General features: G+C 42.7%; 1 protein-coding gene and 1 long non-coding RNA gene across 5 annotated transcripts; one reads left to right on the forward strand and one right to left on the reverse strand.

Moving 5' to 3' along the window:
• Positions 1-5,725: 5,725 nt before the first annotated feature.
• BEND4 (BEN domain containing 4) lies at positions 5,726-44,759 on the forward strand. Of its 4 annotated transcripts, none has more exons than XM_058722729.1 (6): positions 5,726-6,335; positions 12,100-12,237; positions 13,727-14,293; positions 27,465-27,556; positions 34,425-34,665; positions 38,151-44,759. In XM_058722729.1, exons 1-6 carry the CDS (start codon positions 5,846-5,848, stop codon positions 38,366-38,368), a joined length of 1,746 nt encoding a protein of 581 aa, XP_058578712.1. In that variant the 5' UTR covers positions 5,726-5,845; the 3' UTR covers positions 38,369-44,759. The 4 variants fall into 4 exon arrangements, with proteins under 4 accessions (XP_058578712.1, XP_058578714.1, XP_058578713.1 ...); XM_058722731.1 differs by having other exon boundaries at positions 34,425-34,594; positions 38,151-38,229; XM_058722730.1 differs by lacking the exon at positions 12,100-12,237.
• Positions 27,464-35,787, reverse strand: LOC131507656 (uncharacterized). The gene is made up of 3 exons (XR_009259613.1): positions 35,486-35,787; positions 28,752-28,876; positions 27,464-27,564 (listed from the first exon to the last, which is right to left on the reverse strand). It is a non-coding gene; the product is annotated as an uncharacterized LOC131507656 (long non-coding RNA).
• Positions 44,760-52,184: the final 7,425 nt, after the last annotated feature.

Genomic DNA, 52,184 nt, shown 5'->3' on the forward strand with positions numbered 1-52,184 from the left:
AAAGATTGAGGTCCAAGAGGCGGTGGATGGTTGTGGATCGTGACAAGTCTTAAGAAAGCAATTGCACAGACTCTGGGTTTTACTCTATGGAGGAGAAAGACAATAAAGGGCAGTGGAGAGACATGATTATATTTTAAAAGGGTCACTCAGTTGCTGTTTGGAAAATAAATTGTCTTCCTGCTGCCAATCTGATTCTCTACAGTCCACTGTCCACAAAGCAGAATTAATCTTCTAAAACATTGTCCAGCAATCCACTCCTGGACATTTACTCCCCCCAAAATAAAGTTTACATCCACACAAACACCTGCATGTGGCTTTTCAGAACCGCCTTGTTTGTAACAGTCCCAAACTGAAAACAATGAGAATGTCCTACAAATGTAGGCACGGTTTGTATGTAGGCAAATGGTTAAACAAACGGAGAGACATCCCTGCTATGGAATACTACTTGGCAATAAAATGGAACAAACTACTGATACACACAACATGGAGTGATCTCAAGGGCATTAAACTAAGCAGAAAGTCTCAAAAGATCACATATTGCATGGCTCTATTCATATAACTACAGTTACATGAAAAGTGCTCATTGGAGGAAATAGATGAAAGGTACCCGGGACCTCTCTGACCTGTCTTTGCAACTTCCTTGTGAATGTGCAATCATTTTCAAACAAAAAGTTTACTTAAAAAAAAAAACTGTAGAAAAGACATTGTGTTCTGGCGAAAAAGTCTGCATTGTCTACGAAAAAGTCTGCATTGTCTACGTATAGCACATCCTTCCCAGTTACCTGATTCTATTCTTTCATTGTCTTTGAACTATTTTTACACCTTTGAAAGTTTAGATAACTGATAGACATGCAAACTGTCCTGTCTGGTAAAGGTTCCCTTCCCCTCTCACCTGCACGCCCCCTCCATGGAAACACGAGTTTACACATGTTAAAACCATTTACACATTCAATTCAACATTGCCTTATTCCATATCAATCTGTGTTTTGACTTTTCCTTTGAATACTATGAGGGCATTGAACAAGTTAAAGAAAATCTTTAACATCTGTTCATATTTTTTTTGTCTGTATGAGAATCATAATTTTACTTTTTCTGAAAATTATCTTTTAAGAACATAAATCAGGTGGTGTCACTCCCCAGCTTTACCCCTCCCAAGCTTCCTGTTGCAGTTAAAATGAATGCCAGGGGCGCCTGGGTGGCTCAGTCAATTAAGCATCCGACTCTTGGTTTCAGCTTGAGCCATGATCTCACAGTTTCATGAGTTTGAGCCCTGCATCAAGCTCTGTCCTGAGAGTGAGGAGCCTGCTTGGGATTCTCTCTCTCCCTCTCTCTCTCTGCTCCTCACCTGCTCACACTGTCTCTGTCTCTCTCAAAAATAAACTTTTTTTTTTAATTTTTTTTAACGTTTATTTATTTTTTGAGACAGAGAGAGACAGAGCATGAACGGGGGAGGAGCAGAGAGAGAGGGAGACACAGAATCGGAAGCAGGTTCCAGGCTCTGGGCCATCAGCCCAGAGCCCGACGCGGGGCTCGAACTCACGGACCGTGAGATCGTGACCTGAGCTGAAGTCGGACACTCAACCGAGCAGGCGCCCCAATAAAACTTTTTCTTTAAATAATAAACAAACAAACACACAAATAAAATGAATGTCAAACATTTTCCAAGGTGCACAAAACATGGCCAAGCCTGGGCCCGGTTTGCCCCAGGGCCTCATCTCCTCACTCTGCCCCATGCCAGGACACTCCAACTACTTGCCCTTGCTTCGGCTCCATGAGAACATCAAACTTGTTCCTACCTTGTGGTCCCTGCACCTGCTGTCCCTCAGCCTGGACGGCTCTTTTCATGGATGGCTTTTTTTCTTGAGTAAACTCTCAGCTCAACTGTTCCACCTCAGAAAGATCTTCTCACACACACTGTTCTATCAAAAGTAACATCCCCATCCTATTTTTTTTATCACAATTATTTCTGAAATACTGTCAATAATTGTGCTATTATTACATATGCTTTTTATATTATATTAATATTAGTAAAGTAATCATATAAGCATATACCTTTATGTATTTATTATATTATGTAAATGTGATATGTTAACATTGTTTGGTTAGTTTCCAGTTTATTTATTACCTGCCCACCCAAATTCCATAATAGTAGGATCTTGGAATCTGGTTCCATTATATCCCCCAATGCTTAGAAAGGTATCTAGCACATAGTAGGCATTCAAAAAATATTTGTTGAATAAATCCTTGGGTGAAGGGCACCTGGCTGACTCAGTCAGTAGAGCATATAATCATGGGGTCATGACTTCAAGCCCCACATTGGACAAAGAGCTTACCTAAAAACAACAACAACAACAACAACCAAACAATCCTTGGGTGAATGATGCTTCTGGAAGTAGTGAGGTATTCAGGTATCACTGGAAGTATGTAGGCAGGATTTGTACAACCACTTGGGAATGTCATAGCAAAACCATAGGCATAGGCTCGGTCACAAGAATAAAGGAGCCTGAAGGGCTCTTCTAGTACTACAAGCCTTGGATTCTGTGGCTACTACACCCTTTCTGTCATGCAACGGGAAAAGCAAAGTAATCCTCAGACATTTTCCACCAAATGATGGTGTGCACACTCCTATTCCTGCCGCAATATCATCTCCGCATTAAAATGTTGAAGCTAATCAGACATTTAATTTCAAAGTGGAAGGTCATTATCTTGTCACAAAATTTTATTCCAATTACTTTTTTTTTCTATTATACGAAATGAATTAAAAGTAGCACAAAACATTGGGAGATCAAACAGTCAATCAGAAGCTCATTAAATATCATTGAAATTGGTGCAATAAAAAGCATTTCCCATGGCTGGCTTATTACTTAAAAGCTATATTCTGGATGGCTCAAGGAATTGACATGCTGCCAATCAAAAATCACCCTGTCCATAAATAGCCACTTGGCTTTTAAAAGTTCACTACCTTTTTTTTTTTTTGAGATAAGAGTAAATATCTAAAGAGATTTAAAGCATAGGTGTAATTACCATCCTATCAGCCCCCATGAGACCCTAAAGAGAAGATATCAGCAAAGTCACCATCTGATAATTTAGACTATAACTTACAGAAAGATGCTTACAAAGTGCTACCAGTGATTTTATAAACACTTCAATACATTACTTATGTCCGATACTCAACTAAGTACAAGCCCAGGCAGGGATTAGTGGCCAGTTACAATTTTAAAATTGAGTTCAACTATACAGTTGGAAAAAATGCCTATTTTATTTTCTCAAGAGTGATTATAAAGCGCTTCATTTATCTATGGACTCAACTGTTAGCATGAAGACCTGAAAGTTGATCATTTTTAAATTTCCAATATTTTTCCACTAGGAGCCTTCCCCCCACCTTTTCTTTTAAAGCTGGATCACTAATTTTGGCATTTACTTTTACAGAAACGACCACTTTTTGACATATAGGAAAGTAGGTCCTTTTAGTTGGGAAAATATGACAACAGAAATACTGTTCCCAGTCTCTTAAGGTGTTTAAGTGGTGAGGATGATACAAACAAAAAATACATAAGCAAAAGAGAAAGCTCTCAGGCATAGGAAATTACTTCTTCAGTAGAAGGACTCAAGAATCTCTCCCCTTGAAGCCACCTCACACACACACTGCCACTACCCCAATTGCTTTTCAAAAGCCACAGCTTATTGGCAAATTATCTGGGAGTAAAGTGGGAGGGAAACATTTCGATGCAAAATTCAGAACTGCTTTATAGAAAGAAAAGTGTGGGAAGGTTTGTTATCATTTATTTCCTCCAATATATCATTCAATTTCAGCTGTCTCACGTCTCAGAAGCAGCTCCCCCATTTCTCACTTATGTGCCTAAGAGACATCTCTTTGGCATCTCATTCTCTCTCCCTGTCTTTTACCAGCATTTCATTATTTCTTAACTGTCCCTCTCATGCTTGTCTCCTTTTTTCCTAGTGATCCACGTGTCCTCATTTAGCAGTTTTCAGAAGCCAGGGAGAAACGTTGCAAATAATGTTAAATATGATTAATATCTTGAATTCCTTGAAATATGACATGCATGAGTTACAATGAAACCTCTTTTATTTCCCCATGAAATGCTTTTGCATAATGAGAAAGAAAATGTCCTCTATGCCCTAATCAGCCCTGACAGTTCCTGGACTCCCAAATACTTTTATTTATGGCATTATTTATTTCATCTCTAATAAATGGAAGGGGGGGTACCCACAGCATGATCTGAGGAGGTTGCAGGAGAAAGGGAGACTATCCTAGGTGGAGGAACACAGAGGCTGAACCAACGGAGAGAAGGCTTCTAAGGGAAGGGAGATATGGGAAATAAGAGGAAAAGACCTGAACCCACAGAAGAAAATGGGTCACTTTCCCAAGATTAAAAGGAAAACTGAAAAGAAATGCTAACTTCAGAGTGGAGAGAGGGGAGTCATATATGAGAGAGGAGATGCACCCAGAATCCTAAACCTGGAAAATGAAGACTGACGGCTGGCAACCAATGTTCCTGGGAAGGAGTATGCTGGCATTGGAGCTGACCTAGGGGAAGGCTGATTTGCTCCAAGGAGCCTCTGGGAGAGGCCAGGACACTCCTCTAGATTTGAAGACAGCGCTACTCCATGGGGATCCTCCTCCAGACCACAGAGGCTCTTCTCTCATTCAAATAATTACTGAAATTGTGTGTCTTCCAGAAACATTGGCCTGGTGGCCCCAGATGCAGTGGGCGATGCAGGAGGCAAGGTCTCACGCCGCCTTGGTTCTACAAGCACATTTACGTATATATCAAATGACACTGTTGAAAGTATCTAATCAGCATCCCAAAGGGAGGTATCTGGTCATATTTTTCCCTCAATTGCACAGACAGTCTACGTGCTATGAGAAGTAGTGAGGATATGAATTCAAATGATCTGGATGCATCTCTGCACTCGACTACACACTCCCTGAGTGTCTGGCTTTGGGCAATTACCTCGCGAGCCTCGGTTTACTCATCTGCAGAATGGAGTAAATGATTCTGTTACACACTTTCGGGGCTCCTATGGGAAATTAATAAAATAACGTAAAAGTCCGACGCCCTGTGCGCCCTTGTGATATGCATGAGCTCAAAGATCATGTGGGCAGACCCCGAGAAGTGCAAACAACGCGCAGCGACCATGGATCAGGACCTTCAAGATGTTCTTTACAGAAGATTGGGGGAGCAATTCCCCGTGGGCAGAACAACTGGCTGTGGGGATACCTTCCCAAAGGACACACGCCCCGCCCCAACTACTACCAGCCCCTCTGTGCAACCCCGAGAGTTTGGGGTCACGTAGGGGGCGCCAGGGGCTCATTTCCGAAGGTTAACCCCGCCCGCAACGGCAGAAGCCTCAAGTCTGCACGTGGGGCTCCAAAGTCTCGCGCTGGCCGGAACCTCGCCCTGTTTACCCGCGCGCCCTCGGGATCCGGCTTTCCCCCTCCCTCCCCCCGTCGGAGGCGCACACCCGGCGCGCGGACCCCACGGGCGGCGGCGGCGGCGCCAAGCCCCGCCCCCGCCCCCATTATCATTAGCAGATATTACCCTAAACACTTGCTCTTTACCTCCTTTCTCCCTCCAGGCATTGGCGAGGCGGCCTGTCAATCAGCGCTCGGGCGGCAGCCCCCCGCGCGGGGGCTCAGCTATGCCAGCCTCAGCGACAGGCGGCAGTGGCGGCGGCGGCGGCGGCGGCCCAGGCACAGGCACACACCCTCCCACACGCGCGTACTCGGGCAGAGCCGGCGGGCGGGAGGCGGAGGCACCCTCGGAGCCCGGCGCCCGGCGGGGAGGGGGCGTGCGACCGGGGACCGGCCCCGAGGCGCAGGATGGAGGAGGAGATGCAGCCGGCGGAGGAGGGGCCCAGCGTCCCCAAAATCTACAAGCAGCGCAGCCCCTACAGCGTCCTCAAGACGTTCCCCAGCAAGAGACCGGCGCTGGCCAAGCGCTACGACAGACCCACCCTGGTGGAGCTGCCGCACGTCCGGCCGCCGCCGCCGCCGCCCCCGCCGCCTTTCGCGCCGCACGCCGCCGTCTCCATCAGCAGCAGCGAGCCGCCGCCGCCGCAGCAGTTCCAGGCGCAGAGCACCTACCCCGCCGGGCCCGGCCGGGCAGCCGCCGCCGCGTCGTCGTCGTCTCCATCGTGCACGCCCGCCGCGTCCCAGGGCCACCTGAGGACTCCGGCGCCGCCGCCGGCGTCCCCCGCCGCCTCATCATCCTCGTCCTTCGCCGCCGTCGTCAGGTATGGCCCGGGCCCGGCGGCCGCCGCGGGCAGCAGCAGCGCGGGCAGCGACGGCGCCAGCCTGGAGCTCAGCGCAGGTACCAACTCCTGGGCGCAACTTTCCTTCCCGCTCGGCCGCGGGGAGGGGTGGGGGCCCGGGAGCCAGAAGCTGGGCATGGCGGACACCTTTTCCGCGCGCGGGACTGGCGGGAGGGTCGTGAGGGGAGAGCGGAGAGGTGGAGAGGGGCGAGTGCAGTCCGGGCCGGGAGAGAGTCGGGCGTCCGAGCGCACCCCTGAGGCCTCCACGCGCGGGCAGCAACTTCTAGAGGATTCCCCGCCGCCGCCGCCGCGTGCGGAGCTTCCGACGGCGCGCGCGCCTCCTAACAGGTGGCTCCGCGCTCTGTTGCGGCTTGGCGCCCAGGAAGCCGGGCTGTGGCGGTCGGCGGCAGGGGTCTTTCGGGCGGGGGTCAGAGAAGCAGGCTTGGCGCCGAGGCCGCGCGCCGGACACCCCAGGGTGACCGCCACGGCCGCTCCCAGGGAGGCTGGGGCTGCTCTGGCGGCGCTCGGGGACGCCTTCCCTTTATCCTTGGCTGTTTCACTTTTTCCTTCCACTTCTTCATTTACCTCTCTTTCGTCTCTTGTTTTTCCTTCTCTCTCTCTTTCCTGGCCTTCTGATTATCTTTTTAACCATCTCTTTGGTGCACTATTACTCTGTCGCGGTCCACTCGGCTGGCTCTTGGGTTTTTGTTTTTTGTTTTTTGTTTTTTTTTTTTTTCCTGTGCGCTTGTGTTTCTCATGCGCGCGCTGTCTGCTCCCTCAGCCCCTCTTTCCCCACCCACCCCAGAGTCCCAAACCGTGTCAGACAGCGGGTTCCTCTGCACCAGCCACGCGGGTGGACCTGACGCTCACCCCCTGTAGCGGACTTTAGGGAAGGAGACGTCCCGCCCCTCCCCCCAGCCCAGAAGATTCCCCCACCCCCACCCCGGGCTCCCGGGGCCCGCCGCTCATACCCCTTCCCCACCAGGAGGGTGGGGGCTGCACCCCGGGATCGCGAGCCTCCCGAGCATCTGTCCTGCCCCTTGAAGAAATGCCTCTCCACCGGGAGGCTGCAGGAGGTCCCCTGGGAAAAGCCAGCTCTCCTGCGGGTTAAGCTACGGGAGGTGGGCTGGTAGAAAAGCCGTGGCCTGGGGGCCTGGCCCAAGGGCCCTCCGCGTTTATCTCGCTTATCAGAACTAAAAGTTCCTGCTCAGGCCTTTTTTGGTATTTTAGAAGCCCCCAAATTCTGCATATCGGTGAGTCCAAGGCTTTTGTCCTAATGAAAATGTGAGCATTGTCTCTAAATGAGTTATAGACGCCTATGGTAATGTTATGTTGTTTGTCAATATTTTGACACATGAGGGATTGGTTTTGAGAGAGAAAATCTGATTACAGGTAATAGTGAAGACTTCCTGTTCTGTCACATGTCTCACTGATTTGGAGGTGTTTGTCGGCTTTGAGTGGGGTTCTTGTGTAGGTGTCTTATTGTTGGTGGGGTGGGTTTTTTATTTTCAGTTGCCCTTGACCCAATATTCTCTTGTGTTTTTATATTCATTGTTAGGCTACCCATCCACTTCCATTTTTCTCATTTTTCTTCTGTGTTCTCCCCTTCTTAGTGGTAGGTTTGTGTTCTTTCTCTCTGGGTTTGGAGTCTTATTTATACTACTTTTAGTTCATGCCCGTGTTTATTCCCTAGTTCTGCTTAATCTTTATCTTTTTTTATGTTCTTTCTCAGCAGTTTGGGTTCTTTTCCCATGTTCTGTATTTGTTTACTCCCTTGCATAACCTTAGTTCCACCATGTTTACTGGGGGAGGGGGGGAGGGTTCCCCTTTTTTATCTGCCTGTTCAGTCTTTAATCTCATCTTGCTTTCTCCTTTTAGTCTTTGCTGTCTTTCAATCTTTTATTTCCTTTTATACACTATAAATCTGCTCCCTCATTGCCATTTTCATCCATAGTTTTAACCTTGCTTTTTCTTGCTATTTTTCCTGCTTTGTTTCTTTTTTCTGCACCAGCCACTTGCTGTCCTTTCCATGCTCCTTCCTACTCTGGCAGTGTCCTTGCTGTCTTTCATTCACAAGGAGTTTGTGGGTATTGTTTTCCTTTTTCACCTTGTTGTAAATGTACTCTTTCAGTGTTTCTTTTTAGCTGATTTTGTCTCCATCCCCAGGTGGAAATCACAACATCACTGAATCTAAAAGAGTGAAAAGGGGCTTTGTTTGATACCCCTGAAACTCCCTATATTTTTTATTACCTTTTATTCTTAAAGGCTGCTTGCTTGCTTGCTTTCGTTCGTTCTTTCTTTCTTTCTTTGTTTCTTTCAGGTCATAAAGAGTAAGCTTGATAGCACCAAGGGCAGGATGCCATTTGCTTGTTGGAAAAATGGGAATTGGATAGTAGGTTTCTTCCATGCAATGAAGAAAATGGTCTGGCAGCAAAAAGAAAAAAAAAAAAAGGCCATGGTACTAGACATCCTGAATTGTGGTCATAATATTAATCATTGATGGACAAACCCATCTCTTAACCCAGCACAGAGATGTGAGTGGCCATCAGAGGGACAGTCACCTTAAGAGCTGATTGGCTCTTTGAGGAACTAGTGGTTCCACTTTGAACCAATGAGCATGTGTGTACAGACAGACACCACTTAAGCATATTGAGGAGGGGGCTGGAGGAGGTGGTAAGTTGCTTGTTGCACCCTCACAGAAGTGTTACTGTAACCTCGAGGGCCACCTAATAGACTGAAAATAGTCAAAACATTGATGTGATGAAATGAGTCAAGGACAGAAGAGATAAAACTGAGTGTCCAGCGTAAAGGCAGTGAAAAGATGAAAAGGTTGAAGTGAATCTTATTTCCCATTAAAAGCCATAAACCATTGAGAGGAGAAATGTGATTAAAAATAGATTTTTCAGCATTCTTATAAAATCTCATGAAGAGTATAATTTTCCTTAAAAGGGGTAATATACCATGGTTTTAAAAGCGTATTTTTCCTCTGTGGGAGGCTTAGAGTTAAAACCCACGTAGATCTTGATATGCAGCCTAAATTTGGCATCAGGAAATGGGAAATTGCATCTTTAAGCAGAGTACAATCAAAAATGAATTACAATAAATCCTATATAATTGCATAGGTCATTCTCTTTAATGAGATTTTATTAACCTGACTGTCAAGCTTTTGAGTCAGGCAGATATTTTATCTTCTTCAACTGATAAAAGTGTCAGCTATAAACCACCATATAAATATTCATAAATCTACACATCTGTGGCAGCCTATCAGCATCATTCTTTTGGACATTAAAAGCATTCTAATTACTTTCTGTCTAGCAGAGCTGAAATGCTGCCTGTTATAGTATGTGCTTGGCAGGCATGATTGCTTTTGTTTGCCATCACAAATAGCAGCATCCTATTTTATATACCGATGGTCCAGAAAATATTCAGGGATTGACTGAGCAGGATGAATATTAGGAAGCACCATCTGGTTTTGATAGCACCAAGTATATTAACTCATCTGTTAATTTTTGACACATCATTGATTTATTTATTTAGAAAAATTGCATCCTGTTTTGCTGTTTTGATGTTTGCCATTATGAAAAAAAATTGGATGGCATTTTTTTTTAAGACATAGTTCATTGATTTAAGACAAGGGTGATGCTTCCAAAGATGCTTTCATTTTCTACTTCTATTTTCTATGCCTTGAAGTCTTCTCTTAAGAAGTTATGTTAATGTTTTAAGGAAATCATCTATTTTGAACTAGCTGGAAATCCTTTTGGTAGATATAATGTATGGATACATGATAATAGGTCACAAAAAATTTTTTCTGCTTCTGCATTTTTAATATTAATATATTTCACCCTCCGCTGGGTTAAAATCAAAAGGTTACCACTAATCTCGATGGCTGTGATCTCCTTCATAGTAACAGAATACTCTTGGGTATGTGCTGTGATGGGCAAATTCCATTCAAGGCTTTACTTACAAAGAAGGACATTAAAGTAAGGCGCCTGTGTTTGATTGCTGAGTTCCCATCCCTCTTCTTATTCACTTATCAGATGTAGGATGGCTTAAACCACTTACATTCAGAAGAATTTCTAGAAATGAATTTTTTAATTAGAAAAGTAATCACAGGTTCAGATTTTGGAATCAGACTAGGCAAAATTTCCAACATGATACTATCCCAACAGATTGTGCAATGGAGCAAAATAAATTACAAGTGGTCACTTTATAGTGCTTCGTGGTTGTGCTGTATGAATATTTTGTGGTGTTTAATTTTAGAGAAGTTAAGAATGAAGTCGGTAGTTTTAAAGCCCCTTTGTAAACTGTTGGTGTTCTTCCCTGCCATCTCTTGAGTGGAGCATTCTGTTACTAGGAAAAAAAAAAAAAAACAGTTAAAAAATTTCAAAATACATGTTCATACTTTGCTCAATTAAGAATCATGGGTCAGTGACCATTCAATTGTGTTCATATGAAAACAGAACTTTTCTCCATTTCTTAGCGATAATGAGCATTGCACAGTCCTTGCATTTCTAATTATATTCTGTCTGGAAAGCTAAAGTATTGCTGGCTGCAATATGTAGTAGGTAGAAAGATTTGCTGTTTTCTGCCGAGTGTAATAGTAATATTGTTCATCATATCTTCCCGTGTATTGACGTTAAAACAGTATTTAAATATTTTAAGGTACCAAAAAGGAGAAATTCAACTTTTTATGGTCGTTATTTTTGCATCTATCAATTCTGAGAACAAATCCAGAATGAAGCATTTGTAAAAACTGAAGGCAAGAAGTGTTTTATGGTTGTAGCTATTCTCTGATACTCTGGGTGCACTTTAATACATTATCTTCATAATGTAGTGTATTACATAATGATTTTTTCTCAGCATATTACAAGCTTATCCTTCAATTAAGAAAACAAATCATGCTTGTCCCTAAGTCAGATTTTTTCCCTTAAAATCTATACTCTAATGTGATGTATCAATATGATTAAAGCTATTGAGTGTGCTTTAGGACATTGAACAAATATATTTGAGCAATTCTTTATAGCCACTTCTCTTTTAGCCTTTCTTTGCATATTTTGTTCCTTTCATCAAGGTTACGTTAAAGGTGTATAGGCTGTAAATCAGTTAGGGCCATGCTGATTAAAATGCAAACAGTAAATACAACTTCAGGTCTAGAATGGGATTATAGGATTAAAATGAATGAAAACTGCCAGTGTGCTAGAATTGAAAATTCATGATCGATAACATTCTTTGATTTTACTAATAAAAGAACAAAAACCCGGAAATGAAGACCACTGTGCAACATCTTAAGGCTTCCCACTTTTATGGTTCAGCTGTTTACTTTGTTTATTTGGTTTTGGTCAGTGTAAAGAATTAATACCCAAATATTTAAGGTCTTTCCCCATTACCTTTTGGTTTAAATCAGGGGCTCAGTCCTTCCCTTCCATCTGGCAGGGGGCAGAGGCATCAATTCCACTGTTTGGTGTGTAAAAGATACTTCTTATATCCATCTCCCTTTTCTCTAGTATAGCAAGTGAACTTTGTCCTGGCTGCTGCTTCAGTGAAGTTCCCAGCCCATCAATCAATTCTAGCCTGAAACTATGCCTGACATCTGGTTTTCTTCTTCAGCACTCAAAATCACTGTGTAAAAAACAGGCCTGTGCCTAATATTTGTGGGATTTAGGACAAGAGTACAGATGCAGGCCTACATACCATATATCTAAATAATTAACAAACTATTAAATAAAATATATTCCATCCACCTCCCCTGACAAATACACCTTAATGACCAGATCTGACTTTGGAGTTTTCAGCCAGCCCATGGCCTTCTCTCCCCACCCCCAGCTTCATCTTCTAATAGGAGGAGCCTCACATACACACGAATGGATGCCCCCGTCCAAACTTCCAGGCTCTGGCACCATGGTCTGTCCTTGGGAGAATGGCTCAGGGAAGAGTCCAGCACAGGCCCTCGAAGCAGTTTAAGTAAGGAATTCCTGGATCTTGGGTACCTTACCATGGGGAGGGGAAGGGATGGAGGAGGATGATTAGGGCAGGGCCCCCCTCCCTATGTCTAAGGGTGGTACTGCTCCTAAGCATGAGAAAGCACCATGGCAAGAGCAAAGTAGTCCCGTGGACTCTCAGCCTACCCAGAATGCAGCCAAAGCAATGTCCAGTGTTACAAATGAAGATCTATATATTTATGAGAGGACCCACATGCATTCAGTAAATATTTTGTTGTTCCCATAGAAGCCCTCAAACATTTCACCATTTTTCATTTTTAAAGTTTTTTCCCCTGAGAAAAAGATAGAGCCAACATTTTCAGAGACAGTAGGTAGCTAGTTAAATTTCTATCATAAATACTTACTGGTATCTAAAATCTACAGTATTTTGTTTGTTGCCATTATTCTGGATATGGAAGAGATGAAATGAGAGGCATCCTATAGCTGTATACAAGCCCTATAAAGTATCTCTGTATATTTATGAATAGCCCATTCTGGATGGTAGTCCAGAAAGAAGAGGCTGCACCTCGTGATATTTGCATTTAGGGTGAATTTTCAAGACCCAAGACTGACAGAATTAAATCACATTTGCACAATTTTTGAGGTGTTTTTGGTTGTTGAACTGATTGTTTTCCATTTGCTTTTTATTTTTCACTGATTGACAATTAGTATGCTTTAGAATACATTTATGTCAACTAACCAGCAGTCTGGACACATGCCATTTAAAAGATTTGGCAATCTAATGGAAGAGGCTCATGGAAGAAGCACTACTGCTTTTTACATGATACTTGTATGGATTGGCCTAAATATTGGCCTTGACAAGAAATCCAGGTTCACAGATAAATGAAGAGAAAGAATAGTGAACACAGATGTTGGATAACACAGTTTTGCTTTTGGGCTCATCATCTTTTGCCTTATAGGCCATCCTTTGTTTTACTTTAGATGTCAAGTGAGCTCTTCAAAAAGACTTATCTTTCTTCTCCAGTTTGCATCTGGAAGCAACGTACTCTCGTCAGGGATTGTATCAGCTGATTAATAGCAAGGGCATGAGGGCACTCCAGAAATAGAAGTAATGATTGCTGTAAGCCCTCCTATCAAGGAGGAATTGAGTCTGCGGTAGCTGGCTCGATTCGTTAGAGTAAGGATCTTAATGAAGCCAAAGGTGTGAGTTCAGACTTGTACAGGCCAGTTAATGCCACAGAGAGGGAAATCTCTCTGTGGTGCCCAAAGTCACAGTGCAGCCGTTTCCCAGAATGAGGGACTGGGAATGACTCTTCAGACACCCCTCTGGTTGCAGAATGACAGGAAGCTATGCATCCTACTAAAAGTACATTCACTGTGTTACCTTGGTTTGGGATGGAGAGTAGAAATACATAATTTTAACATTTTTGAATGTTAACCTCAAAATTGAGGACCTTACTTACCCTTGTCTTTGGCTGTCCGTCTCTGATGTGTTTTTTCATGTGTTTCAGAGAGTCGTATGATCTTGGATGCCTTTGCCCAGCAGTGCAGTCGAGTTCTTAGTCTCTTAAATTGTGGAGGAAAACTACTGGACTCCAACCATTCTCAATCCATGATTTCTTGTGTCAAGCAGGAAGGCTCGAGTTATACTGAGAGACAGGAACAGTGTCACGTCGGGAAAGGGGTCCACAGTCAGACGTCAGATAATGTAGACATAGACATGCAATATATGCAAAGGAAACAACAAACTTCTGCCTTTTTGAGGGTTTTCACTGACTCCCTACAAAATTACCTGCTCTCGGGGAGCTTTCCAACTCCAAACACCTCATCAGTCAGTGAGTATGGCCACCTGGCCGACGTGGATCCTCTGTCAACCTCCCCCGTGCATACACTAGGTGGCTGGACCTCCCCGGCGACATCCGAATCCCATGGTCACCCGTCCTCTTCTACACTGCCCGAGGAGGAAGAGGAGGAGGAAGAGGAAGGCTACTGTCCTAGATGCCAAGAGCTGGAGCAGGAGGTTATTTCACTGCAACAAGAAAATGAAGAGCTCAGACGGAAATTAGAGAGCATCCCAGGTACTGTGCCATATTCCTTGCAAGCTAACTGCAGATCATTCCTTCCTGGTGTCTCTGTGTGCATGCGTGCATACACGCATGTATATGTATGGTTTTGGCCAGTGAGGTAAAAAAGTTGAAAAACAGACATGCACAGGGTGTCCTTACCCTTCCAGTACCACACAGAAGTTTCAGGATAAACTACTAGCCTTGTTCTATGTTTAAGTCCAATCTTAAGAGATATAGGCCTGAAGACCACCGCCCTATTCAAAGATGTCTCTGTCCGTACAAAAGATTCCAGACGTGGTGCAATAAGATTGAAATAGGCCAAGTACCGTGAGCCTGAGTTTTCTTCAAAATGTAGCCCTCTTTTTTTAAAAGCGGCTTTTGTATTTTTAAAGATTTTGTTGTATGTATTTTATTAGTAATAAAGATGAAAGTGAACTGATACCTTCGGTGGTTGGACTTGAGTAGTACTGAACAAGTGGTCTCTTCTGTTCCATTAATTTCTTGCCATTCTTGTTAAGTTTCAACAGGTATCTTCTCTTTTTAGCATGCAAGCTCCCTGTTAAATGAGCAACTGTAAACTGAAAGGAAAAGATCAAAGACAGACCAGTAATTAAGCAGATCTCAAACTATTTGTGCCCCTGGCAAAGCAGGCATTTCCTGCCTCTTAGAGACATTAGATTTGCTGCATAGTAAAGTCATCTTTATGGCAAGATCTTCTCTGGGTTGCAAAGCCATTTTTTTTTTTACTATTTGAAAAGGTACCAATTTTGCTTATACCTTTGAATTCATTCCTGCATGTCTGTGGCTTACAAAAGATAGTGAGTTCGTTAGCTAGAGCAATATCTTCAAATCCTTTTAATCGTGCAGCCCACTGATAAAAAATTTTGAGAACGTATCCACCAATGTACACGCTTCTTGGTTAACTACATACATGTCCTAGTGTACTAGTAAAGTATATTTCAAAATAAAGCATATATAGCATGTTAAAAATTTTAAAGGCCGATACATAAATATAAGTAGAAAGTATGTTCGTTTCCTAACTCAGTGTCTTTGATCCGCCCAGTTTGGCAACTGACTTAAAAATAAGGAAATATCGGGGCGCCTGGGTGGCGCAGTCGGTTAAGCGTCCGACTTCAGCCAGGTCACGATCTCGCGGTCCGTGAGTTCGAGCCCCGCGTCAGGCTCTGGGCTGATGGCTCGGAGCCTGGAGCCTGCTTCCGATTCTGTGTCTCCCTCTCTCTCTGCCCCTCCCCCGTTCATGCTCTGTCTCTCTCTGTCCCAAAAATAAATTAAAAAAAATAAATAAAAAAAAATAAAAAAATAAATAAAAATAAGGAAATATTGAAGTACATTACCCACTTGTTTACTAGTTTCCTTAGGAAGCAAAAAACAAGTGTTAAGAATTGCCAGATCAGAAATCTATTTTCTTTCTGTCTTTTCATTTAAAAGCATTACTCAAATAGACCTGAGGTTTGGTTCAGAATATTTTGGAATTAGGTTTAATGCAATCATGTTGTGGGGGAGTCGTGTGTGCAGGAGGTGAAGTAAATTCATTCTCTCTCTGGGGCGCCTGGGTGGCTCACTACGTTAAGCATCTGACTTTGGCTCAGGTCATGATCTCCCGTCTCATGGACTCAAGCCCCGCATTGGGCTCTGTGCTGACATCTCAGAGCCTGGAATCTGCTTTGTATTCTGTGTCTCCCTCTCTCTCTGCCCTCCCCCACTTGCACTGTGTGTGTCTCTCTCTCACTCTCTCTCAAAAATAAATACTAAAAAAATGTAAGAAAACATTCTCTCTCTTTGCAGTTGAGCATTGGGGTTAGATAAAAGGGCCGTGGTGTCTTCCCAAGTTAGGAAGGCAGGGACCACAGGAGACACTGGGTAGAGCTCAAAGAATACAGTGGAACCATTGTTCCATTGGGTTCTCCATGGCAGAGAAAGAGAGGGGTGTAGCTAACATGCTGGGATTTTACAGCTTTCACAATTCCATAAATTATGGTCAGTTAATTATGGGTTTGATCTGACCCAAAGGGGTGTTTTCCATCTTACTCCCCACCCTCCTCTCTGCCTTTCTGGGGGAGAAAATACTGTCCTGGAGATCAGTCAATTTTAGATACTTACATCAGCCATTCAGAACTGTGGGTAAGAGTTTCAGAGCACAGGGACAGGTGACACAGAAGTCCAGAGTGGTATTGTCTAATTCCCAGTCCTAAATATTTGACCTTGGTAAATATCAAGCAAATTTGGGGTTTAGTCCTCCCATTTCCCAAACTGTGCCAGGTGGAAGGGCTGTGTCGTGGATATAACTAACTCACTGCTGACCTGCCACTAATCACCGTCTTTTTCCATTTCCAGAAAGATGAAAATGCTGAAATTTCTTGAGCCTTCTTGATAGTCCAGTATTGAAGGACACTTGTTGAAATTAGGGTGTGGTCACCACTGTTAGTGCAAACATTCCAGCTCTGTTGACAGTCCCCTCCATAAACTTGAATCAATAGCCATTTCATATGGAGAACCATGATTGCTATAACTCATACCAAAACTCAACTATGTAAATAAAAATCAGTTGGTCAGTTATGAACAGAAAAAACTTATTGTAAAATTGAAGAAAGATTAGCTTATTTAACACATGTACTCATTACCTAGGGACACCTTAGTATTGGGTGTCCAGTTGAACGTGTCACTTGCAAACCAGATAGTGATCACCTAAGAATCCACCTTTCACTCCATTAGCTACTAATTTTGTGGGGGAAATCTGTAATTTTTAGACAGTCGTTTGAAGAAAAGTGCAGCAAGTAGTACACTCTGGTTTTGCATCTAACAAGAGTATTTTGCAAGCAGTAACTCTCCTGTGGAATTTGGGATGGATTTTCCTTAAGTATCATCACTGTTTCCCAATGGCTTCAAAAGACCTCTGTTGTTCCAGAGGGCAGTGCATTTCCATGAAAGCACCTGCGACCTTCCTGTAGTGGAAATTACCCTTATGTTGTGATATAACTGTATTTACAGCCAAGCAGGATGGATGAGTACAAAGGAGAAAGCATTCAGGGCGCCTGGATGGCTTAGTCGATTAAATGTCCGACTCTCGATTTCAGCTTAGGTCATGATCTCATGGTTTGTAGGTTCGTGCCCTGAGTTGGGCTCTGTGCTGACAATGTGGAGCCTAGTTGGGATTCTGTCTCTCCCTCTCTGTCTCTGCCCCTCTCCCGGGCATGCATGCACGCTCGTTCTCTCTCAAAATAAAATAAACTTCAAAAAGACACAAAGCATTCAGAGGAAATAAAGTTAACAAGAAGATAGGGACACCTGTCCCAGGTCAGAGCTGAGACCCTGGTTTTAGTTCCTTCTCTGCCACTCCAGAGTTGTGCTATTGAGTAATTTTGAGATTCCTTTTTCTTTATTTTCCTGAAATCATTCATATCTAGGAAGGGCAACTATAAAAGAGGATGGGAAAGTGCAGACCTTTCTAAAGAAGGAAGAGTTTGGGGAAGGTGCACCTCCAGCACCACCTGGGAGGGCTGGGTAACTGTTTTATTTGTGAAACACTCCACAAAGTCCTGTTGATTAATATCAGCCACATGCAAGCAATGGGCTTCTGGAGAATAATACTCTGACTTCCTGTCCACAGTTACTTGCAGATGTAGGCGATTAAATATTTTATCCCAAGGAAAGAGCATTAGCACTTACTCTTTGGTGTTAGATGATCACACTAGAAATTAAGAAAGTCAGTTGAAAAGTTTAATTTTTTAAAGGCAAGAAAGCAAAGATAGGTTAAAAGTAAAAAGCCACAGAAGAATTGATATTTAGATCAGGAATACAAAAAGTTGAGACGTTATTAAAAGAAGGAAAATGTTGGGAAAACTTCTCACTGGAGAGGGTGTCAGTTTAGAGCTGGCATGTTTGTTTGTTGGGAGAGTGCGAGCAGGGGAGGGGCAGAGAGAGTGGGGGACAGAGGATCTGAAATGGGCTCTATGCCGACAGGCTGACGGCAGTGAGCCCAATGTGGGACTCAAACTCACAAACTGCGAGGTCATGACCTGAGCCGAAATCAGATGCTTAACCAACTGAGCCACCCAGGTGCCCCCTGCATGCTTGTTTAGAAACCATACAGTCAACACAAGATGAGAGAACTCCTAAGGGAGGATAGATACAAAATACTGTATGTCATCTAATTTAAGACCCATTGAATGCAAGATGTGCCAATATTCTATGTTCCACTAAGAAAGAAGGAAAAAACACTGTGAATCATAATTGCATCTTTGAACAAGCTCAGAGATTTTAAAATATGAAAAAAATGTGGGTCTTAGGATCATAAAATATGGTAATTTAAAAAAATAACTTCCAAAGTAAAATAATTATGACATATTAAAAACACCTTGAGATTGGGGGTGCCTGGATGGTTCAGCTGGTTAGACGGCCAACTCTTGATTTTGGCTAAGATGATCTCAACAGTTTGTTGGATCAAGCCCCACATTGGGCTCTACCCTGACAGCAAGGAGCCTGATTGGGATTCTTTCTGTTCCTCCCCCACCTGTGCTATCTCTTTTCGTCTCTCAAAATAAAATAAGTAAACATTTTTTAAAAATACCTTGGGATGTTCTAAGTGCCAGATACAAGTACACTATTAATGTTATCAAAGAATTTTCTACTTTTTTATTTGAATGTTTATTTATTTTTGAAAGAGATAAAGCATGCGTGCACAAGCAGGGGAGGGGCAGAGAGAGAGGGGGACAGAGAATCTGAAGCAGGCTCCAGGCTCTGAACTGTCAGCACAGAGCCCAACACAAGCTCAAACCCATGAACTGTGAGATCATGACGTGATCCTAAGTCAGATGTTCAACCGACTGAGCCACCCAGGCACCCCAAGGACTTTCTACTTTTTTAAAAAGTACATTTATAATTATCAATTTATCTTCACAACTCCAAACAAATATCAATATTCCTATTTTATAGGCAAAGAGGTTGAAACCTGGATAGGTGAAGTCTGTGGCAGAGCTAGGATTATTATTTTTTTTAAGTTTATTTATTTGACTTAGAGAGGGAGCATGAGCAGGGGAGGGACAGAGAGGGAGTGAGACAGGGAATCCCATGCAGCTCCACACTGTCAGCACAGAGCCCAGTGCAGGTCTCAAACTCACGAACCTGGAGATCATGACCTGAGCCGAAATCAAGAGTTGGACACTTAACTGACGAGGCCACCCAGGTGCCCCCATGGCAGAGCTAGGATTATAATCAAAGTCTCTTGATTCTAGATCTAGTGTATTACCCTCTTCCACCCTAAAAATACAGTCGACTCTTACTATTCATTGTAGTTATGTTCTATAAAGTCACCGTCAAGACTGAATTAGCGAATACCAAAGTGTTACCCCTAGGAAAAGTACAGAGCTATGTTCCTGAGAACCTTTAGTCACATTTTTACCAACTGATCAATGCATAACCTTATTTTATGTATGTTTTTGTCTAAAGAGACTTTATTTAATATATAGCGTTGTCAGATTAACATTGAACTCACAGCCAACAGCCCTATAACTCATGCGTGAATGAAGCTTATCTAATACATATTTTCTCCCTAAGGCTCATCATAGCCTTCCTGAACTTAGGAACTCTAGACCGCACTTCAGCTCTGTGTTTGAGGTACCTTTTAAACAGCAGAATCACCAAGAAAAAGCACAAAATATGAAAAACATGGCACGTGAAGAGAAGAACACTTGTTACCCTGTGAGCTGAAACAAACAGCCGAAGTGTTAAACCTTGTTCAGCCTTAGCTGGGAATGTGTGCATTGTGCAACCCAGGTTTTCAGTGATCTGCAAAAGTCCGCAGATGACTGCTAGAGCACCAGGAAACATGGATTTGACAGTTACAAATACATTTTAGCAAGTTGGCAAATTTGAAAACATGTGCTCTGCAAATAATGAGGGTCGATTGTACTTACTCAAAAGAGTACAAACCAGAAAACTCACCTTGAATTATGCACCACTGATTCTATTAGTCCACAGTTGTCATTTTCTAAGAATATTTTAGAAAGATAAATCTGTAATGTCCGTTTTTTGGATAATTTTACAACAGTAAAAAGCCCCTGGAGTGAGTGCGTTGTGGATGTCCTGGGGCCCTCTCGGCAGCCTCCCACTTACACATGCCCAGAAGTGCCTGTGCAGGAATGTTCAGGGCAGCTTCTAGTCCTCAGAAGCCTATTGTCCACATTTAGTGTGGGGGGTTCTAAGGAGGATGAAGACCCGTGAATATATCCTGAGTAAAAACTTAGAGCAAATGATAGGAACAGAGAGGTATAAAGGATTTAGTTCTTTTACTTAGAAATCGGTAAAAGTCCTCATAACTCTTGCTGTGGCCATGAGATTGAGAGAGACAGAATATGATAAAAGACAATGGGTTTGCAGTCAAACCTGGGTTTGGATTTCTGCTTCTGCTATTTGTTAGCTGTGATTTTTGGCAAATCACTTAACCATTCTGAACCTCAGTTTCTTTCTGTACCATGAAATTAATAATACTATTAGGGGGCTCAATAATACACCTGGGTGGCTCAGTCGGTTGAGCGTCTGACTTTGGCTCGGGTCATGATCTCGCGGATTGTGAGGTCGAGCCCTGCGTCGGTCTCTGTGCTGACAGCTGGGAGCCTGGAACCTGCTTCAGATTCTGTGTCTCCCCTCTCTCTACCCCTCCCTTGCTCACGCTCTGTGTCTCCCTCTCAAAAATAAATAAACATTCAAAAATTAAAAAAAAAAATACTATTAGAATGTTGGAAGTATTAAGTTCGTTAAGTAGCAGTTGGATGTCTATTAGTTCTTCCAGTAAGTGCTCAATAAATAGCAACTTTAAAAACAGAGAGGAGGGGAGCCTGGGTGGCACAGTTGCTTAGGCGGCAGAGACTTGGTTTCGGCTCAGGTTGTGATCTCAGTTCATGAGATCGAGCCCTGCATCAGGCTCTGCGCTGACAGCTGAAGCCTGCTTGGGATTCTGTCTCCCTTTTTCTCTGCCCCTCCCCTGCTCGCTCACACTCTCTATCTCTCTCAAAATAAGTAAACATTTTTAAAAAAAAGAAAGAAACAGAGGGAAAGTGTTCTGTGCCTAGTAATACAGAAATTTTAAGTGTTTTTCTTAGATTGTAAGTGGTATTTTTTTAAATTTTTTAAAATGTTTGTTTATTTTTGAGACAGTGTGTGAATGGGGAAAGGGCAGAGAGAGGAAGACAGAATTTGAGGCAGGCTTCAAGCTCTGAGCTGACAGCACAGTGCCCAACACAGGGATCAGACTCACAAACCATGAGATCATGACCTGAGCTGAAATCAGACGCTTAACCAACTGAGCCACCCAGGGCGCCCCCAGTTGTAAGTGGTATCCTTAAAAAGAGGTAAGTATGCAGTTACCCAGGTTAGAAACCTCCAATCCATCCATTACGCATGTCTCTCCCCTATGTCCTATCAGTCTCCTCTCTGGATTCCGCCTTTTGGATACACATCAGTATGGGTTCCTCCTCTCCCCACTGTTTTCATCCGGGCCTATCTCAACATGGACTACTGCAGTAGCCACTCACCTACTCCCAGACTCCAGCCTCTCCCTGCTGAAAAGCCTCTAAAGGCTTCACCTGGTCTGTAGAGTAAATTCCAGCACTCAGTATGACACATGGGGTCTCTTTCTACCTGAATCTTTTCCTGTCCATTTTTAGAGACTAGACTCTCAGCTCCCACCATACACCAAGTATTCCAACCCCATTGGACAGTTGTGATTCCTGTGCAACCTTATACTTGCTTCTGGTTTTCCCTTACTCCTGCTGTTCCTTCCATTTCAAGAACATATTCTTCTTTTCCCCACTTGAGAAACTCCAACTCATCCTTCAGCTCCCAGTTCATGTGACACTCACCTCTGTAACAAATTCTACCCCTCCCTGTTCCCAGGCAGAATTAACCACTTGCCATAATATATCATGTATATGTCTGTGAAAGTCAGTATCGGGAAGTTTTTACTGTGTGTATTTGTTTTTTCTCTTTCTATCTCTCCCTGGTGTCCCAATATGAAGAGAGGCTGGCCATCTGAGCTCCTTGAAGGCAGAGATGAAGTCAACATTATCTGTGTATCCTAAATCCTAGCCCAGTGTCAGGCATGTTGTGGCATCTACCCTCATCAGTTAAATTAGATAGAGATGGGGGAGCACCTGGGTGGCTCAACCAGTTGGGCATCTGACTTTGGCTCAGGTCATGATCTCGGTTTGAGGGTTCGAGACCTGCGTTGGACTCTGTGCTGACAGCTCAGAGCCTGGAGCCTGTTTTCGATTCTGTGTCTCCCTCTCCACCCTTTCCCCACTCACACTCTGTGTCTCTCTCTCAAAAATAAATAAACATTAAAGAAATTTAAACAATAAATAAATAAATAAATTAGACAGAAATGGGACATTGTCATAATCAAAAGCATAACCATGCATCTGTAAGGCTGAGTATTTTCTAAAGCTCATCGTTTATTTCTTCATATTTACAATTCAGGTGCTTCTACCTTACAGACACAATGTGAATAGGACACTTAAAGATGATATAATCGCACAGATGGCATGGTCATCAGAGGACAGTAAATAATTTCAATCTCCCTATAAAATCACAGGTGTTGTATTTTGTAAGTCTTTAAAAACAATTATACAGCAAAGTAGATTAAATGCTTGAGAAACTCTACTCTGATCAAGATTTTAACGTAATGGTCTGCAGTGAAAATTGGGTACTCAAGCCCAAGCACCCTTAATACGGGGGGAAAAACAGAGTTGGAACAGTTTTCCTTGGAAGAGCCTTAAAACAAAGTCAGCAGTCAGTGAAGTAACCTTTAAGGAACTCACTAGGCTCCTACTCGTAAAATAATAATAGCTTACATTAGGCAGTATCTATTGGGTGCTTTCTGCTTTACATGTATTATTTTAAACTTTACAGTAACTGTATACAGTAGGCAATTGTCCAGGTTTTACAGATGAGATAACAGAGACTAAGAGAGGTTGAGTAACTTGCCCAGAATCACACACTTCCTAGTGCCAGAGGCAGTACGTTAAGGGGGAAAAAAGTACCCATGGATTACTTTGGGACCAATTCTTCTCACGCCTTCTTATCAGCTCTTATATACTAGTACTGAGAATGTGTTGAAGACCCCGTCTGTGTGGATTTAACTAACTTAACACCGGCCATGACAAAATCAAGCCATCCAAGCTAGAGGGTGTGTTTGTTTTTGAGAGTAGCACATTCATCTGGATGTCTTAGATACCCAACAGAGTATTTGTAACCTGTTTCCCTCAGTCTTTATCTGTTGACATGAAAGATGTTCCTAATTTGCTTTTTTCCTCTCAGGTTTTTTGCTCTTTCTAGGATTCTCTGGTATGCATTTTAAAATGCTGTTACGTGGTGGTGAGCACCTGGGTGGTTCAGTTGGTTAAGCATCAAGCTTCAGCTCAGGTGTGATCTCACTGTGTGTGGGTTCGAGCCCTGCATCAGGTTCTATGCTGACAGCTCAGAGTCTGGAGCCTGCTTCAAAATCTGTGTCTCCCTCTCTCTCTGCTCCTCCCTCACGTGCACATGCTCGCACTCGCTCTCTCTCTCTCTCTCTCAAAAATAAACATTAAAAAAAATTAAAATGCTATTACATGGCTGAGGGTGGAAATTCTCTATCAGGATACAACTAGGGACATTTGGGGTACCTTTATATTCTCCCTTCCCTTTAATAGAAGCTTTTACAGTTTTTGGTTCCTCATTTATTGTCTCATTAAACCTGCTAGGTGCGTGTGCCTTTCTTTTGCAGAACGTATAAGTAAATACATGAAACCTGCCCAGTGGGTCCGAGGTGGTAGCTTCTCCATCGACGGGAATGACTTGCTTAATTCAGAGCGTGCGTGAGGAGGCAGTTGGATGTGAGGTGTCTGGGGCATAATCAGCTTCTTGAGGATCCTGCTGCTCTTTTCTTGGTGGAAGCCCTGACCCCATCTCTCATCTCTTGGAGGCCAGAGGAGCAGTGTCTGGCCAGGACTGCAGGAATCTCAAAGGAAGCAAAGGCCTCTTATTCCCCATCTCTGAGGGCCCCATGTGCTCACTGGGAAATTCCACAGTGTGTCCACAAAACTGTAGATTGACACAACAGCAGGGCAGGAGGACAGGGGGTTTTCCACCATTGCCTTCTCAGTGCCCGGTGCTTCTCTGGGAAGGCAGCATGGTGTAGCTGTGGGTCAGGATAATGTTTCCTTCTGCTTTCATCCCTCTTGAATAGACACAACTATCTCTATTTCCCAGACTTTCTTTTTTTTTTTCCACCAAAAATATTTCATTTGATTCTACAGCTTCCCTATTATAAATCTAGGCAACCCTCCAAAAAACCCTAGCAGAGAGTGATGTTTCAAATCTGTAACAGCAGGGACATGCCCTGTGCTGGATAGGGGCCTGGAGGCCTCTGCCTTGTGAGGGTCAAGGCCAGGAGCACACTAGGGAGGGGCTGGAGGAGGGTGTTACTCAGGGCCCAGCATCATGCCTGGTGGCTATTTCTCTTTTTTTTTTTTTTTTTTACATTTATTTATTTTGAGAGAGACAGCACGAGGGGGGGAGGGGCAGAGAGAGGGAGAGAGAGAGAATCCCAAGCAGCCTCCATGCTGTCAGCATGGACCCTGACATGGGGTTCAAACCCACAAAATTGCAAGATCATGACCTGAGCTGACACCAAGAATCAGACACTTAACAACTGAGTTCTCTTTCATAACTGGCTAAATAGCTTTGTCTTGTCTTCCTGGCCTTCAGTCTTGTGCCCAGATATCAACCTACAAGACCCACTTGTACCCTACAGCCAGTAGCATGAAATTCTGTTTTCTTCCAACATTTGAATCATCTGGCCTTGCTCATAGCTTAGCACTGCTAGGAGATGGGAGAGTCGGCCTCCAAGCCTTTCCAGGGCTGTGTACAAACACTGCAGATAATATATAGCAAAGGAAGGGGTGGGGGGGGATAATAATTATGTAGACATTCTTCAAACCACTTTTAAATTATGATACATGCCCACTGTAGAAATGTTTTTAAACTGGTTTTTACAAGGACGATAGTGTTAACTACCCTAATCTTGGTACTAAAATATAATCGTTTTTAATTATTATTAACACTTTGGTTTATTTTCAATCTCTTTATGTACATAATTATTCATAACATGGTTGAGGTCATGCTGAATATTCAGTTTTGTAAGCATTTTAGTGTTTCATTTAAACATTTTTTCTTAGACATCTTAATGACTAAAAAATATGGGTAAAGGATCAAAAGAAGTCTCATTCAAATCCTAATCAGTCCATGAGTATTTGCAAATTTTACTAAGACTTCCCAAATAGGGGCACCTGGGTGGCTCAGTTGGTTAGGTAACAGACTTTGGCTCAGGTCATGATTTTGCAGTTCGTGAGTTCGAGCCTCGCGTCGGAGTCTGTGCTGACAGCTCAGAGCTTGGAGCCTGCTTGGGATTCTGTGTCTCCCCTCCCCCCCCCACCCCTCCCCTGCTCACACTCTGTGTCTCTCTGCCTCTCAATAATAAATAAACATTAAAAAAAATTTATTAAAAAAAAAAAAAGACTTCCCAAATAAATCCAGAGTAACACCTTGCATGCGTCACTTGGCAAAGCAGTGACGTGTACAGCGGTGTTTGCTTCTGAGCACAAACCGGGAAGGACACAGTGCTGCCATTGGGAGCCTCTCACTCCACGCTGGTTGCAGGAGACTTCGACACAAGTTCAGTGGGGCCACACGGATAGTGGAAACCCAGAACTCAGCATTAGCTTCTCAGGTCCCCTGCATTTCCCCCCACAGTCAATGCCATTAACAAAAGAGTCATTCTTAACTTGCTGTGGCGTCAGTAAAGTGGGTTAGGCTTTTAACAGGCCAGTGAATTAGAGGTACTTGACAGATTTTATTAAACTTTGGTTTAATAAAAGGCCTATTTCAAACTGATGCACGTATGCCTTCTTTTTGTTGAGTTTGTGGTTATTCGGCAAATGCTTCTCCAATTTGAAGACCATAGTCGAAGGACTGCTTAGGCATGGCCTGTGACAGGTCTATAATACACAGGTCCATAAGGATGGTTATTTAAGAATATATGGTACTTTTTTTGGGCAAGATTCTTAAACTACTTCTACTTCCTATCATTCAGATTCTTCAAAAGGATGTTGATGTAGTTTTTTGATTTGTTATATTACACCGTGATGTCACCTAAAAAACCCAAAGCTATTAGCTGTGTAGATAAAGATGATAACTTATGTTTGTGATCTTTTAAAAAAAAAAAAAAAAGGTAATAAAAACCAAGAAGCAGTGGTGATACTTTAAACTGGGGATTTTGGTTAAATATTTATTATTTTCTTTACTGTGACAAAAAAAAAAAGTAAAGAAAACACACATCTGAGACAGATAGTGGCAATAATTCCTATAAACTGGGTTATTAACTAGGCTACCAAGACCTTTAGAGGCAATTAGTACTACTTCTGAAATGGCTCTTATATCAATCTTAAGATGTAGGAATTATTTCTGCAGTGGTACAAAAAATGTACCGTGTTGGGTTACTATCTGTTTAGTTTTATGGTAATTATTCAATGAATCTATGAGCTTCAACCTCAAAAGATTAGTGCAACGGTTAATGAAATACACAATAACCAACTCTGTATTGGACCAGATGAGTAAAAACCCTGGCCAGCTGTATCCACATTGGGAAGCAGGTGTACACTGCATGGCATTCCTGCTTGCTTGCAGAGCTAGGAATGAATCTGAGTAAAATTGGGCATTATATTATTAATTAAAAACTGGCAAAACATTAGTTTGCAGTACCTTGATTTTAAAAAACATCACTGAGTGCTGATGTTATAACTTGAGTCAAAGAAGTCAAGATACATATCTTCTGTGAGTGGTTCATTGATCATATTATTGACCCAAATCCATCTTAGAGTAAGTATGACTTGAAAGTTTTCAGTGAATTGTGCTGAGCCTAAAAATTCTCCCCAAATCATAGCATCTGTTCTGTATTTACAAACTGAAATAACTACGGATGTCAAATGAAAGAAGATTCTATTTCCTTTAGAAAATAAGTCTTTTTTTATTTAGATGTTTACATCAAAAATCTCTTCAAACTTTAAAGCTTTTGATTTCCTTGTCCCGGGGTAGCTAATGTGTAATCGTTGCCATCTCTCCCACCCAGTGCCCTGCCAGACCGTTCTGGATTATTTGAAGACTGTGCTGCAGCATCACAACCAGCTCCTGATCCCCCAGCCAGCCGACCAGCCCGCCGAGGTAGGTTCCTAGGGAAAAAGGTAGACATCATTCTGTCTGAAGTTTCCTTCAGACCAAGCTTCTCAATAGCTTCCACGGATGCACCAGAACAGATGGCCGGCAAGACACATTTTTGACTCTCTGAGGTCTGTGGTGCTTATTACCTATGAGTCCATGTACTTTGGAGGAAGATCATGCGTGTACTTGACTCACCAAGATTCAACGCTGTACTCTTGAGAGGGGGCGGTAAAGAAATGCCAGTTTAAATGGCATAGGCAAGTCTTTTGGCATTCTTGCGGCACAGGGGCTGAAATGGGAAACACCAGCCTGCCCTTCTCTAGCAGAGCCAGTATTCCAAAAAACCTCTTGCTCTAAGGCACCTCCCACACTTCTTGATTTTTAGATGGGTGTTCACCAGACCCTGGGCTCTGAAACATGAGCATTTCTTCCTCTGGACCTTGGTAGGAGCAACCACAGCCCCTTCCAAAGTGTAGGAGAAAGGGTCTGTTCTGCTGGTAATGGTATGTCAGTTTAAACATGGTACGTTTTTACAAGATGTTCAAGGCTCGGTTTTGAAATATGTTGTTTTAATCATACAGACTTTAGAACCTAAATCCAGTGGAAGTAACAACAGCACCGTATGGTGCTGAGGTTAGAAATGTCCTAGATTGATAGCAGTATGTCAGCTCTTTTTACGTAGTTTGCTTCTTTTGGCAAGGTGAATTGTTCACTGGTGACAGCAGGCTGTGGACCTTCTCATCTCGTCTTCACACATCCTTCCATACTGTCTGTGTCTAGTTGAAATCGTCTTGAAATTCCTTTCTCAAGGGGCGCCTGGGTGGCTCAGTCAGTTAAGTGTCTGACTTCGGCTCAGGTTATGATCTCATGGTTCGTGAGTTTGAGCCCCACATCGGGCTCTGTGCTGACAGCTCAGAGCCTGGATTCTGCTTCAAATTCTCTGTCTCCCCCTCCCCCACTCTCTCTCTCTCTCTCTCTCTCTCTCTCTCTTTCTCCCTCTCTCTCTCTCTCTCTCAAAAATAAATATTAAAAAATTAAAAAATTCTATCCTTGTGCTATCCACTTCATAGATCCAGCCTCACACCTGCCATTCCCACCCTGACCCCGTGCCTCGCTGCTGAAGATAGACAAGAAAACACCACTCCCCACTTTTCTGCACATAAAATAGACCAGAGAATGAAAAGACACGGAAACTCACCTGTGGCATGAGACATGTTTGGCAGTCACTCCCTTTCCCTGAAGTTTGGAGGAGCTACTTCAGAGTGTCTGCCCCTTTCCTCCAGTGCCCCGTCCCTGGGGCCACCACCCTCCCTCTCTTGAATTCTACAAAAAAGTAAGCGATACCAAGTTGAAGTCAATCCGGTGAATTCTGCTGCACTGATTCCTACCTTCTGGCACACCTGGTGCCCCCAGGAAGCCATGCCCCTGCCCCTTGTTGGGACTACCCATCCACGCCTGTTCTTTCATCCATGCTCCCCTCCCCCTTCTGGGGCTTTGTGCCATCAGTTATTCCTTGTCTTGTGCACCGGTTTACCGGGTCACTCCTCTGAGTATCAAACACCATGAAACTAGGCCTTCCCTTGATGCTCCCACACTCCCTCCATTACCATCTTTTCTTTCTCTTTCCATCACGCACTGCAGTCCCTGTCCACCCTTCCACTGTGCACCACCATGCATCAGGCTCCTTGAAGGTTGGGCCATGTCTCCAGTGCCTGTCATTGAAGGCACTTGCAAAATGGCCACCTCATTTCTTTAGAGATTAAACACTTGAAAGACTGGTCTGTATTTGTTACGCCATTCTTGGTTTCCAACTTGCTCTTTTGCCCCCAAGAATCTGGCTGCACCTTGACTACTTACCAGAGTCCTCTGCAAGTGGCCCTGGGGACATTCCCAGTGCCAGTGCGGGGGCCCTTTTTCCAGCTCCAATTATCCCCAGGACCTCACCTTTCTGCTTCATGCTCTTTCTCTTGGACTCAGTGTCAGGACTGTCTTCTCCTTCCTTGTCCTTTTCCATCCACCATTTCCCCAGAGTGTCACCTTTCATCTCCCTCTCTCACCATCCACTGCCCTTCTCCAGTCAGTTATGTTCTCTCTCTGAACACCAGCTACATGCAGGTTAACAAGTCCCAAATCTAGATCTGGGCCACCAGTCCCCAATTCCCAGCCACTGTGTCCAACTGCTGACCAACAGTGGAATGCTCTTGCACCCTCAAACTCATGGCATAGCCTCTGAATGCCCATCCCTACCCCTGTTTTCTCTGCAGTAAAGGCAGCAACAACCCCAGGCAGAAATTTCTGAGGTATTACTGATTCCTTCCTCATTCCTGACATCTGCTTGTTCCACAGCTACATTGAGTAGTGTCTCTTTTCTCTACCTCTCTCCCCACACGTTTTACCTGGACTATGCAACATATTCTTCTCCTTTCTCCACACTAGGAAGTTAGTTTTCTAAACCAGTATTTATTCCAGAATAAATGTCACATGCTTGAAATCCTTTGTTTACTCCCTAGAATAGGGTCCACATTTCCCAACTTGACATTTCTGTTATACAGAAAAACATTTCTAAAAAGCCCACTTCCTCCAAGAAGTTCTCCCTGATTGCCATACCCTCTCTGTGCTCACAGAGCACATTGTTCCTAAGAGTAATTCAGAAGTTACTTAAATGTTAAGTAATATGTCTTCCATTTGTTTGAGTCTGTGAATGCATTAAATGAATGCTTTTTATTTTGGTTTTTTCAAAGTGATTTATAGATGAGAGTTTAATAACCTGTTGGTGGCTAATTGAAGAGACTATGCAATCAGAATTTATGAAAACATAAAAAAGGGACATATCTACATTTCCTCTGGATAGGAATATTCAAACTTTTTTATTACCCATCATCGCCATTATTATGCTGTTTTTACTGTCATTTCAGGCATGTGGGCATTTTCTCAGTATTATTGATCACATTTTATTTCTATTAACTATGGTAAAGCAGTATGGTAAATCTCAGGGTTCCTGGGTGGCTCAGTTGGTTAAGCATCTGACTTCGGCTCAGGTCATGATCTCACGGTCCATGGGTCCGAGCCCCGCCTCGGGCTCTGTGCTAACAGCCCAGAGCCTGGAACCTGCTTCAGATTCTGTGTCTCCCTCTTTCTCTGCCCCTCCTCTGCTCACATTCTCTCTCTCAAAAATAAATAAACATTAAAAAAAAATAAAACAGTATGGTAAATCTCATCCTTAAAACAGGGAGCATCTGAGTTGTTTGGGGCTGTAAATTACTTTCTTCCTGCTTTTCCTTTTTTTTTTTTTTTTTTTTAAATTTTTGGGACAGAGAGAGACAGAGCATGAACGGGGGAGGGGCAGAGAGAGGGAGACACAGAATCGGAAACGGGCTCCAGGCTCCGAGCCATCAGCCCAGAGCCTGACGCGGGGCTTGAACTCACGGACCGCGAGATCGTGACCTGGCTGAAGTCGGACGCTTAACCGACTGCGCCACCCAGGCGCCCCTTTTTTTTTTTTTTTTTTTAAGAAAATTACCTCCAAATGGTATTTCTACACTTATGGAGAGCTTCATTTTTTGGAGAGCTGTTGAGCTCTTCTGTATGAGTGGATTCTTTTTAAGGATTTGAGAAAGTTCATTCCTTGGTTTCTGAGCTCCCTCATCTCCAGCACCTCTCATCTTGAAACAGACTCAACCCTGGCCTTAGGGGTGGGCTCTGAATTCAAGGACCAGGTTCCTAGTTCCACCTTTTGTCTTGTGAGACCTTGGAAAAGGATTTAACATCATTGGCAAAACAGTTACAGGAACCCTGTCTTGCCCAATGAGCTCAGACACCCAAGGGAAAGCTGTTTTTATTTATTTATTTATTTATTTATTTATTTATTTATTTATTTATTTATTTAAAAAAATTTTTTTAACGTTTATTTATTTTTGAGAGAGACAGAGAGACAGACAGACCATGAGTAGAGTAAGGGCAGAGAGAGGGAGACACAGAATCCAAAGCAGGCTCCAGGCTCTGAGCCATCAGCACAGAGTCCAACGTGGGGCTCGAACCCATGAACTGCGAGATCATGACCTGAGCTGAAGTCAGACGCCCAACCGACTGAGCCACCCAGGCGCCCCGGGAAAGCTGTTTTTAAAACTTGCACAGTATTAGAGGCTCCTGAGTGGCTCAGTTGGCTAAGTGTCCGACTTTGGTTCAGGTCATGATCTTGTGGTTCATGAGTTCGAGCCCCACATCAGACTCTGTGCTGACAGCTCGGAGCCTGGAGCCTGCTTCAGATTCTGTGTCTCCCTCTCTCTCTGCCCCTTCCCTGCTCTCACTCTGTTACTCTCTCTTTCTCTCAAAAGTAAACAAACATTAAAAATATTTTTTAATAATAAAAAAAACTTGCACAACATTAAATAAGTAAAAGGTTTAACAACCCACTGCTCAGTCTCCTTTTCTGAGGCTGACAGGTGTACTTACAAGGACCATCACTGAAAGGATGATCTTAAATTAAGGATTGGCAGAAGCCCTCTGTCCCTAGTACCAGCTTTTAATGGCCCCTTGTCTTTGTTGCTCTCCTTAAAGATCTTTCACTCTGCCCATTTCTATTCATCAGAAGCTCTTCAAATGTCCCAGTGCCGCAGCAGTAAAAAGAGAGAGAAAGAAAAGAAAGAACTCTTCATTGTAGCCACCATTCTTGAGCGTGTGCTTCATAGCAGCCACACTAGCATCTGCTGCATCAGTCATTGTACAGATATTCACTGCACCTACTGTGTGTCGGACACTGTTCTCAGCCCTGAGAGTAAGGCACTGAGTAAAGCACAGACTAAAAACCCCAGCCCTCGTGGGCTTATCTTCAGGTGGGGAGATGGGTGGTTTCCCCACCACAAACCTGCAAGCGGGGATCATTATCCTTAGTTTGACAGACAGAGCTGAAGCTTCCATGCTGGTCACCTGTCTGAGGCCTGCCCCAGAGCCCGGCTCTGCCAGGGTACTGGCAGCACCACGTGTGAGCAGCGAAGAGGCCAAGGCCACAGAGTGCACGGGGCTAGCCTCAGTCTGTGCATCGCTGATTGTGTAAATGGTGGCGGTTATCAGTAATGTTCTTCCACAGAAATACTTTTTGACACAATCTGTGGTCTGAGGCAACCAGCCCTGGATTCCACATTCCTCGGGCCCCACCCTGTTGTCCTGAGAGCTCCACTAATCACAACCCTGGTAAACCCTTTCCTCCCTGTGCATGGGAAGCAGAAGAATTCTCTTCCCTTGCGATCTATCTCCTCCTCCATGCCGTGACCCTCTCTCTGTTCCTTGTCTTTGTGAAGGACACTGCCATTTCACCTGGGAATCACCTTGACTCTTCAGTCCCCCACACCCTGGCTCACTGGAATGGTTGCCTGCCCTCTTGGATTCTGTATCTTTCCTCCTTGCTTCTCTGTGCTACCGCAGACTCCCATCATCCCTCCATCTCTCACCCCGGGCTGTGAGAGAGCAGCCTGGGCTGAGGGGACCCTTTTTGAACCTCTGGACTATTGCCCATCTGTGATCATTTACAGCACCAGAGCCAAGTCTTGGTTCGTGCTCCCCTATACTCAAGTCTTAAACCCACGATAATTTAGTTCTTCCCATTTTATAAACAGGGAAACTTTGGTGCAACCAGTTGAAGTCACATGCTCAAGAAACACAAATAACACCTGGAACCAAGATTCAGTTCAGATTGCAGCTGGTCTAAATTCAGAATATAAATCGTGTGCCTCAGCTGCCTCCCTTATAACAAGGAACCTGAGCCACACTCCTTCTCGTTCAAGGAAGTGTGACCAGTCGTGGTGATGACTTTCCCCGGGTGTGATTCCATGCAGCTTTAGGGGACAGTCTTGTCTGCGCCTGTCCTCCTGGGTCCTGTGCCATTTGCCCTTCTCAGTGCTTAACTAACAGCAGTTTTTGAAATAAAACCCTATCAGACCCAAACAGTGCCAAATTTATAACCTGTAGTAAATTTGCAGAGTTGTAAAACTGAATGAGTTTTTCTTTATTTTGTACACCTTAATTACTAGGGAAGGAGTACATTAAAACTAAGATCATGGGTTAATTAATTTGTCCTGGACTGTAGAATTTTATGGACAACCAGAACTAAAGTAATGGTTGTGTAGGTGGAATTGACTAAACATGGCTTATAAATGTTACAGAAATTCCTGTAATTAGTCCCACTGCAGCTATTGAGCCTGGGAATTTTATAGCAGACATAAATTAAGAAGATGAAAAGGAAGAAAAATTTTGAGTTGACATAGTGGCATTTGCAGAAGCTATAATTTGAGGAAACCTGGTTTGCGTTACTGATTTTTTTTTCTTTAGTTTTCACAATTCTCCCTTTTTTAAATTCACTTTTTAATGTCATTTCCACTGTTATGCAGTGGCTATCAGGTGTTAGGCAAATTAAGCACAAGTAATAAATACCTTATGAAAATAGACCACCAGCATCATTTCTAAAAATACTTAACCGCCAACCAAAGGATGAAGAGACCTGTTTGATCACACTCTTCAAAGTCATTTTTGCATATTTTAATAGATTGAAAAGGAAAGTTACGGGTTATATTTAAATACTGTTCCCTGTCATTGGATCTTGACACATTTTAACCTACCTGTTAAAATGCAAGTTATAAATAGCTCCTCTTTCAAAGGTGTTCATTATACCTCATTGGCTCTTGTTATAGAAAATGCAAATGTAATTTGAAAAGTGCCCGTTCTCAGTGTGAGCAATTACCTGTGCTCTTCAGTACCTGGTTCATTGTCAGCAGAGCCACTTGGTTAAAAAGCATGTTTGCCTTTGAAATGGAGATCGCCTTGGCTGGCTGGCTGGCTGGCTAAGTTAAGGTAATGAGAAAATACTTCGCTTTTCCAGGGAAGCAAGCAGCTGTTGAACAACTATCCTGTCTACATAACGAGCAAACAGTGGGACGAGGCGGTAAATTCTTCAAAGAAAGATGGGAGACGGCTCCTTCGATACCTCATCAGATTTGTTTTCACAACCGATGAGCTTAAGTACTCATGCGGCCTTGGGAAAAGGAAAAGGTCAGTGCAGTCAGGAGAGACAGGTCCTGAAAGACGCCCTCTGGATCCAGTTAAAGTAACATGCCTCCGAGGTACTGCATCCTTCCGCTCAGTGTCACCATCTGTGATCTCATTTCACTGCATTGGCTGTGGCTCCCCCGTGCAAGTGTTCAGCCTTTACTGTATTTTGGTTTTTTCCGCTGAGACCTTTCTAGGCTTCATGTGGCCCATCTACTTGGTATCGAGAAGTTCTTTAAAACACCTTCGTTTGCTTTAGCCTTGGCGTTCTCACTTAGTGGCACATAAGCATTGCATAGCACCTCATGTTTCACGCTTTAAATCTAGAGTTTCTTTGCTGCCACAGAAGGCCACCTCCAGCAAAACTGGAGCATTGGGAAATGCACGGAGGAAGGGAGGACGTGGAATTTGCCAAAAATTAGTAAAATGATATATCCCATTTCCATTTGCAGCTTGTGCCTCCCACCACCCGCCAGCTACCTCCTCAAGAGTACTTGCACCTAACTCCTTATTAAATTTATTTAGAATTAATTTCCCTTAAAATCTGGGTGCCTAAAGTATTCCTGGCCCCATCAAACTTTATTTTGTTAGCATTTTTGAAGTTTCTATATTAAAAATACTACTTAGATGCTACCATTTCCTCAGTATTAACAACTGATTACTTTGCAGCTGATCTACACTGTGGTAGGCCAGGCAGAGGGTGAGAAGGAGGAATCAAGAGCTACACAGTTGATTCAGCAGGTGCAAATAAACACAGATTTAGACAAGTAGAAACATTATAGCGCCACCAGGAACACTGTTCACACATGACAAATTCACATCAAAAGGCTCAAACATTAACCTTTATAATTCACTAGTAATTTTATTGGTTGGAAAAGCTTATTAATAACTTACTTGAGACAGGGATCAAAATATTTCCTGGCGAAGAAATCACAGTGAAGAAACATCATTACTGATGAGGCCTTGTTTTCAGAAAGGACACTCCAGCATTCCCTCCTGGGATGCCCACAGTATTCCGCAACATCAGGGTGCCTAAGACATGTGTAGATTTTGTTAGCAGCTGTAATTCCTCAGTGCCTCCCCCCAGCCCCCAGGCTTCCGATTTAGCACGTCTGGAGTAGGAGTGAGAGAGGCATGCATGCATTGCTGGTGATTCTGGTTCAGGTGGCCCATCCTTGAGAAAACCACCAGGAGAGAAAACCACCAGGAATGAAAACCCCAGTGTTCCCTAGGCATGGGTGAGCCAGAGCACCGCCTGTTGGCCAGTCTGAAAATTCCACCGACTCAGTGGGTGATGGAAATTTCCAGGGTGTTAGCAGACTAAGCCAGAGTTTCCTTTATTTCTCAACATCATTAGAGCTGACAGCGTTACTCACCAAGAGTGACAGAGGCATTTGTGAGATTGGGGCGCTCCTGGGAACACTGTACTCCAAGAAGTTGCCCTGGGGCTTATAAGGGGAGTCAGGACAAGAGGCCTCACAATTGTATCCCTTTCCAGAAATTCTTACTAAATGGTTTACATTTTAACCAGCAAGTCAGTGAAACTGGGGGATTAACATGCATCCCAAAGCACAGTGCTGCTGCCCTGAGCATGTTGCCTGACCCACCGTGACACTGACAAAGTCCAGGTTGGCTGACCAGAATCTACATTCTCCAGCTCGTGCCTCACCTTGGGACACAGCCACAGGCTTCCACCCGCCCATGGGTGGAGAATACACAGGCAGAACGTGGTGACTGTTTGTGTCAGGGGCAGCCAATTAGAGCATTTATATGCTTGTCCCAAAGGCTGAAATCCTAAGGCCTTCCTGTGACCCAGATGGCATCCCTTTCATAAAGGTTTAGACCTGGTGATTCCCAAGGTGGACATCCCTGTTGTGAGCAAGATTAGAACAGCCAAGGAAACCTCAGACCATTGGACACTTTGAAAACAGGGTGCTTTCTGAAATGGAACCAAACTCCAGGTTGACCCTTCCTGAAGGTGGTCTGACCTTAGAGGGAAGAGGGCCTGTGAAGATGCTTCCTATCTGTGTAACAGAGTGAACTCTGCATTTAGTTTTTAATAGTCTTTACCACAATATTAGAGAAAGTCCTGTGTCAGCAACAGACACTAAGGAGAAGGTGGAGGTTGAGAGGTGTCATAGAGCGGGCACATTCTCAGAGTTGCAAGGTCACAGTGTCCTCATTCCTTAGCTTTTAAATTCTCCTGCTGATAGGAGAGAAGAGTCTGGACAGAGACGACGGGAAACTACAACAGTTATTGAATACTTACTAAATACAGTAGGGGTGTGAGGGGGACAGAAGAGGATCAGGGAGTTAGCCTTCAGTGTTTCCCAGGCTTGCACCCAAGGATAAGCCATCTGATTCTGGCAGTTTTGGAGGATGAGTTGCTGAATAAGCATTGTTATTTCCCTTGAGGAAGGTAACCAAGGCTGGGACTCCGGTGAGATGAGCGAGGTTCTCACCCCAGGAACAAAATTGAAGGGAATGCCAGTGAACTCAGTGATGCCCCTGCTTCTCGGCTGAGCTAGACTCTATCTACTAAGATGAGCATAGTTCAGTTCTTGAGATTTTTGAGGTCCAAGTACTTGAAAAGCATCAGCATCTCCTAAAGGCAGATAGGGCCAGAATTGCACGCAGTAATTTTAGACAAATCCAGTCCTACAACCAGACCTATTGTCTTTTAGAGGGAGCAGTGTTGGAGAGGAAACTGTGTAAATAGTGTAAACTGTGTAAATAGTCGCATTGGGCTTAGAATCAGCTATGCAAAAATAACACAGTTTGACTTAGAACTTTTTTCAAAATGCTCACTTCAGTTTATAAGGGCTCATATTAAAATAGCCAGGTAGGAGTTATGCCTGTGGCCTGACCCCCTGAGAAAACAGGAAGAATAGGTCATTTGGAAGCCGAGTTTATTTTATGGGAGCCTTGGCTACTTTCTATATACGTACCCTTCTAGGCATGCTGATTGCCTTCTGGTGAAATTAAGTATTTAGAAGAAATCTGATGTGAGAAATAATTTGTCAGTACATGTATGGACATTCTAATGAGAGAAATAAACATAACCTATGATACATGTTGAGAATGTGAAAATCTGTTCTGAGCTACAATTTGGGCAGTTTCTCAGTCACTGAGATTTTGTTAATCCTGTTGCACTTAATCTGCAGATTAGTGGCAGCTTAAAGAATACCATGCCAATAATATTTGCTGTGTTTCCGGAAATAGTTAACATTCTAAAAATGTGAGCAGATGCCACCATAGGTTTGAAATGTACTTCATAACTCTTACCAAGTGTGGTGTATCTTGTACATCTTACAGATCACATTTACCTTTCATTTCGATAGGAGATGTTCCTTAGGATTTTTACTTTTGCACATGAGTAGAAAACTTACATGTAGTGAGTTGAGTCTAAGGAGTGACATCATCATAGCATTACATTGGATTTCCCATAAAGATTTCTTGTAGAGCTTCTGTAAATGTTTAAGCAGCCTGTCTTTCATTTTCTGCAAAAACCAGTTGTTTCTCTCTCTTTCTCTCTTTATTGTTGTGTTTATTCCCACAGAATTCATTAGGATGCACTGTACCTCCAACCCCGACTGGTGGATGCCCTCTGAGGAACAAATAAACAAAGTGTTCAGCGACGCTGTGGGTCATGCCCGGCAGGGGCGGGCAGTAGGGACTTTCCTGCACAACGGTGGCTCGTTTTATGAAGGGATCGATCACCAGGCTTCCCAGGATGAGGTCTTCAATAAAAATTCCCAGGATGGGTCTGGGGATTAGTGGACAAAATCTTTACACTGTAGTAGCTGGTCCTCCGAAGAGTTCCAGTTGTCAATGTCCTGTTATCATCACCTGAGAGTCCAAAGCATGTCCTCCTGTCAGACTTTCCACATCCCTAACCTTAACTCTCTTGACCTACTGCCACACTTCCCAAATAGAAATCCATTTTAGGGTTATTTGGGAAGTCTCTGGAGCCTGCAACAGACTTTCGGGATATTATAGAAAGAAACAAACGAGATTTGGAATGATTACTAGCTAGACAGTGGAGGTAAAAAGAATAGGTGAGCTCCTGGTCAGCTGTCTGAAATCTTCAAGTAAGTGCTGCTTCCTGAGCAGAGCTGGTCCTCACAGAAGATTGAGTTAGAGTCCCTGCCCATGAGAGGAGGTAGAGACATGGAGTTATTTTAAGGGACAATGAACAAACATTCTCTTACTTTAATTCAAATTAGTTGTCTATAGTTTACAAAGACTTGAATTCATACTTCTCAGTGAAGACCTAGGTTAGGTGACATTGTATGCTGTTTCTACCTTGATAAAGCCTATATTAAAAACAAGCCAGAGAAAAGGCACTGCCAGACAGTGATTAACTGGAAATCAGCTGGGTTCTTTTTCAGTTATTTTAACCCCCTAAAATTCTACCATGTTGATTGGAAAGGCACTACATGATCTCTGGGGTTTACAAACAGCAAGCTTTCTTTTTATGTCAGTCAAGAAACCTCCAGGATCCAAAACCCCTTCAAATGCTTAATTTTGTAGGTTCATAGACCCACAGTTTCCACGGCCTTAACTCAGGTTCTGTTGACACATTGCCAGAGTGATGGGCTGAGCGATGAGAATTTCAATCAATTAGTTGTTTGGTGCACTGAAGAGCAAACAAGTGGTGTGACTGATGGGACTCACTGAATTGACCAGATGTTCTGGAATTGTATACACACAGCTTCGAGGCCATTCTGACAGCTATGCAATAGGCTTGTCTGTAATTTCTCTGAAATGTGAGGGTCTCTCTGCTGAGTTGATCTTTACAATTTGCACCAAACTTTTGTTACTTGTCACCGATGAAAATGTTTCATCCCAGTGTTTTGTGCCTCCTTCCCGCTCAGTGTTCCCTTGAGCGACAAGCTCTGGCTAAGTTAACACTAAAGCACTCCCACTTGTGTTCCCCTGTTTAATTTGTTGAGCTCCTTCTGGGAAATTAGTACTGTCTTTGAGAGCATTCCTTACCTATAAATACTGTGGAGGTGCTAGAATCTTTCTGAGGGCTTCCTATTTGGATGGCAGGAGAGGCTTCCTCCATCACACAGATCCGAGAATGGTTACATTCTTTGTAGAGTATAGGGCTACATGGGCAGAAGTTACTGCAGGTTATTAACACTCTACAAACATGACTAAGGGCTTTGAAAATGGGTTGGAAATTCACTGGAAGTTTATGAGCATCCATTTATAAAGAGGAGGTTTTTGTGACCATTTTCTGTGAGACAGTAAGTGACCCTTTATGCTCAGTACTTAGCACCAGCTGTATGCACGGCCCTGGAAACGGTCCTTCTTTAGCTTTTGTTATGATTATTAGTTATATCCATTAAAAACTTTAGTGTTCATAGAGATGGTTCTTTGTCAGATCTGTTCAGTGGTGTGGGGAGAACTAATATTTCAATCCCGTTTTGGGCAAGTTAGCTAACATTTGTAAGTAAAAGAAATGATAAGGGCAAATGTGATGTTGGTTGGGAACCAGGGAACAACTGTTCTTTGGCCATCCACGGAAGAAAGAGACTTTTTGAAAAGTTTTTAGAGGTCTGAGAAGTCCACGCCTTACAAGATTCTTTGGTGAGAGGAAATCTTGTCCAGAAGAAAATTATTATCTGTATTTCCATCTTACCTTTGCTTTTTTGCATTAGGTTTCAGTTACCCTTAGTGCTGCGTTCAATGTCCTTTTTTTCCTTTAGCAATAATATTTGACTACTGCTTTAAAAAAAACTTCCAACTCGTACGTTTTCTTGCAAGCTTCAGAATTCGGCATGTCTTCACATCTGCCCATCATGGTGGAGCTCTGTGTCATGCTGGTCTTGATTGTGGGTGATGAGGAGAGCCTCTCTGCCCTCACTCTCTGTAGCCTTACGTGTTGACGTGTTTAAAGATCTAGGACTCGCACCACTGCTGTGAGAGAGCGTGACAGGAACTTTCTGTTTGGCTGTAATTATCATCACCCGAGAAGGCTACTGGGTAGCTCTGCTCCCAAGCTACATGGTTGCTCACAGCCTTTGCTCCACAGGCACACCTGGTCTCCCTCCCTTCCCACCATCCCAGGTGGATTATTTGTCTATCAGCTGTTTTCCAGTACTTCACAGATTCCAAAGTATTGGAACTACAGGTTGGCCATCTCTTACGCGCATGGGGAAACCAAGTCCCAGAAAGATGACTGGCTTACTCACATCACACAGCCAGTTGTAATGCTTCTCCCGGGCCTGGTACCTAAGAGTATGTGCCCCGGGTCAGGTGTCCCACTACATCCTTCACGCGCTAGGTGTGTTCCTTTAGCCAGATGCTGATGGTCACTTGGGCTGTGGCACAGCATCTGCTTGGGTATTCTGCCATGTCCTCTCCTTCAAGTCTGGTCCAGGCCACCATTTGAGCTTTAAGGCTGCTATGTTAACCTGCTTCATGGTGGTTGCCTGCATGGTCACCCGATTTGTAAATCAGGGCTTGCAAGCGATGTTCACTTATTTTTGTAAGACCAGTGTGGCCTCTACGGAGCCAGATTTTAAAAGCTCACCACCAAGAACTCACTGCTCTGTCTTTCTATTGATCTCTTTGAAGTCCTTAAGATGTTGCTTGTTTTCTTGAGTTGGTTTTCTACATGTCAATTGGACCGATTGCTTTCATGGATAGAAACTTAGTCTCATGTCAGCTTTTGGAACCCTCCTTGAGTCATTCTGTTGTTGGTGTAAAATGGATTGAGTGAAAACAGCTCAGGATGCAGCTATGCTCCACTTCCTTGATGACAGAAGGAGGTCACAGGGCTGGCCTGACAGGAAAGACTAAACTTGGCATTTTTATCAGTACTAGCTGTAGCCCCTAATCCCAGCTATCTGAGGAGTCCTCAACAGTGACAGTGTCTTAATGTGTCTTGTGTTTTCCCAAATTAAAATCCTGTGACAAAGAGTATATGCCTACTTTTCAAACTGACCTGGAGCTCCAGATGCAGTTCTGCTGGGCTCAGGATAACCTCAGTGATCCCTATCAGAGGATGTAGGCCCAGAACACATGGAGGGGAACACTGTTGGGTGAGCACTTTTACTAGAGGCACCGTTTCTCACAGTGTCTTCAAGATGCGCTGTTCACAATCTCATGGTTTAACCCCCATGCCAAATGCTTTGAAGGAAATCCGTAAAGATTAAAGTTTGTACTTTTTACTTGAAAATATTACATCCAGCCCTTGACCCTGGGCATCTCTCTGTTACACCCCCAGTTTCCACCTCAGGGTTTAGGTTACTGTCACCATTTGTGTAAGGTTTCACCAGGAATGTAGGAGGGTAATGACAATGTCCGCAAAAAATTGCTGCCCTTTCCTTTGGTAACTGTTTCACAGCTGTAGAGCAAGTAAGTGAATTTATATTGTGGATCTTTCTTGGCTCTTCATCAGTTATAAATACATTGACTAAAAGATTTATCAGGATTATAGGGGTATAAAGTGTCACGATGTATTATTTGGTCTGACTACCCCACGTGTCAGATGTGGATAGAATGGTTTTTAAAGTCCAATAGCTATTCCTGTAATATCCAGAGTCTAGACGATAATCCAAACTTGAGAATCCACAGGTTCAGGATTTCTCCATTTTCCTGCCACCTTTAATGTCTTGTCCTCCCTTCTGTTGCTCTCAGAAAATGGAGGGAGCGTCCTGCGAGATGAAACAGGCACTATTTTCAGAAAAGCAAACATACATTTGCTCTCATTTGGATTCTGTCAAACCCGTGCTCTAGAATCTAAACCCAATACCCATTCACTACCTCCTTCGTTTTTTTCTTAGATTTCAGTCATTTGTTAAAATCCCATTCTTGGGTAACTTTATTTTTAGGAAATACTTAAACGTAACTTTTCTCATTCAGTGCTATGTCGTTTGACAGTGCATATCTGTAATTTTTGACAACTCTTACATACCAATTTCTAGAAATATAATAGAGAATGATTTTGCACAGTCTTGCTGGTGTATGTTTAATGTGGCGACACTTGCCGTAGCTGCCTGGCAAAACATGTCAACTAGAACGCTTGAGTCAGAACTCTAATGTAAATGTGTCTAAACAGCGGTATGTATCGCTCTGGTATATTGTAAACACAGTGATGGCTTCTTTCAGTCATATAATGACTGAATGAAGATCTCTTCCCTTGGAATAACTTGGAATAATCTCTTGGAATAATAGAAAAATGTTACCCAGCTGATGGCCCTCTGCAAAGTTACTTGCATTGGCAGCCAATGGTATTGGGTCTTCTATTTAGGTTGTTTTTTTAGAGAGTGAAGGATTGATACCAGTGTGAAGTGCAAAAGTAACGACCCGTCAGTACGTGCCTCTTGGTGTGTAAAATTCAAAACCATAACTGATAATATCTATGCATTAGAGACCACTTTTACCCTCTACAGTGTATTCAGTTGCAAGAAGCATTGAGAGGACTGGACTCTGTCCAGGTCGCCTAATGACCAGCTTGGTTAGTTTGGCTGTTGAACCACTAAATTACCAAATCTTTGTGGTAAAATGGCCACATTCATTTTCCTCGTGACCATCCATAGTTGGCTGATACAAGGTCTAGGTGTTTATGAATCACAATTCCCCAAATTGTAATGAAGATCTATCTGCTGAGGAGACTCATTAAAAAACCTGTTCATTTTCAGAATAATTGCCACAGTATAAATGGCCCCACGTGGGTCTTGGCCACATTGGAAAACTATTTAGGCTCATCCCAAACCACTAACAACAACAGCAGTAACTACAACTGATACTCATTGAGTTCTTGTGCGCCAGGTACTCACTAAGCACTTTAATGCATTCTCTCCTTTTAACCCTCCTGACCATCCTCTGAGGCTGTAAGTTCCTGTTATTATCCCAGTGTATTGATAAGGACACTGTTCAAGGTACTCAGCTAATAAGAGGATCACTTTGGGCTTAGTAATAAGCAGGGTGACTACTTCAGTTTTCTCCAGTAGTCGAAGTAAAGTTCTCAGATCCCATCAACACTTTGGGATGGATTTTGTTTAATTTATGGCATCAAGGGAAAGATGATATTTGTGTTATTAAAAACCACCTTTAAAATACATTGATGCTTAAATAGGACCTTATAAACCATATATCCTCTGGTAACTGCCCAGGTTTCTGCATAAGACATGACTTACATAAGATTCCATGTTAAAGACTAGAAAAAATTTTTAAGTAGTGAATAAATTAAAATTGCTACTTTGTTCACATCTGCTTTGTAGATTTCCTGTACAAAAATGCAGGGATATAAAAGCAAAAATTTGAACTCAGTGAAGTGATACTCTTTGGGAACTCCTAAATGTTAGAAATGACACTGGGCATCAGTGAGCTAATGTTTCATTCACTTTTCACATTTGTTGTATTTGTAGCCTTAGATTGATGAGTCTGGTTTGGAAGAAAGGGATTTAATTTACGATTTCACTGTGAGAACTGTTGTGAAGATTTTGTAGGAAAATACAGTAATCTGTCAACTCTTTCCTGTAGTTATGGCTTTAACATCTCTTTGGCTGTGTTTAAGTTCAAGAGCCTGCCAAGGCCACGCGGGCCTGGCTTGTGTTTCTTGGGAACAGGGCATGCCAGACCGTGTGATGGGTCCTGAAACTGTCGAGGTCACTGGTCCAGCCTGCCCCTGCCCAGTGTAAGCACTGCCTCTGTGTCTCTCCTCTCTGGAACTTCATGTAGCAGCCTAACACTGGGGCCAACTTGCCTTTACTCTATTTTCTATGATGAACACTTGTGGAGAAACTGTGACAGATCCATTGATCCTAATATTTTTATTGTTGGAGTCTTGTTGATTCTCTATGAATAATTTCTATTGGATTGTACTGTGTAGAATTAATACCCACTAGGGATATGTTAATAAAACTATAAATGCATAGTGTAATATAGACTAGCAAGAATTTTTTGTGAACAATTTATATAGAAAAGTAAGTTGTTTTTTAAGTGTTAGGCACATTTCTTTTAGGAACTTAAAATGTTATAAGAGTTTTTTAAACATTCAATATTTTTAATTATAAGAAACATTTGTTACTAGAGCCAATTATTTCAGGTGTTCTAATTGGAGTATTGATTTTATGACCTCATATACCTCTAGAATGCCACATGTTCTGTTGGAGATAAAATTGCACAATAAATGTCAAGTCTCTGTTAAGTGTTTCAACTTGCCTTTTGCATCTTTCTCCCAATTCATTGAAGAACGTTTTCTGGGTGGTGGTGGTTTTTTTTTTTTTTTTGAAAAGAACATTATGCCCCCTGAAGCTAAGGCTTTTCTGCCTGTCTTGGGATGCCAAGAAAATATTACATACTTAATACCCAAATACAAGATACTCAACTTATGTCAGAGAACGGACCAAAAATCATCCAGAAAAGTCATGCAATCTAGTGAATGAAAGAGACAACTAATGACGATCTAAGAGAGGCATGGAATCCAGGAGGACTTATGCCTGCTATTTTGTACATTCATACTTCAAGCACACTTGTTTCCTACTCAACAGAGCCATTCTACCAAGGAGGAGAAAATCCTACAGCTGTTACTCATGACCTTTAAAAATGAACAATGTTGATTGCTTATGGTTTTTGAACAGTGATCTGAATACAAAAACAAAATAGTTCTGGCTAAATAGGGTGGCATGGTTGTGGCTTCCCACTTTAGTTATTGCATAAAATATACATCAGGCATATCAACCATTATAGAATAATAAATTTGAATAAATGTTACTTCATAAATCAGACTAAGTAAAAACTAAAAACGCTTGTTTCATTTTAGGGGAAACATAAAGATGTGATTTTTTTTCACCACAAGATGCAACATTTCAACCAGTTTTGGATGAAGCAGTAATTTGATCCAAATAATCTGGGTTTGAATTGGAATACCAATTAAAATGGAATTTAAATTATTTCATTATTCTAAAGCATTAAAAGAGGATTATTAAGTAACGAGCTTAAAAATATGTAACCAAGGGGCACCTGGGTGGCTCAATTAAGTGTCCAACTTCAGCTCAGGTTATGGTCTCATGGTTCGTGAGTTCACCACGTCGGGGTCTGTGTTGACAGCTCAGGGCTTGGAGCCTGCCTCAGAATCTCTGTCTCCCTCTCTGCCCCTCCCCGACTCGCGTTCGGTCTCCCTCTCTTTCTCTCCAAAATAAACATTAAAAATATGTAATCAAATATTCTCAAATATTTTGAATATTTACCCCAGACACAGGGTAAAGCTTCAGATTTAAACACTTTAAAAAGTATTAGGAACAAATTCATCCAGGTTGCAAGATATGAGAGTCAAGAATTAATTGTATTTCTAAACACCAGCAAAAAACGACTTGAAAATGAATTTAAGAAAACAATTCTACTTACGATAATATTGGAAAGAATAATATACTGAAGAATAAATTTAACAAAATAAGTGCCAGACTTATACACTGAAAACTACAGAACATCAGTTGGAAGGAAGTTTAAAAGATCTAGATCATAATGATAATGGAGTGGAAGACTTAAGATGGCAATACTGGAAACGATCTACAGATTTAATGGAATTCCTATCCAAATCACAGAATTCTTTGCAGAAATTGACAAGCTGATCCTAAATTCATAGGGAAATGCAAGGAACCCAGGTAGCCAACATATATACATCCTTATATTTATGTTCAGTTGATTTTTAACAAAGAGCCAAGACAGTTCAATGGGGAAAGCATAGTCTTGTCTTTTTTTTTTTTTTTTAACATTTTTATTTATTTTTGAGACAGAGAGAGACAGAGCATGAACAGGGGAGGGGCAGAGAGAGAGGGAGACACAGAATCTGAAACAGGCTCCAGGCTCTGAGCTGTCAGCACAGAGCCCGACGCGGGGCTCGAACTCACGGACTGTGAGATCATGACCTGAGCCGAAGTCGGACACTCAACTGACCAAGCCACCCAGGCGCCCCAGCATAGTCTTTTCAACAAATGTTGCTGGCACCACATCATCTCCTCATCAAAAAGAGGGGTAACTGACTGGCTCAGAGCATGTGACTCTTGATCTGGGGGTCATGAGTTTGAGCCCCATATTGGGGATAGAGACTACCTTAAAAAAAAGAAGAATGCTGTTGGACCCCTATGTCAACACCATATGCAAAAAAAATTAGTCAAATTGGATCATAGACCTAAATATAAAAGCTAAAATTATTGAACTATTAGAAGAAAACTATTAAATCTTCATGATCTTGGATTAGGGAATAGGATCTGTCCATATGTGAAACCCAAAAGCATAAGCAACATCAAAAACAATTAACTGGACTTCATTACTTTTGTGCTTCAGAGAACACTATGAGGAATGAAAAGACAACCCACAGACTAGGAGAAAATACTTGCAAGTCATATGTGTGATAGACTCGTAGTCAGAATATATAGAACTTGTAACTCAATAAATAGCCCAATTAAACGCGGGCAAAGGATGAATACACATTCTCCAAGGAAGATGTATAAATGGCCAATAAGCACATGAAAAGAGGTTCAACATCATTAGTCGTTAGGGAAATGTAAACGAAACCACAATGAAATACCACTTCTCTAGGATGGCTACAGTGAAGATGACACACAATAACAAATGTTGGCAAGGATACAGAGATACTGAAACCTTGTCATTTTGAAGAGCAGTCCCGCAGTTGCTTGACAAGTTACATACAGAGTTAACATGTGACCCAGCAATTCTAGTCTACACAAAAACTTGTATACAGATGTTCCCAGGAGCATTCTTTGTAATGACCAAAAATGGAAACAACCCAAATGTCCATCAGTTGATGAATGGATAAACAAAATATGGTGTTAAAAAAATGTGGTGTAGGGGCGCCTGGGTGGCGCAGTAGGTTAAGCGTCCGACTTCAGCCAGGTCACGATCTCGCGGTCCGTGAGTTCGAGCCCCGCGTCAGGCTCTGGGCTGATGGCTCGGAGCCTGGAGCCTGTTTCCGATTCTGTGTCTCCCTCTCTCTCTGCCCCTCCCCCATTCATGCTCTGTCTCTGTCCCCAAAATAAATAAAAAACGTTGAAAAAAAAATTTAAAAAAAAATGTGGTGTAGCCACATGGTAGAATATTATTCAGCCATAAAAGAAGGAGTGAAATACCAATACCTACTACCATACCATATGGATGAACCTTGAAAATATGCTACAAGACACCAGGCAAAATGGCCACATTTATATGGCTCCATTTATAAAATGAAATATTCTGAATTGTCAAAATGCTAGGTAGGCCAATTTTAGAGTATGCTGATCAGTACACAGTTTACATAATTAAGGAATGGAATGTATTATGATGTAATCCCTTTAAAGTTTATTATACATTCGCACAGCCTATTTATTGAAAGCCTGATGCATCTGGCACTATAAGGACCATATCCCGAGAACCAAAGGAGTACAGCCAATGGCTGGGTACCTGTTTGGAGGAAAATGACAAAAACCTATTGTGAATAATGAGAAAACCCCAAGTTCCACTGAGCAACTTGTTCCTCCAAATAGAGCTGTATACAAAAAGCTTAATCAGGCATAAAATGAGAGAAAATAAGTACTACTGAGCCTGTGTCTCTATCACCAAGACAATTCAATTTGACTGTCTCTGCCAAAGTACATGCCAAGTCAGGGAGAGATTTATTCATATATGATTTATTATACTCCCAAAGCCTTGTTGAATTACTTTTTTTTCTTTTTTCCTTTATTCCCCCATCTTAAAGCTGTCATTCAGACCTCTCATAGACACAGTCGTAGTGGTACATACCTGGTGTTTCAGCCTGTCCGGAAACGGCCCAGTTGATCTGAGAAGTGTTTAATAAAGACATTTGGTAAAAAGGTGTAGGCAGGATGGACTGAAATGACAAGGGAGAGTGTAGTGTCCAGACCTGGGACCAGCAGGGTGCTGTCATTAGCCTGGAGGGGTAGGGTGAGTGAGTGCTAGCACTGGAATTAGGACCGTGTAGAGAAGGCTCCCCGCCAGGAAATGTGATCTCCATGTAAGAGACATGGTTAGACTTGGCAGAGCCTGTAGGGAGGGAGCTGGAGGATCAGTATGTTGACCTCCCTCCTCTTTTCCAACTCCTTCTGCTGCTCCCCTCTAGCTGAAAGCAACTGGAAACCGGAAGGCAGGGAACCCATTCATGTCCATACAAGTTGACATGCTGGGACACCAAGCCAAGTGGAGAAAGGACACAGGGAGGACATGAGGCACATTTGATAATGGAACTCTTTGGTCCCACCTCATTGACATCCTGAGAGTTGACTTCTTTACATAAGTGACCTTATAGTTCTCAATAAATTGGAATAGTTAATATTTATTTAGTCAGTAGGTTGTTTTACTAAAATCACTGTATCTTCTTAATGAGTCTGAGGTAAACTAATATTCCCATTCTACAGATGAGTAAACTGATGCTTCCCAAGGTTACAGAGCTAGTAGTGGTGAAGTGGTGAAGCCAAGGTACTAATCCAGGCAGTCCAAATCCAGGCAGTCCAACTACAGGTAAGAAGAATAGGTTTTACCTACTTCAATAAAACTCATCTTTGAAGGTTGTAGTATCTGTAGGACTTTCAAGACAGAAAAAAGTTACAACAATTAGGCTAACACAGCAACTACCTCTTAACTCTGTCCAGCTCTGGCTGGTCAAACTATAATTTATCGTTCAATATGGCCTGAGAAGTCTGCCACTTGAAATCCTGCAAAGAATGCACAGATGAACATTTGTGCAATTTCTGGGTTCCAGGCAAGTCTTGGTTCATATTTAGTACTAAAACTCATTAGAGACACAGTCTCAATGCCTCTGCTAACAGCCCTCCCTATTCGTTGGTCTTTATGTGTTTTAGTGTGTGTGTGTGTGTGTGTGTGTGCGTGTGTGTGTGTAAGTTTATTTATTTTCAAGAGAGAGAGCAAGCAGGGGAGGGGAAGAGAGAAGGAGAGAGAATCCCAAGCAGGCTCCACACTGTCAACACAGAGCCTGACGCAGGGCTTGATCCCACAAACCATGAGATCATGACCTGAGCTGAAATCAAGAGCCAGACACTCACCTGACTGAGCCATCCAGGTGCCCCGCATTGGTCCTGATGTTTAAGAAACAATGCTTCAATTGATCAATCATCAATAAGATGGAATGAAATATGTCTAAAATAGAATCTGAGTCTTTGTACTTATTAAATGTCAAATTTTAATAAATTGGCTTATGCAATAGTTTTGAAATATAGCTTTAAGATATAAACATTCATTCTCATCTCACAAAAATGTTATAGACTAGACTGATCCTGATTTTGTTTACTTTCTTTAGTTATAAAAGTCAAAATTCATCAAGGCACAAAAATATTTAAGAATACACTGATGAAAATGAAATATAACAAATAGTAGGCTGTGTGCTTGAATAGAAGCACAGGGGCCAGAATATGTAACTGTAAATACGGGCACTTTTTTAAAACCTAGGGTCCTCTTCCCAATAATAAGAGACTGAAAACAGAGACTCTTCAGCCTCTGCCAGATGCTAAGGAGGAATTCAGGCCCTGGGGACATCCGAGGAACAGAGGTATGAATGTCTTCTACTCTGTCTCTTTTCTTGTACCAGTGACAATGATTCATTCTCTTCCTGGCAACAGAGAAGCATTTTCAATTCAACTGAAAAAAAAAACATAATAACGTGTTTGATTGTGGGTTGTATTGTATTTTCTATTAGCATTTTGTGCTAAATAATTACCCTTTCAGTTTCTGGTGTATTTTTGGGTAGACTGTTTTTCTGTGATTACAGAAGAATGTCAAAGCCAAAACTAGGCATATGATACATGAAATATATGATAGCTCTAGAATTGGTAAAGATTGGGGAACTCTGTCACATTGCTCTTTAGGGATATTTAATGGGGAAAATTCTCATGAATTTACAAGGAACTATAAATACTTGTTTAATAAAAAAGTGTATTTTCATTGTTTAATGAAAAAGTGTATAACCCTAGTGAAAAGTATAAAACAAGCCCTTTCCCTGAAAGGTCTAGTAATAATGATTGAGAAGTTATGGACAGAAGGAATTTCAAGATCTTCTGATTCAATAGGCAATTACCATCACTTAAGGAAAAGTAAGGCCCGGAAAATTCTAGTAATTTGCTCAAGTTCATGCAGCTATTTCCCAGCAGTGCCTAAATGAATATCAAAATAATGCAGTCCCCTAAAACCATGTTTTCCAAATTTCTTATTGGTGTCTCCCTTTCTGCTTTGGCTGTCAGGAAGCCTAGGGTTAAGTTGTATCTTAGTTACATCTTCCTTTAGCTCAGCTTTTCTGGTATGCTTATTCTCTACCACCATCAACCCCCTCTTTTTCCCTTCTTGTCTTTGCATTTATCTCTGAAAGTTCATTTAACAGTGCTTTATTATTAAAAGCTATTTCTATCTGAAAATAGGTGAATTCCAGTTTATATTAGAATGCTTCCCAGAACATCAGTAGTGGTGTTCAATATCTAACTTCAGAAATAAGACACCTCCAGGGGCGCCTGGGTGGCGCAGTCGGTTGGGCGTCCGACTTCAGCCAGGTCACGATCTCGCGGTCCGTGAGTTCGAGCCCCGCGTCAGGCTCTGGGCTGATGGCTCAGAGCCTGGAGCCTGTTTCTGATTCTGTGTCTCCCTCTCTCTCTGCGCCTCCCCCGTTCATGCTCTGTCTCTCTCTGTCCCAAAAATAAATAAACGTTGAAAAAAAAAAAAATTAAAAAAAAAAAAAAAGAAATAAGACACCTCCAGGCGCCTGGGTGGCTCAGTCGGTTCAGCATCTGACTTCAGTTCAGGTCATGATCTTGTGGTTTGTGAGTTCGAGTCCCGTGTCAGGCTCTTTGCTGACAGCTCAGAGCCTGGAGCCTGCTTCGGATTCTGTGTCTCCCTCTCTCTCTGCCCCTCCCCCACTCATGCTCTGTCTCTCTCTGTCTCTCAAAAATAAATAAATGTTAAAAATTAAAAACAAAAAAAAAAGAAATGACACCTCCTTTATCCCTTCCTGTCATCTATGTCCCTTGTCCCTGCCCCAAACCAACAAAAACATTTCAAACTGTCTGTTCCAATTTATCCATAGAATCTATCCTCTCAACCTTGCTGCCACTTCCCCACCAAGTTTCTGTCCCCTCCTTGCCTGCAATGAGGGTGAGAATCTGATGGATAAGGAAAAGTGAGGAACTTGCCCCAGAGGGAAGGACATGGGATGTCCAGGGGACCTGCTTCCCTCCCTCTCTGGGATCCTACCTGGGAGCCTTTGAGCAGAGTAAACTCTGAACAAGTGTCTGTTGTCTGACAGGAGCTGGAAGGGGCAATAACTTCATGAGTGAGAACCAACTGTGGCTTTAAGCTACCAAGATCTCAGGATTAGATTGTTCCTGCAGCAGACTTAGTCTGTGTTGACTCCTATTACAAGAGTGATTCTAACTCTTGGGTGAGAACCACTCAGAATCCTATACAAACTAGGGACTGTCTCCCTAGATGAACAGACACTCAGGATTTTCCACGATATTCCCAAGGGTTCTTGAGTCCCCTAAAGCTTATCAGTGGTCTCCATGTTAAAAACTCTTAATCTAGAACCTTCTCCTCTGCTCAGAACCACCTTTTCCTTGAT

The sequence above is a fragment of the Neofelis nebulosa genome, chromosome 3, assembly GCF_028018385.1.
Source record: "Neofelis nebulosa isolate mNeoNeb1 chromosome 3, mNeoNeb1.pri, whole genome shotgun sequence".
Lineage (NCBI taxonomy): Eukaryota > Metazoa > Chordata > Mammalia > Carnivora > Felidae > Neofelis > Neofelis nebulosa.

Coding starts and splice junctions, on each gene's coding strand:
- BEND4 (XM_058722729.1), top strand. CDS start 5,846: ATGGAGGAGGAGATGCAGCCGGCGGAGGAGGGGCCCAGCGTCCCCAAA. Junction 6,336..12,099: donor CAGCCTGGAGCTCAGCGCAG/GTACCAACTCCT, acceptor CCCCACCCCCAG/CTTCATCTTCTAATAGGAGG. Junction 14,294..27,464: donor GAAATTAGAGAGCATCCCAG/GTACTGTGCCAT, acceptor TCTCCCACCCAG/TGCCCTGCCAGACCGTTCTG.